The following is a 72,089-nucleotide window of genomic DNA, read 5'->3' as shown; positions in this document are numbered from 1 at the left end:
TCCTTTTAAGCTGGTAAATAATAATGTTTTTCTAAAGAAAATTATAAGCAGATTAATTTGGAAAATTAAAAATTAAAAAAAAATGAAATTAAAAAAATTTTTAGAAAAATCTTAGTTTCTGTTGTTCGTATTGACTCCCAAGCTCTTTGTGAACGTATTCCTGTTTAAATGTGCAGAGGGAGCAGTGTATGCAATTTACTGATTCCTGTAAGTCGCAAACTACTAGTCAATACTCTAAAAGCTTGCAAGAAGACTTTAGTAATGTGCACCACAGTGCAGTCTTTAAAGCTTTCTATCGATTTGTTTAAGAGAAACTAAGAGTCCAGTGTGGGATATGAATATAATTAAATTTGTAAGAATTATTCTAAAAATTAAAGGAGATTGGCTTCTCTCAATGAATCAGCTTGAACCCTGAAATATCAGGATATGCTGCAAACTGCTATCCCATGCTATTGTAAAGCCTGAACTCTAGCTAATGGTTATTATTGGAAATTAACTTTCTCAGTCAGTCAGCATCAATGTTTTACAAGGTTAGTATGTACCAGGAACACACTGTGAGGGGGTCTGAGACCCTGAGACAAAGTTCTTGACCCTGAACTCAGTGTTCTGGGTGTGAGCTATAATTGGCCATAGAAGAATTAAGTACCTCTCTTGCCTGTAGTGGGATGAACTCGTGCTTGGCTCCTGCCCCATCCTCGAGTACATTGTGTTGTTTCCTATCATAGCTTGAAGGCACACATCATCTTCAGGATATCTTCACTGTGTCCCTTTCTTAAGCATCACTTTCAGATTTTTCACCTAATGAATTATCTAAATTGTTTCCTCGTTTTTGTAAACTTAACTTTGGTGAGTGAAGTATTTTTTCAACTACAAAGAATTTTTTGGCTTCCCAATTGTAATTTGTGTCACAGGCATTTTGCTGGATATTTCTTGAAAGGAAAAACCACATTCTTTCACTTTCATATTCCAGAAAATATCTCAGTTTTACTGCTAGAAGACCCTGAGTAAGTTACCTAATAATTTAACTGATTAAGTTAACTTTATAATTTGCTAAGATTCCACTGAACATCTTACCTTAAGATGCCAAATAATTAATTAAATTTTTTTCCTCAGCAAAACGGATCATTGGGTAATGGTGCTTGCCACCAAGACCCGAATCCAATCCCTGAAATTCACATGGTGCAAGGAGGGAAAGAATTCTCACAAGTCTCATACATTCTGCATATATGCCATGCCGTGTATTCCCCTGGAAGTACGCAGCCCCCCAAATAACAACTAACTGGATTATTTTATTTTCAATGAACATAAGGGACAACATGAAATTATTGTCTATTCTTTACATGGATATCAATCATAAAATGAAGATTGACTCTATAAACAAATTGAGACATTTTCATAGGCTCTATTTCTGTTATTGGACACTTTGGCCATAGTTCCAGTGAGAATAACCATTACCATAATGAATAATGGTTACACCAACTACAGATATTTCCCTCCAAAAGTGACTTTCAAGTGATCCTGTGCCAATCTACTGAGGTCTTTCAAATTGGTTCCTAGCTACAAGAAACCAACTAACCAAACAAACAAACATAAGCAATGAAAACCCATTTTGTTTTATTTTTATTTCAATATAATAAACATCTTTTTGATTAAAATAATGAAGAAAGACATTATTAAAACTTACCTAACTATAGTAGCTAGAGGGGCCACCTTAAAACTTAAAACTAATACATTTTGAAAAATGGAAGAAATATCATTTAAAATCCAAATAAAAGTGTTATTTCCTAAAAAAAAAAAAAAAAAAAAAAAAAAAAAAAAAAAAAAAAAAAACCTTACATTATCTTAAAATTGGGGTAAAAACATGCTTAAATTGTGCAAAGGATGTGAAAATAATTTACAAGTTAAGAAAATCAGGTAGATGAGAGTTAAGTCAATGTATAGATTTGTTTTTGATATTCCAGAACACAAAGAATAACCCTTGACAATGTATATATGTTTCCTTAGCCTTAAAAATTAGCAGCTAATTTTGAGACATGTATAAATATTTTGAGTCCACATATAAGTATATAATTTGTGATCTTATTTAGTGCAGGAGAAATTAAGTACCTAATATAAATTTTAAAAACTGTGATAGAAAATTTAATCAGTAGTGGTTATGCTACAAAATATTTTAAAGCATAGAAATCCATTTTTAAGGAATTCTGAAAATCTACACAACAATAAGACAATACAAATTATGTTAAAGTGAAATGTGAGCATGCTTACATGTATGGATAAGTTGATGTATACTGAGAGGGGAAAATACTGTGAAGACTTGTTTCAAGTTAACAGTTTTATCTCCTGGGAATAAAAACAACATACGCCTAAACACATTCCAAAGAAACACAGATATATCTTGTAAGATATTTAAGTACAATACCATACATGAGGTAGAGTCTACCAAGCTTATTTCTATTTTAAATAACAAAATACTAACTTTTAACTCCCATTGACTTGTTTCATTTCTTCTCGATTTTCGAGAATAAATTTGCATTTCTTTGGTCACCAGATAACTCACTAAAAATGGCTTTAACCATAACAATAGAAATTGTAAAAAACGACTTAACCAAAAACACCACAAATATGATGAAGAAAAATAAACTAGGAAGACTTTGATCTCCTACCTAGTGTTTTCTGAAAGTCACATCTGTCTGGAAATCTCACCTTAAATCCTATTTTTTTTCTTCTGCCTTTCAGATATCAGATGAAAGAAAATCAACTATGTATGATAAACTAGCCATCCCGATAGAATTGAAACACTAGCATACACCACATAAATTATCAATCTATTAGACATTTTACAATGTTGGCTTGGGCAATGATCAGTTAGCCATTAATGTGGGTGAGGCACCCACTGAACTTTGTGCAACATGCCTCATGCCTCTCAAACTCCATGAAGGACATAGAACCACTCCCTTTATGGTGTTCATTTCTTCAGATAATTTATATCCTCTGCTGCCAGTGCCAATGCTTTTCTGTTGAAATCTCCTAGGGCATGTTGGGAAAAAGACTAAGCCCTCTCAGCAGGTCACGTGAGGTTTATCACTGATGGCATTTCCAGAAGCATGATCCATGTATTGATCTTATGTCCAACTGTTAATTTGAATTCTTGTGACTTTTCAGTAGCCCGTAAAACTAAAGGTAGTTGTACCAAACTGGAAGATTTAAAAGAGAAAAGAAAAGAAAAAGAAAACGAAAAGGAAAAAGAAGTCTTTTTCTCCCTCTGGAAACTAACTTTTGAAATTACACAGTTCCCCAATCGGCATTTTTGAAGAAATGTGTATAGAGGAGGGAAATGTCTACTGGCTGTTATTTTTCTATTTTATTTTGCTTTTCCAATTTGTTCACAAATTGAGTTCCAGTGTGAAGATATTTCTTTCTGGTGTAACATGAAGATGGAAAGGGTAGACATTTTTTTTCTTGTAAATCAATTTCAAGAGCTGTGGATATTTTTCAACCTAATTATATTAAAAATCTGTAACAGTCCATGTTTTTCTACCCTAAAACAAAACAATAAGCATCAGTTTAGGAAAGATAAAGCAAATTCATTTTAAAGAGACATAGAAAAGGGTAATTAATGTGGGCTTAATAGAATTTAGACTTTTTCTGAGGGGAAAACTGTGAAAATATTTCCTCTTAAAAGAGAGCAATAACCTGTATGTGTCATGACTGGAAAGGGGAAAACTTTCAATAGATGGCTACCAGCACGGGACGTTCTCCTGACAGGATGTGGGAAAGAGAAATGGTCAAGAGGTTCCTATTGTAAGGAAATAGCTTGACTGAGACACAGATCAAGATGTCTGAACTGGGACATAGAAACCCCTCCAAGAAATACTGAACTCAGCCCACAGTCTGGCAACCACAGTAACTCCTCTGCCTTTTTATCTGTTTTCTTCATCCAGAAACTTGAGAGAGCAAAAAAATATCAGGACTGTTTGCTGTTCCAGTGATGGTGAGTTCTTCAAGCAAAATACTACGGAGGTTTTATTCTATTTTGTTTTATTTTATTTTATTTTATTTTATTTTATTCTAAATGTACAACTAAAACCTACACATACCTGTGAAATAGTAGCATATGTGCAGTGCTTAGTCAGTTACAATCCCAAATTGTTCTATAGGTGAGGTGGTCAGGGAATGGATAATCTGCAAGATAATTCTTACCCATTTCCATTTTGCCTTGGTTTTAAATCTGGTAGGGCCAGTGGGATTACAAATACATATGAACATGCCACTCAAAGTCTAGGAAGGCCTTGGAGTAGTAGCCCAGCTATGTAAGGTCACAACAGCGAATGGAGACTAGGGTAACAAAAGAATTCAGTAGAGCTGTGCTACAGCAGACTTCCCTTGAGATAGGCAATGGGTACATTGCTCATCAAGGCAGTTTTATAGTCATGGTCAATGGTATTTTTTCTATATTCTATGGCTCAGGATTTCAGTGTATTGGTACAAACATTTTAACTGTTAATGATGTTATATACTATATATGTAGCATTATGTTTCATATATAAATATATAGGCTATATATAAAGATGTACATATATATAGTGTGTGTGTGTGTGTGTGTGTGTGTGTGTGTGTGTGTGTGTGTAGGTACTGAAATGCCTTCTTAGCAAATTGCAACTATGCATTAAATTATACTACCCAGTTGTTACATTGGCTCTTCAGAGCTCAGTCATCTTATATCTGACGGTAAACTTTGACCTATCTCTGTATGTTTATCATGCTCAACCACTGATGGATATCATTTCTCTCTGACTGCATTTTATATTTCCAAGTTCTGTGGTCAGGTGACACCCATCATGTCTTTCTGTGTCAACCTTATTTCACTTGATGTTTTCATGGTTTATGTATATTACCAAAACATAGACATTTTTAAGACTGAATAAAATTGTAGCCTGTGTATATTTGTTTGTATTAATGTTGAGATTGCATACACAATGTCCATATTATGCATCTAAAATTTCTAACTTATCTTTTATCCTTCTCTCTCATATCAACTTAACTGATAAATAATACACACATTTAAATTCCAAAATTTAAGATAAATATTATCATTATTTGATACACATGTTTTGAAATAACTCAAATATTCAAGTCAATCTGTCTACAACCTGATATACCTCACCCAGTTTTTGAAAAGATTTGTTTCTACCTCGTGTGTCTGAGTGCTTTACCATAAGTATGTTTGTTTGTGTACCTTGTGCTCTAGATGCCATGGAGTCCATGAGCCCCCTGAAACTAAAGTTCCAGATCTTTGTAAGGCATTATATTGGTTCTGGGAACTGAACCCAGGTCTTACCCAAGAGCAACCAGTGCTCTCATCTAGTGAGTCATCTCTCCAGTTCCTCCCTCATCCCCTTTCACTTGATTGGTTGGTTAGTGCTGTTCTATGGCAGAAAAAAATGTCTCCTTTTAAACTTTACTAGTTTTAATACTGACTAGTACTTCTCTTAAAAGCTCCCAAGTCCTTGGATGATCTGGGTGCTCACATCATTTATCACCATGAATGTTACTGTTGTCTCAAAATTTAACTCCACAACAATTTATTATCAAAAAGGAAAACACCATATCCTTATACTGTTATCTTTCTGGAGAGAAATCATGAGAAAAAAAATGGTGATAGAAAACTGAATTCATTGGCAATGTGACTCTTTCTGTCCAGTAGGAATCACTAAAGCCAAGGTCACTGGCCACTCACAAACCATGTAGACCATGGAGCATGCAGGTTGGGTTTCTGAGAATTTTAATATTAATGGGCATGTCCAAGAGTGTAGACACTAATATGGAGTTCATATAATTCTTCCTAACTCAACCCCCTTTACCCGATTCATATATACCTCTCTCCAGCATATACTTATCACCTGTTTTCACTCTTCAACTTTTCCTGAATTTTTTAACAGTATAATTCTCTAAAATATTCTGGCCTTTTTTCAGGTTACCTATAATAATATGATGATGAAATGAAAACTTTCTTTTCTTTTCTCTTTACTCAGCTTAAATGTCCAGGAGTTACAGCTTAGAAATAGATTCACAGGTGCATGCGGCATTCTCCAGTTACACGGAGGAACAGCCTTGTTGGGGCTGGGGAAAAGAGCGTATATGGAATGGCTCTGAGAGCAAAGAAATTGCTAAATGTTGAGCGTTTTAGTCTTTAGCAGGCTTAAATATTCAGCCAAAACTCTGTTCATCTGCCTTCTGTAGAGAAAGGCAAAAACAGAGCTAAGATCTTTTAGCATTTTTCACTTGCAAATCTGTCTCATAAGTGCATAGCACATATGTTTCCATACTCATGATGCGATTGTTTCTTCTTTCTTCCCCCTTCCAACTGCGAACACAATATGCACCCAACACACCTATAAAAGGTTGACTGAAAAAAATTATACTTTACAGTCTGCCAACGGAATGTTTGTATTAAATTGCTTCAGAAGGAGAAAGTTTCATTGTGACCAGAACCTGGGAGACATAAAAGAATCATAAAGTTTGGGTCATAATGTGAGTTTATAAGTCTATTTGCTACTTAATTTAAATTATGTACAAGAGATTGTGGTTTACCAATAGCCCTAGGGCTTGAGCCAAATGCTTTCTTTCCACTAGCTGCCTCCGTGAGTTGTCTCTATTGTAAAGAGTTTACTTCCTGGAGGAGATATGCTTTGTAACTTGTCTTCTGAGAAATATAAAACTTAGTGATCACAGGAAGACACACACCCTCCTTTATAATTCATAAGCAGCACATTTGAGGTGTTGTAAGCAAGGGTCAGCAAGTGTCCTCCTATCATTCTGTTCGTCTTGTCTTGTGACAGTTGGGTCAAAACCCAACTGTATGCCCAGAACTGGCATATGAACTCCAGAAATAATAAAATTAATATCTCTAAACTGTACCTTAGAATTCAATCTATTTATTATTGTTCATAGTGAATTCTACAAAGTAAAATTACATTTTCACTGAGACAGTCACCTTCTCCTCTGTTTCTTGTATCTCCTTCATGAGTAATGTATGAAAGAGGCCAGAACACAAGGGACAAGCTCTCCTGCCTAATCGCTGACCATGTCTGCTTGGCAAGTGATGGAAATGGAGAGAAAAAATATATCTTTGATGGAGCCCAGTCAACTTTGGCAGTTATCTCAGAGTCTAACATCACAGGACTTAGGAAAGCAATCAAGAAGAAAACTAGTTTTTTTCTTTTTAAGGTGCTTACTTTAGTATTATTTTCACAATTATGACTATGATATTCTGGGGTTTTAATATTAATCTAAACATATTTTATAGTGTCACATGACATGCCTACCAACAAAAAGAAATTACATATACCAATACCTAAGAAGTTAAAGTATCATGTTGTAATCTTATATTCATGGTTCAATTATCCTCTACACAAAAGGTTTTTTTTCTTTTAAAGATAAGTCAGAAAAATATTTCCCAAAAGAGTATTCCATAGTGTTGAATAGACTCTTTCCCTGAGGAGAGGAAAACAAGTATTTCCTCCCTTCTTAGACAGCAACATATACATATCAAAGTTGTATTCCCACAAAGTCTAAGTTTGGGAAACAAATAAATTAACTGAAGTTACTGAGAGCGCACAGATGGGATGCTGTATACAGAAGGTGGGTGACTCCACAGTAGATGCCCCTCTAAACAGTCTCATCCCATCATGCATGATGGCTTCTCTGTAGCTTCATAGATGGGGTTCCTACTTCAGTCACAGTTTTTCTTAAGTATGTCTTACATAGTCCTACTCTAACACCACCTGAGGCCATGGAGCTGTGAGGGCAAAATCTCCCAGCTTCCACAGAGGTGTGGGTAGATAGAGTGGAATCTCAGCTAAAAGCCCAATGATCTTCACCCGTTTCTTCTCTGAGGGAATGGCAGCAATCACCAGTACTGACATTGGGTGTCTCTTATAAGAAGCCACAGCTTCTGAGATGAAGATGATGGCTGTCCTACTGACAGGACAGTGCTCTATAGCATATAGGTTCTTAAAAGTAGGTATCTTAGATATTTCCCTATTGCTGTAACAACACACCATGACCAAGACAACTTATAAAAGAAAGCATGCCATGGAGCTTTTGATTACAAAGGGTTAGTGTGCTTCTGTCAACTTGTCACACAAACAAGTGTCTTCTGAAAGAGGGAATCTCAAGACAATCCCTGCATAAGAGCCAGCTGTAAAGCATTTTCTTTCTTTGTTTATTTTTAACTGAATGTAGATTCTTCTCTCATCTTGACCACAGTTTCTGGTCGCTCTGTTCCTCCCAGTTTCCTCTATCTTCCCTCTCGCCCAGATCTACTCACTCTCCATTTCTTACTCAGAAAAGAGAAGACTTCCAAGGAATGATGGCTACAGAGTATAAAAGAACATACAAAGGACAATTTAAAAGCTCTCATATTGATGCTGGAAAAAGAAACCCCTATGGGAGGAAAAGGATACCAAGAGCAGGCTAAAGAGTCAGAGTCACAGCTGCTTCCACCATTACAACTTCCACAAAACACCAAGCTAACAGCCATAACATATATGCAGAGGACCCATACAGGCCTGGTGCTTGCCTGCTCTGGTCTCTACAAGCCCATGTGAGCTCTGCTTAGTTGATTTCCTGAGTCATGTTTTCCTGGTGTCCTCCATCCCCTCTGACTGCTACACTTTTCCTCCCATTGCTCTGCAGGGTTCCCCAAGCTCCAGGAATAGACATCTTCAATTTAGATTCTCCCTCTGCATAATGTCTCTGCACCTGCTCCCATCTGCTGCCGGAGGAACCCCCTCTGATGATGAATAAATAGGACACCGGACTATGAGTACAGCAGAATATCATTAGGAATCATTCACTGATTCTTTTTACCAGTTGTGCTCAGCTATACCATAGGTCTCTAGACTATACAGTCTTTGGTTCTGGCCATTCAAGCAATGTAGAGCCTGGGATCACTCTCATGGCATGGGCCTCAAGTTGAACCAACATTGATTGTCCATTCCCACAAGTTCTGTGCAAGCAATAAAAACACATCTTGCAGGTAGGGCAGAGTGTTGGTCAAGAGTTCTTTACTAGGTTCTCATCCAGGTTTCTCTTTCTGTAGCCAGGAGAGTACCTTCTTAGGAAAAGAGACGGGAACATGGTGGTAAAAGCTCCATGAAGGCACCAGCTCTACATCTCTTCATTGAATGACCTGTGTGGATGCTGTCCTTAGTGATTTTCAGAGGAGGGACATTATGGATAGGGCTGCCCCTGGGCTGGTAGCTCCAATTAGTAATGTATAAGAGTCACCCATATAGTACTGGTTTTGAAAGCATGAAGGAGTTATGGTTTTATAAGAAAGCAGGCTGAGCAACCAAGAAAGCAGAACCCTTCCATGACCTTTGCAGCATCTCCTACCTCTAAGTTCCTGCCCTATTTGAGTTTCTTCCTGACTTGTTCAATGAGAAACAGTGATGTGAAAGTGTAAGCCAAGTACCACACCCCTCCCACAACTTGCTTGTTGGTCATGGTGTTTCATCATAACAATATTAACACTAACTGCAAGCAATCTGGTACTAGGAGTTGGGATGTTACTGTAACAGATCTAACTACGTTTTGGAGGCTTGTGGAAGGACTTTGAAATGTAAGCTAGAAAAGTCATTAAGTGGTGAGAGCCCAGTGAGCTATTCTGTGGGATTAGAAGACAAGAATGTTGAGAGCAGTGCAGAAGATAGAAGCCTGCATTGTGAAGTTACAGAGGAAAGTGTAAGGAGTTTATCAGGGATATTTCCTATTTTAAATTAAGATTCTGTTTTTCAGGTCAGTTGGAAATTAAGAGTTAGCCATAATTAACAAGAGACTGGAAACATATTAATGAAACCTTTGTATACTGATACAATTGATGCTGATTATCTGGAGCTAAGAAATGAGTAGTGATTGAGAAGACCAGCGTCACTGAGGTAAATCTGGAAAATGTTTCTTTGGTGTCTGAAAATACAAGCTGTGTTCCAAAAGCGGTCAAGTTTGCATCTCACACTGGCACTCCAATTAGTAATGTATAATAGTCACCCATGTAGTACTGGTTTTGAAAGCATGAAGGAGTTATGGAGAGCAGAGAAGCTTCTCACACTCATGAACCTAAGCCTCAGTAGCAGTTGAAGGCCCAGGACTGAAGAGGTCACACAGAGATTTGAGGCTTAGCAATATGAAGAATGCTTATGAGGATGTATTGGTGAAACTATAGTCCAGTTACAACAGAAGACCCTAGCACTTTGGAGATGTCAGTAGCATGAGATGATCACCAAGAACAGCAATAGTGATGGAATGAAGCCAGTCAGAACCGAATAGGCAAGCTGTGTGCACTGCAGATGACAGAGCTAGAGAAATGACCCAAGCTCCGTGGGGGAGTTTAGAAGAGTATGACTGAATCCCAGCCGATTGGATACTGAGTTATTTATACTATTGTAGTTTGGTTTTACTTGGATCAGTTTGTCACTCTTCTCTGTTTCTTCCCTTTGTTTGTTTGTGTTTTGTTTTCAAGACAGTATTTCTCTGTGTAGCCCTGGTTGTCCTGGAACTCACTCTGTAGACCATGCTAGCCTTGACTACAGAGATTTACCTGCATCTGCCTCCTGCATGCTGAGATTAAAAGCATATGCCACCACCACCACTAAGAGATGCACCCCTCTTGAAGAAAGTATTTATTTTGATTTTTACAGGATTCCACAGCTGTAAGACTTTTAGCCTTTTAAAAGATTTTGGATGTTTAGACAGATTGGATATTTTAAAGAGACTAAAATTTTAATGTGTCCGAATTTTTAAAGAGTAATGGACTTTTAAAGTTATTTTATTTATGTTTTAACATGTTTATTTATATTTTTCAATTGAGACCTTGGGAATGAATAAGAAAGGAAAGGTGCGGCTTTAATAGTGATATGTTTATGTGTCAAATTGGCACAAGGTCAGTTGTACTGTCTAGTTTCATGCAAACTTGACAAACAAGCTAGAGTTATCTTAAAGAAATGAATGCCAATTGAGAAAATGCCTTCATAAGGCTTGGCTGTAAGGCATTTTCTTAATAGGTGATTGATAGGGTAGTCCCCAGTCAATTGTGAGTGGTTTCATCTCTTGACTAGCAATATGGACATGTAGCCAAATTAACCCTTCCCTCGGCTCCCAACTTGCTTTTTGGACATGATGTTTCATCACATCAATAATACTCTAACTAAACAGAGAGTATGATGGTGAAGAAAAGGCATGATAGCATATTCAGGTTATCATGCTTGGAACACAAATACTCTTGGCCACTGAGTCATCTCTGAAGCCCTGACACTTACATTCTGTATGATTATATCCTCATGCCTTCTCACTCTTTACAATGAACTTCACAGACAAGATGCAAGTTCAAAAAGACCAAACTATCAATGGTTTCCAAGTAACAAAATTAGAGTAGCAACATAATTGTGGGTCTTCACTTCCTTGTTTCTTGTACAAGGGTAAGGTCATAGACCCAGGTCCTTCTCTGTTCCATAGTACATCTTGGCCATTTCTCTGTCTATTCCTTTCCATATACTGGAATTTTTTTGTGTTATTTTTCATCATGGTGTCCATCATGTTTTTCTTGGTGAGCACTAGTTCACTGAGTATATGGAAGACTAAATGATAGTATAACCTTGTCTCATAGAATGCAAAATAATAAACAGGGAGCCAATGTTATTAAATTAAGTATTGATAAACAAAAGATAGTCCAGATTACAAATTAAGCTCTGTTAGTATAAAATATCATCTTGATGGAAATAAGAAAGATATTTTAAAGAGGCAAAAGATTCTCATCCCTTCCTTGGATCAAAACTATAGCGTTACATAGACACTGGTACCTCTAGCTTGCTGGCAGAGAGCAAGTCTAATGAGTATAGGGATGTCAGTGTGTGTGTACTCATTGTCAGTACTATTCTGAAAATATGGTTCTTGACAAGTATGTAGTGAAAGAACCTTACAAAGAACTGAGAGACCATGTAAGGGTCAGTTCAACTCAGCTCAGTTTTTCAAAAAAGACTGTCTTTAGAGATTATAAACTCTACTAATGGGACCCACAGTATGGTATAGTAGGTTATGGTGTTTGCCACCAAGTCTGAAGACATGAACTCAGTCCCCATGAGATCAGACGTGGTAGCAGGAGAGCTGACTATAGTGAGTTGTCCTCCACTGGCCACAGAAACACCCTGATACTCAACCGATTGTGATCGCCTTCCCTTTATGACATCATATGCACCATCATATTACTGTGTGATAACACTACCAGAGTTAATAATACTCACCCACCTATCCTGGACCAATTCCCCCAGCAGACACACTCTAAGTGAAGAATGAACGAATAAATAAATAAATAAATAAATAAATAAATAAATAAATGTTAAAAATGGAGATATAAATAAGACTTGATAACCAAAGCTACAGTATGTCTATTCCTTGGGTGAAGAACACCCAGAAGCCCATCATTTTCCTGATGTATCTCAAGATCTATCTCTGGGCAAAAGATTAAAAAAGAGAGAAAAGGGAAGAAGAAAAACAACTCCCTAAAATTATGTGTTCCAAGTCATTAATTGCTAAAGAGTTACAAATTATTCTAACGAAAACTGTCCTGCAAATATTTTCTTATGTCATCATAAATAAAGTCATCCCTGCCCATGCCCTGCTACCCCTCTTACGCTATCAGAGCATAGCTTTGTCTAGCTCATGATAGAATGGATGCAGACATTACCCAGAGTGTGCTGCCTTTCCCATCATTTCTGCTCAAACTTTCAAATCTATTGGCAATAATCCAGGTTTTGTAACTAAGTTAAAAAGAACTTTAATTATAAAGATTATTAATACTATAAGCAATTGCTTAATAGTGTATTTTCAGTGTTTGACTTCCACAAACACTTCTTAAGCAGTGTGTGTGTGTGTGTGTGTCCTAAAAGTTATCTCTCTTGATTTATAAGATTAAGATTGAAACTATGCTTTGCACATATGGCTCTTCTATACCAGATTGCCTTAAGGTCTGTCATCTCTTTCAGACATCAACCCCTATGGTGTATTGTATTAGACCAAATTATGTTTTAATAGATATTTTCTTTATTTATATTTCAAATGCTATCCGGAAAGTTCTCTATATCCTCTCCCCCACCATGATCCCCTACTCACCCACTCCCACTTCTTGGCCTTGGTGTTTCCCTGTATTGGGGCTTATAATGTTTGCAAGACCTAGGGGCTCTCTTCCCAATGATGGCTGACTAGGCCATCTTCTGCTACATATGCAGCTAGAGACAGGAGCTCTGGGGGTACTGGTTAGTTCCTATTGTTGTTCCACCTATAGGGTTGCAGACCACTTCAGCTCCTTGGGTACTTTCTCTAGCTCCATTGGAGGCCCTGTGTTTCATCCTATAGATGACTGTGAGCATCCACTTCTGTATTTGCTAGGCACAGCCTTCTAGTAAAATTTCAAGTACACAGTTGCAAAATGATACAAAGCATATTCTTAAATACAGGGCATTGTAGGAAATCAAAGATGAAAATTCTTAGCAGGCATCTCTCTAGTGCAAACCTGTTTACCACAATTGATAAGAGCATTCTGGGATCAGGGTAACATGGCTTACTATTCTCACTTTCTAATGTACCGTGCACATCCTATCAGGTCAGTGTATATAAATCCAACTGATTCTTCTAATAAATGACTAATGTTTCTTGTTAGACACACTAAGTACTGTCCAAAGACCATCAAGATGCCTTTTAACAGCTTCCAGAAAAATACCTTCAAAGATGTAACCCTCTATACCACTACATCTGAAATTTTATATTTTATTTAAAATGCCTAATAGTATAGATGCAATGCCATAGACATGTTCATGAGTAAACTGTTAAGGAAACTACTAACTTTATTTATAAAAGCATATTGTTTTAACTTGTTCTTCTTTCAGATATTTTTAAAATGTTTAGTGTCCATTGTGGACTCGGGCACAATCTGGATTACAATCTTAGTCAAGAGCCTGGCACAAATTACTCCCCATCCTTGACAAGTAACAACACAAGAATTCTACCCTCCTCTCATTTTAAATAAGCCTGTGCCATAGCCCAAGTAGGCTACACAAAAGGAATTTATTAGATTCATTAAACCTATACATGTTAATAATGGCACTTTAATATGTCACTACTTGTAACTCTATCAGACTCTCCAAAGGGAGTAACCCACAGAAATATGAGGCCATCACTGTAAAGAACAACAGCCGTGGGCGTATGAGAGCAATCTTAAAAGGTTGAAACAGTGACTGGTAGATATGAAGAAAAATAAGTCAGGAGTCTAAAGCTAAAAAGAGAAAAATCAGACTTTACCTATGACAAATTCATCTTTTGGAAAGTATGAGACAACTATGAGATATGATGACTATGGGTCCTATCTAGGAAAGGAATCAGCATATCTTTTAATAACATAAATCACATTTCTATCCTAATTAATATACATGATTATTGTAACTCCAGTCGATTATTTTCTTATTAGACTAAAAAGAATAAATGTTAATTTATATGCATAAATGGAAGGCTGGCTGTTGATGGAGCTTATTTGCAGAGCACCTGACTTTCCTCAAACATAGCATTGGAAAATTAAACAGGTTGATGACAAGTTAGGTGCATAGCTCAGGTCAGGATCCCACTTGCTTGGTAACTTGGTAACTGCGACGGAAAAATAAAGTGGTATCAAAGCTGAACTCTTCCTCACTGTCTAACCAATAAACCAACAACTTTTTGTGTGTTCTGTGGTTCTCACATCATTTCCCCCTTGCACAATCTCACAACAGAGACATGTCCTTATCTAACGCCATGTTCACCTCTCCAGTCTATAATCTGTATTTGCTGAAGTTCGTACATTTTAAAGTGAGTACAGAAATTAACACATAACCAAAGCACTTGAGTATGTTTTTTAATTAAATCTATTTTTTAGGTTGCCCTATATTTATTTCTTTAAAAAAATCATCTCAGGAGCTCTCCAGAGCCTGTTATTCTTATGACACTCTCAAAGTCATCATTACATATACTAGGTTTTAAGAGGTGGAACTCTATAGCTTGCTAAGCCACATTAAATGATTTGCTATTTCCCAGACTTCCTTCTTTCTGTGCTGTCTATAAAATGTATTACCACTGTGTTGTGGGAAATACTTTTAAAAATGCAATCCATGCTACACACGCATGCTCTGGTGGCATGGCTGGCCTGTCCTCATCTTGTGGAGACTCTCTGATTTAGAGCTTTCAAATCTCTCCACCCAGCTCCCTAAGTTCCCACTGGCAGGTGGCTACCAGGCCAATCCCATGCTCCTAAATTCCCACAGCCTTCTGGGCTGCACTTCTGGCAAACCCACGCTTGGCCGGCCGCTCTACCTTTCTTTCTGGAACCCAGTCTAGCTGATAGGTCATGAAGGAAAACACCACACAAACTTAGTTCAGAATCAATGGTAACTCAATCACTGGGTGCATCAACTAGAATCCTAATCTTGTAAACCCTTTAAAATCTAAGTCCTCCGGTAGGGTATCCTGTCGGATTCACCTTCTAAACCGGGGATCACTAGTAGCTACATCTTGTCCTCCCACTGTGGCTGTATCTCTCTCCTGCCTCTTATTATCCTCTCACCAACCCAGAAGTCCCACCTACTCCCCTGGTGACTGGTTTCTTTATTTATTAGAGGAAGGTTCACAAGAAATCACCGGAATAAGTGGCTCATTCCTCTGTCCAGATAACTCCTCCTGGGAAAGCAGAATTAACATCAAAATACAAACAGCACCAGGGCCTTCCACAGCACCACTGGACATGATGTCTCACATCTGTAATCTCAGCTCTCAAAGCCTGACACTAGATGATAGATAGCCATGAGTTCATGGCCAGCCATGGCTGCAAAGGGACACTGTCTCTGCTGGTGTTCGTCCTGCTCTATGCTCACTAAGTTGCCATTCTTTTACAGCCAATTCCTCAGTTTCTAGTTCTGCCTTGTAAGATGTTACTTTCTTTGCAATTACAAATGTTTACTAGAGTTCACATCTAATTACACTTGATTATTATATCTTGAATTACACTTGGGAAACAATTGTGTTTTAGTTCTATTCATTTAGGATGTAATGCTTCCACATATAACCGGTTAATATCGCGATGATTTCAATTGTTATTTCCATTGTACATGCAAGAAAATCAGGATTCTAGTGGTGAAAAGAAAGGGGGTAGGAAAAGGGTTCAGTGAATAAAGCATTTATGGCTCAAGCATGAGACCCTGAGTTCACAAAGCCAATCCCCTTTTCAGGGCCAGCAGAATGGCAGCTGCCTATAATCAGAGTTCTGGAAAGGGAGAGACCTGGGACTTGCAGGGAAAGCCGAAAAGGTCATCCAAATCTTTACACTTTAGGTCAAAGTTAGTGACTCTTTCTCAAGATATAAGGTCACGTGTTTTCCAAAAGGACGACTTGTTTTCACCTCTGGCTTCCACACACAGGAAAACACATGGGAACATGAACCTGTACACATATATTTGCCCATATCTGGAAATGTGTACACATATACACACATATACACACATATACACAACCGAGACAGAGACAGAGACAGAGATAGACACAGAGGAAACGTTGTTTCATTGAAATGACCATACTACATACCGTACACAAGATTCAACATAGTCTCCCCTGACTCTGAAGCTAGAGATTTTTTCTTCAGTATTTTCCCGCACTCAGTAAATGTTGGTTAAATGATAGATTGCAAGATATGCCAGCTAATTCTCTAAGATTGGCCAATTAAGCAATCATCCCTCATTTCTGTAAACCTAAAGAATATTTTCTTTCTTTTTTTTTTAAAGTATTTTTCTTTCCTGAGCACACAATCTTAGTAACATTTCCCACAGAGATTAGTAAGAATGAGAAAAAAATAGAGCAATTGCTTTGTGTTTTAAAGAGCAATGTAATCGCCTAACTTTGGGAAGGTCTGTAAGTTCAGTAGAAAATCTCTCTTCTGTGATTAGGGAAACTGTAGGCTTCTTCAACTGAAAAAAAATCCTGCAAATAAACTCAACATTTTGGTAAAATAAGGCAACTATTCTGAGAGTTGAGTTAGTGTCACATCTACCATGCATGTATATCTTATTTGCATAATACCACTGAACATCACACGTTTCATTCCCTGGCTTTAAACCCTTAGGTACAGACTCTTCAGAGAACAAGCTGCCATAGGAGACTCAGATGGGGATGCTAGAGGCAGTGGTGAACTGAGATATCCCTGACATTGGAGACTCAGATGGGGATGCTAGAGGCCAGTGGTGAACTGAGGTATCCCTGACATTGGAGACTCAGATGGGGATGCTAGAGGCCAGTGGTGAACTGAGATATCCCTGACATAGGAGACTCAGATGGGGATGCTAGAGGCCAGTGGTGAACTGAGATATCCCTGACATTGGAGACTCAGATGGGGATGCTAGAGGCCAGTGGTGAACTGAGGTATCCCTGACATTGGAGACTCAGATGGGGATGCTAGAGGCCAGTGGTGAACTGAGATATCCCTGACATTGGAGACTCAGATGGGGATGCTAGAGGCCAGTGGTGAACTGAGGTATCCCTGACATTGGAGACTCAGATGGGGATGCTAGAGGCCAGTGGTGAACTGAGGTATCCCTGACATTGGAGACTCAGATGGGGATGCTAGAGGCCAGTGGTGAACTGAGGTATCCCTGACATTGGAGACTCAGATGGGGATGCTAGAAGCAGTGGTGAACTGAGATATCCCTGACATTGGAGACTCAGATGGGGATGCTAGAAGCAGTGGTGAACTGAGATATCCCTGACATTGGAGACTCAGATGGGGATGCTAGAAGCAGTGGTGAACTGAGATATCCCTGACATTGGAGACTCAGATGGGGATGCTAGAGGCAGTGGTGAACTGAGATATTCCTGAGCTCTTTCTATATTATGCCTTGCTTTTCCCAGCAATCTAATTCTTTTAACTCTGTTTTCATTTCCTGTGAGCAAGCACACATACTATTTTTCCAAATAAGTGACCAAGTTCACTGTTCATCCCACATTATAACCTAACTAAACAAACAAATCCATTAGTTGCCCCTTTATCAGTCTCTGACATCGTCTTGAAATGTCCTTAGGTTGAAGATAACGGGGGCGTCTGGATGTCTACACTTAAATATGTATTATCAAGTCAATTAAAGGATCTTGACCGTGAGTCTGTGTGTGTGAGTGAAAGAGAGAGAGAGAGAGAGAGAGAGGGAGAGAGAGAGAGAGAGAGAGAGAGAGAGAGAGAGAGAGAGAGAGAGAGAGAGAGAGAACTGGAAAGCCCACACAGACTCGCCAATGTTAAGGGCCTGTACTCCTACAGTGAGCAGGAGCCGTAATCCACCTTCTCTGTCCACTTGAGATGAGATGATATTTCTCCATCTAACATGCAAAGAGTAAGTTGAGGTAGTCTTCAGCATCATATAAGTGCCATTCTCCAAGCCCCCAGAAAGCCTCTTATCCCCAAGGTGTAAATGAATTTAAACAGACTTGCCTCAGACTTGGCACTCAGAAGCAAGCTCAGGCCCAGCTTCCTAGGGACTTGGATTACTTGGGGATTTTGTTATTAACTCTAATCAATTTTAAATTATTAGAAGGCTGGCAACATGGGAGAGATAAATATAGCTCATTTGCTCCCAGAAAAAAGAATTGGGGCCTTCAACTTCCCCATTGCAAGTCTCATTCTACTAAAGAGACTAATTTCTACCTTGTACATCTGAGCCAGCCTCCAAACTGGATCAGCCCAAGTGCTGCTCTCTGGCTGCAGGAACCAGAGCCTGCAGTCCGCTGGCCATGCACATTCACTCTTCAGAGTGATACATAACTCCAGAATATACTTGTTTCTAAGACCTCAACAGATTAGCAACCTTCTTTACTCACTAATTGTTAGGTCTAAGGAGAAAGGGAGGTTAGATAAACCCAGAAAGGGGCTGAAAAGATTTCTCATTGCTGAAGAGTACTTTCTGTTCTTCTAGAGAAATGAATCTTGGTTACCAGTACTAACATCCAGTGGCTCACAGTAACTCCAGTTCCAAGATATCAGATGCTGTTCTCTAGCTTCTTTGTGCATCAGTATATAAAAATCATACACATTGAGGGAGACAGGTGTATACACACAGATGCATACTGATACACACACACTGATGTACACACTGTCACACACACACACACACACACACACACACACACACACACTCATGAATGTGTTTTCACAGAAGAGAAGAACACCTCTAAAATATTCTACAGTTTTCATTGATGAAGAGAAGAGGATTAGATAAGACAAATTTTAGTAAAATGGTGGCTTTGCTGAGGAGTTAAATGACAATATCAAAACTCAAATTCAGCCTCTCGAGAGAGACAGGTTGTCTCTACAGCACAGACTGGCTTGAACTCAGGGTTTTAGCCACAGGTGACGGTGTCTGCCTCTGCTTTTCTAGTTCTGACATTAAAGGAAGGCATCCCCATGCCTGGTGTTCTGTGGTGTCCGAGACTGAGCTCAAGGCTTTGTGTATCATAGGCAAGCACTCTACTACTGAGCTACAACCCAAGCTTATTGCCATTATTCAAATGATATAAACAAGTTACACTAAGGAAAAGGTGTTTGCAAAACATAGATTACAATACAACTTGATTATTAAAACTTCTGCAAGTCAATAAAACAACACATGAAGCTAGAAACAGGTAAATGTGTGGGCACCTGTATCGGACAGAAGGGATCTGAAATGTAAGTGAATGGATAAAAAAACTACACCTTGCTAGCAACTTGCAAACTCCAGGCTCAGAGCAGGAGATGCAACTCCACAACCCTGACTGAGTCTGACTGTGGAGCACTGTCTTGATTATTGCTTGATGCGCTACCACAGGTGGTCCCATCCTCAGGCAAGTGGTCTTGGATGGTGTAAGCAACCTTGGTAAGCTTAGGCCTGAACAAGCAAGTTAGTACACAGAGTTTCTTTAATTCCTGTTTCAAGTTCCTGCTGAGCTTATGCCCTGACTTTTCTCAATTGTGGATTATGATCCGGAAATACAAACTAAGTAAACCCTCTCCTTCACTACAAGACAGAAAGAGGGACAGAAAGAGACAGAGAGACAGAGACAGAGAGACTAAATGTGTAAGACAATGCCAGACTTTACAGATCCTTATATATACTTGAAGACCATTGTGAAACACAAATCCTTCAGGGAAAGCAGTTGTGTGGCATTTTATAGAGACATGTCAGTCATATCCTGAGGCTCAGTGGGGCCACTTCTAGGGCATGTCTTAAATAGTAAAAATTAATACAGCTGAGGCCAAGCAAGACACTTCAGTGGGTAAAGGGCCCTTGCTGTTAAGCCCGACAACCTGAGTTCATTTCCAGAGTACTAGGTTGTGCTCGGGGAGAACTGACTCCCACATGTTATCCTCTGAACTTCGTGTGATTGCTATAGAACACACTGCCTCCACACACGCATATGCAAAATAAATAAATAAATAAATGTAAAAATACATCTGGTACATATTTCTCGACACCAGAAACTTGTACACAATGTTCATAACAGCATACTTCAATAGGAAAAAGTGAAAACAATCCAATTATAAAATGACAAGGATAAAAGGCTGAATAAATGTGGGATATTCACAGAGCACTGTGCTGTAGAACCATAAAATGCCCTTCAGCCATTTGCCAAAACATAAGTGACTCCTAGGGACATAATATAGTTTTCTCATTTGTGCGTTCTTTCAAGATGGAACATTGTGTATCCTCTGCGGGTACTTACTGGGTAATCGGGGCTTTCTTTGGGGGTGAGTGAATTTCACTTAAAGAGATTTGGTGATTCCACTGATCCTATCCATGTGTTTGAATGGCTCCTACCCAAGGCGTCTAGTTGTTGTTGATTAGATGTTTACATATTCATATAAATAGATGTGTGCACATGAATTTTTAAAAGGCAAGACATGTAGAATAATTGCTGCCTCTAGAGAGAGGTGGGCTATAGGAAGGTGGCTAATCACAGGGTAATTTTGATTATCTGGCCATGGTTAGAAGGAGAGTATGGAGGTTCTTGGGGACTTAATTATTATATTTTATACACACATATTTTTATGTGTCACTTTAAAAAAATAAAAGGATAAGCAGGAAAAGGAAAGCTCAGAGATAGAAAGGGGAAAGGAAAAAAGATGAAAAATTGGAATAAGGAGAGAGAAGAGAGGGGAGCTACGAGGGAATGGAGGAAGAAACTGTGGAATTGCTCCAGTTAGAATGTCAATGTGGAGGCAGGTCACTCCTCCTGTATTTCTGAGCCCAAGAGAGGTGCAAAGGGGACCATGGTATGAAAGTTCTTCCCCACCCTTTCTTTGTTCCACTCTTCTCCAGTGCCAGATGGTTCAGACTTCATGGACCTTCTAGGTTCTCAGCCTTCTGACACCCCCTGACTCTCAGTTCTAAAATCCATCCCTTTTGACCTGTATTTTTATGATGAGAGTCAGAAGATAATGACATGGAAGACTTAGTTGTTTATAGCCAAGTTATCACCTGAGTTATAAAGGACAGTGAAGTACAAGTGAAGGGTTACTCTTCAAAGCAGAATTTATTAAGTCTGAAGCATGTTCCTGTGGTTCCTGTGGGCTAGAAGCATTTGTGAGCATAGCCGCACCCACCCATCCCCCTCACCTTTCTCTAGCTTAGTGCTGGAGACGAAGTCAAAGTTGGTCAGCCTAATAGCTGCCAAAAATCTGTGCCTTTTACTGACCAGCCCTAAAGACTCCAGAGCTCAATAAATATAAACTTTCCTGTAGCTACAAACCTCAAATTATGATTTTCAATGACAGATATTTAAACACCATCTCAATCCAGCTGAGCTCATCTTGGCCTGTTTTAAAGGGGGTGGATTTTGTACTGTTCTGGAGGGTTTTGCATTCCTAACGCCTAGGAGGGGCCAGGGAGGCAGTAACCGATGGTCTTGGTGAAGAGAGAGGACAGATGCTTGCGGGAAGCTTCCCACAATGCACAAGGCAGAGGCGACTACAAAGAATTATATGCCTTAAAATATCAACAGTGCCGCAGATGAGAAAGTGTGGTTTTCTCTCTATAGCCAAGCAAAGCTGGCTTTCATCTGACCTGGGAGTCCCAAGCCAGTTCTGTCCTGTGAAGGAATGCTATGTCAGGGGCCTCATAATGCCTTACCACAGGGGTTATTAAGCCAAAGATCCAGAAATTGGCTTAAGGCACTTTATAAAACCCATGAAATTATATGCAAATTTCATTCACATGTGCAGTTTTTAAACAGAGATCTAAAGTTTAAAACTTTCTGAAAAGCTATACACACACCTCTTTTTACCATTTTTCCTGGAAAGCCTGAAAATGAATCTCAAATTTTCAACAAACTGATGAAATAGTTCAGCAAAGAGATGAAGCCTTTGCTCAGTTCTAGGTTGGACTACAGCCATGTGTCTCACTTCCAATACCTAGAAGAGAGGTGACGATGTAAATGTCATTGCTCCCATTCAGATCACCTAACTGCAGTCGGGCCATCCTGAACACTGCTTTATTCTCTTTAGATCTGCTTACTCCCCCCCCCCCCCATCACTCCCTCCCAAAATCCTTCCCCCTTCTCCTCTGAGCACTTGAGGGCCCTCCTGTCCACCCATCCTAGCACTTTAATTCTCTGTGAATGCCTGTTTCTTATATGACTTTTGGTGATCAAGTTTGGCTCCTAGATGTTTACCTGCCCTCACCTTATCCACTAATCCAGCTCTCCAGCCCTCTTATCAGCTTCATATCAGTAAATATTTATCAAATGCCACAGCTGTGGGCCACCAATTCTGCTGCCCCAAAACACACAGGAGGAAAGCTGGGCACAATACCAGGCAGCTTAACCCTGACCAAAGAGGTGGCATAAAGGTTTTCGTAATTTCTACACACTTAATAATTAATGACAATGGCTGTAATATCTGTGTTTTTAAAATAGGTGGCACCGTGTGATGCTTGTGAGCAAGAACTTAGTCAGGTTCCAGGCATCCTTTTTGGTAGTTTCCTGAAAGAATTTAACAAAAGAAGGGGCAGATAATGTTCCTGGCAGGGAGAAGTGCCCTTCCCTAGACAAAGTGAGAAAAAAAAGAAGGAAGTGGACAGAGAAGGATAAGTCGTTATTCAATTACACTGTGTGGAAACATTTAGGCTACCCCAGATGTTTTCAAGACTTCAAAGGGTCTCTTAGCATTTCCCCCAGATAGAATGTAATTTTTTTTAGAAGACCCCTTCAACTCTCCGTTATGGATAATTTTTTGATTACATGAACCAACGTCGGGGTTAAGAGGAAAACCACAAGTTAAAAAGAAAACAATTCAAAGAGGAAATAAAAACCTTCAGTGGTGACTGGAACATATGAGCCTAGTTTAAAAATGTGTTTCTGTTTCCACTAATGGGTCGTTTTCACCTGCTCCTGCAGAACCACCTGGCCTCAGCCAGGCTGCAGCGCCAGGGCAAGGGCATGGGCTCTTTCCAAAGACAGCCCCAGGATGCTGAGGTGACCAGAGGGTCAGGACAACAGAAGCTGAGCCTTTGTCGGAGAGGGTAATCCTCAAACAGGAAAATCCACTCCTGGGTCATTTGGAGAAAAGTTGAGAGCTGCTGGGCTCGGGGAATCACCAGCTGGGTTTCCATGCGAAATAGAATCACTGAAAGCCAGCCCCTGCACGGAGAGCCTGGGGTTTGCCATATGCCTGGGACACCTTTGGAGTTTGCTAATGCCCCGGGACTGACTGTGAAGCAGATCTAGAGAAAACGAACCGGGCTGCGCAGAGAATGAGAGCAGGTTGGAAGAGAGCCCGTTTTGTTTGTGTGAATTTGATCAAAGCTGGAGCTTTTCGGCAGGAGCTACTGGGCTAAAGGAGTGCCAACACTTTCAAGCCGCCCCCAGGCTTTCCGGACAACCTCAGCAATCAGTGTAGACTGCAGATGCTGTGCGGGGTTGTTCTGTCTTTTGCTTTTTCTAGATGGCCTAAAAAAAGTTGTTTGTTGTTTGTTTGTTTGTTTTGTTTTATTTTGTTTTTGTGTGTTGGTTGATCAATATGAAAAGCAGAGTATCAAGCCCCTTGAGGAATTATAACCATCGGAACACTTGGGAACTGAGAGCATGATTACAGCCCTTCCTGAAAGCAACGAGCTCTCCTATTTTCCTACTTAAAAAAAAAAAAAAAAAAAAAAAAGGGACAAAAAATAAACAGTATTGGTTGATATCTAGCTTGTTGCTTCCTTCTTTCCTTCCTTCCACATATTCAGGCAATTCAAACTCCAGTGGTCCTCTGGCTCTACAAGCTAAACCTCAGACCACCAGTCCAGAAGGGTGGAGGAACAAAAGCCACCTATTTTTATGTGCTGTGACATTTTTAACTTGTAAAGCATTGCAAATGTAGGTGGTGGTCCTCACAGCCTTGTGTATTTTTGGAGTTTCATAATCCTGCAAGTCAGAATTTTAGGGGCTGGTTTTTCTCAAGGTCCTTCTTGCCTTGGCCTTTTTCCAATAACTGTGCTGTTCCAGGCATCCTGTTGAGAGGTGTTGATCTGGGAAATGGAACACACACACACACACACACACACACACACACACACACTTTCTCTCTCTCTCTCTCTCTCTCTCTCTCTCTCTCTCTCTCTCTTATTGCCCAGTCTTCTGTCTCCTCTCCCCTTTATCTCTTCTCTCCAACCCTTTATCTCCTAGCTTTCCTGCCCTGGCTTTCCCCTTCATATAAATTACTAAATTAAATCATACAGTCTCTGAAATTATCAGATTTTTTAAGATTTTTTATTACTTTTCCCTCTTCTTTATGATGGCTGGTAGTATATTAAATCATATTTCATTCTATATATGATTGTGACTCTTGTTTTAAAAATGTGAAACTAATTAGAATTTGGAAATTTATGATGATGTAAACAAGCTTACCATAACTGGCTGGAATGTGAGAGTCTGTTGTTTCCTGTGAATTCCATGATACAGAGAGAATTTCTCTCTGAATTACTCAAAGTCATTAATAGACAAAAGAATAAGGAAAGGTATGGTTGTCAAAACCTACTGACTATAGAGGCAAGATGATCTAGAAAGTCAACAGAAAGTCAGACAAAACTGAAGTCCCATCAGCCCAGCCTTCGGGATATGGAGAACTCAATCCGTACCTACATAGTAGGTTTCAAAGTTTGGCTGTGATTCATGACACCCCACCTCAAAAGAAGAGGGCAGGGGAGAGGAGTTACGGCTTTGAGGTAAAGATCACTTGCTATGGAAGCGCAAGGATTGGAATTAGGACCCCTGTAAAAGCTGAGCATGGTTCTGGTATAGCAGAAACCTCAGCCCTGAAGTAGGAGGAGAAAGAAGAAGTCTGGCTGGGCTTCCTGGTTGTCAGCATAGCAGAGAATTAGAACTTGATGTTCACTGAGAGAGTTTGCACCAAAGGAGCAAGGTAGAATCGGACTGTGAATACAGGCACTCAGTGCACAAATAAGCTCACACACCCATACATATGTATGTATCCCATACACACACACACACACACACACACACACACACACACACACACACACTTTAATACACACAGTAGAAAGAGCACATAAACAAAGATGAGAGAGAGAGAGAGAGAGAGAGAGAGAGAGAGAGAGAGAGAATGCTAATAAAACAATTGACTTTGATGAGAAGGAGCAATGATGACATAAATACTCAGTGTTTGCTTGGATGGTCTTTTATGGCCTCCTAGGAATTTCTGTCGACAGGCATAGCTAGTTGCTAAATTTTTTTTCTAATTTTATGTTAATGTCAATCTCAGTTTTCTACCACTACCCTATATGGGGGCCATCTGAGCCTTCTATAGCAAAACAAGATATAACTAATAATACTCTGTCTCTCCCAAATTATTCCTTTTAGATTTGATATATTTCAGTTTCCCACTCTCTCATCCATGATGCCTTAGAACTCTCTGCTGCTGGGGTAACTTGGTCAGGATGTAATTAGCAACAGGACAAATTAGGCCAGGCATCTCCACTGTGTGTATGTTTATGGGTCCTTCAAGTTGTGTTTAGTGAATGATATTCAGAAAAAAACTAGTCGATTTATCCAAGTCATCTGCTTTCTTCATTGGTATTTTTATATCTTTCCCCTGATATTCACAAATAATACCTACGTTCTCCCTGTTCTTTTGTGAGTTTCTTTGACCTCTCTCACACACCTTCATTCACCAAACCCAGGAGTGAGTTCTCCAAAGACATTCTGGTTACGCTGAGACCCAGAGTGCAGATGGAACGTATCTCAGAATTTGTTTTCAAAGACCCCAACTGCATGATTTCACCTTACCTTGCTGACTCTGGGCTGCTCTCTCTTCAGCTCTCTCAGTCACTGCCTGGTCTTTTGGACTCCTTTGAATTTTTCATTCCTCACCCCCCTACCACTTATTTCTCTCCTCTCTCCAGGTCAAAGCCATTGAGGTCTGTCTTGTTTCCATCTTCAGCACCCTGAACCCTCTCCTGCCGCTGGGTTTAGAATGCCAGAGAGCATTAGATTAAAAATGATGATTTTTCTGGGTGAAAACTCAGCAAACAAAAGACCCCATAGTTAAGCACAAGTCACAAGTCTTAGAAAGCAATGGGAGGTTATAAATAAGCAGGTTTTTTTTTTTCTGTCACATATTCAGATTCCAAATAAGAGATTTCTTCCATGCTTTGCAGCTGGACCGTTTTCCATTTTGACAGCTTTGTTAGCAGTTGGTGGTGTAAACCAGAGTTAACTAGAACCACATTTCTTCTGACTCTTTCCAAAGAATGGATTTTTAACACCTCTCATAGACTGGCTGTCCAGGAAGTCACCAGTCTGGTGAGTATTGGTGTCAGCAATGACAGCATAAAATAATTATAGGATGTAATCTCATCCGTGGAGAAACCAATGGGATTTTGTATTCTGCAATTGACCTTGATATTCCAATAACTAAATAATCGTTGGATCAGTTTTATCGCTTCTGAGCTTCACTCATTTTTTTAATGCCATTACATTACATCTGAAACTATATTTTTAATTAAAAAAATCAAACATGATTATTCACATGCTGATGCTGTTTTCCTAAACATGCCTAGGCCCTAGAGATTACATGTAATCTCAATAATGAAACATTACATGTACTAGTTCCTCCCTTGGTTCCAGTCGTCAAAGCTATAACAAAGCAGTTTCACTGGTGTTATAGAAGAGACGGTCTTTCTTTTGATGTTTTCCAGAATAGAACAAATCCATAAGCTGCAAAAGCTCAGAGCACTGTCTGATGGTGTATTTCCGTCTACCAACAGAAACCCTGGCTATTTAAAAGCATTGCAAATGGTATCAGTAGATATAAGTCGATGGAAAATTGTCACTTTTTTATTTGAAAAATCTGAAAACTGAAATCATTTTGTCTAACACATTTTTAGAGATGTATATACTGAATTTAAATTCTGAAGTGAGAAGTCTTTCAAGAAGCGAATGAAATAAAATGATAATAAACAAAACAATGGTTATGTGCCAACAACAACTCCCACTCTGCTTCAAATACTTTCAGAGAAAGTCAACTATAAACATGGCAACCTTGAAAATAATATCAGCAAGTCTATGTGAGTTATCATTTGAGTGTCCTGACACTGAAGAAATGTGTGATACGATACCAGACATAGGGTCTTTTAAAGGAAGTTCATGTCAAAAAAAGCAGATAAATTTTTTAAAAGCTTCCTCAGCATTATCAATGAGACATGAAATTTTTTGAAATTAAAGAGGTCAGGAAACAGTATTGAAGTTAGCTCACGAACCCAGGTCCTGTTAGTTAAAGATTGGGAGTTTATGGGCAGCACAAGGTGGTTAGAGTTTGAAATTAAATGTTCCCTTAGAGATTCCTGTGTTGAGAACTTGATCCTAATGCCAGCAACTGGGCTTCAGATGGGGTCACAAGAGAGCTTGCCTTATCAAGGGACAATCCAATGGTGCATAGTGTGGTAGGTCATTAAAAAGCAGTGGAGGCTTAGAAGATGGACCCTGGTAGAACATCCCTAGTGAATCTTTAGGGATGACCCCTGGGGTTGTATCCTTGTCTATGGGTATTCTGTCCTATCTGAGGAAAAGCTCTCCCTTTTCCTCCTCTTTATCCTCACCTGCCTCTTCTTTCTTTCCTGCTCATCGTGAGGGGAGCAACTTTTCTCTACTCTGTACTCTGAGCCATGAAGCTTTGCCTCACTAAAATACAATTGCCCCACTGAGTGTGGACTGCAATCCCTACACCTATGACCCAAATCTTACTTTTTGTTTCTCTTAGGTATTTGTTGCAGTGATCTGAAGCCACATGGCACAATAATTAAGAGATATCATGATTTCTCTTAATTTGATATGGTAAGATGGCTTTAGAAGAGAGACATTGCTTAATTTAGGAATACTTTTAAACTTTATTTCTTTCTCCTCTCTCTCTCTCTCTCTCTCTCTCTCTCTCTCTCTCTCTCTCTCTCTCTCTCTTTCTCTGTGTGTATGTGTGTGTGTGTGTAAATATATATGAATCTATGTAGACCTGTATGCATATACCAGTAGACCAAAAAATATCAGAGTATCTTTTCTATCACTTTCCACCTCTTCCTTGCAGGAAGGGGCTCTGCTTGAACCTCAGGCTCACCTTTTTTGCAGCTCATCTGGAAGTCAGGTAGCTCAAGGGAAACTCCTGTCTCTTCTGTGCTGGCACCTGGCAATATAAACCCATTGTTAGAGCTGGAGTTACAAGCATGCATGGGATACCAAGCTTGTTATGTGGGTTCTAGGATTCAAACTCCTGACCTCAAGATTGCCTAGTGAATACTGTTATCTGCTGAGCCATTTCTGCAGTTTTACTCTATGTATTTCATAATGAAAGCACTAAATGGTTTTTAAAATTAAAAAAAAGATATTAAGTACCACTTTTAGGATTCTGTAAGACAAATATCAAATTACTTCTATTTTGCTTGACACTGGTGATCAATATTGTCTATTACCTGTCTACCCATTGCAATATGTCATCATTCAACTAACATCATCCTCACTAAATTTAATGTAGGTACTGTAAAATATGTTAAATGCTTTGAATATTAGACCTTTTTTTTTTTTTTTTTTTGGTTTTATAAACTAGTTTTCTTGCCCCAAATGTTAAAGATACACTAGTTTCTACTGGTTACTATATTACTTTACTTATTCTTATAAACTATAATTATCAATTCAGTGTGAAAATCTGTGAAACCTCAATAGAAACTAAAATAGTAAAGCATATTCCCAGCCTTAGATTCACCAAAGCTCAGACCATGGATGATGACTGATCACAGCTGACACCGGGGAGAACGGAATTGGCTCTTAGTAAGGCTTTTATATTGGCAATTAAAAGTTGAATCTGTACATGATTTGTCCCCAACAAAATGATGTCTGGATATTAGTCAGAATGCTAAGACATACACCATGGGTCTCATGTGGAAGATGGCTCCTTGCAGAGTCATTGGGAAAAGTTGTAAGCCATATGCTTCCATGATATGAAATGGCATTAAATAATTCACAGGGATGAGAGACTAAAGAGCTCATTAACAGCGAAGTATGAGCAGTGCTACCCAACAGGATCTTCTTGAGAGCACCGCCACCATATTGTATAGTCTTCAGAGTTGAAAAACCGAAGAGAAATACTGCACTTTCAGTTTGACCCTCATGCAAACTCCCCTGGGAGCTCGGAAATCACAACAGGGGTCACTGCTATCGCTGTTCAGTGTTCAAAGAGTGAAGGTTGACAGCCCTACTCTGTTTTAGCGTGCTCGCCCTTCTCCAAGGTTAAGGCACCCTAGATTCCCAGTAATATGCAAGTGACTCTTCAATAAGGAAGATTACATGATCTTGTAAAAGCTGAACAAATTCAGGAAAGGAGTAAATGAGGCAAGATTCCACACAAGGAGCATCCACTGTCCAGATCTTCTAGAAAATCTCCAGATAATGGCTGCCTTGCGTTTTGGAGAGTATTTCCTGTGATCCTCCTTCATATCTGAATTTCTTTTTCTATCGTTTTACAGTCAGCTTTCTATAACACAGTGTCTTAGGGTTTCTGTTGATGTGAAGAGACACCATGACCAGGGCAACTCTTAACAAAGGAAAGCATTTAATTGGAGCTGGCTTACAGTTCAGAGATTTAGCTCAGTATTGTCCTAGTGGAAAGCTCACAGGCAGGCATGGTGCCAGAGAGATATCTGAGCGTTGTATATCTGGATCCACTGTCTGTGGGCCTACCTTGTGAATCTGAGATCTCAAAGCCAGACCACCCATTGATATACTTCCTCCAACCAGGCCAGTCTGCAACAAGGTTAATCCCCTCCCAATAGTGCAAGTCCCTGTGAGTTTATGGGGCCGTTTTCATTCAAACTACCACACACAGAGATGCCAAAACATTTGTCAGTAGAAATTACATAGCCAAGTGACATAAGATGTTAATTCAGCTTGCTCATTATTGACTTATATTATTCTCTAAATGAATATTGGATGAAAACAACTTTTGAGGCAACATTTTCACATGAATCCTCATCAAAACATAGACTTTAAACCAAGAAGTAAACTGACAGATTCCTGGTTAAATCTAGATTTCCTGCTTCATGTCCCTATCTAGTTATTGGTGGTTTGCCTCAAGTTGGGGTTTGTTTGTTTGTTTGTTTTACTGTTTTGTTTTGGGTTTTTGCTGTTGTTCTTTTGTTTGTTGAGACAAGACTTTGTCTATAGCCCATGTTGGTTTGGGAACTCTCTAAGTACTTAGGCTGCATCAGAATTTCAGCAACACTTCTGCCCCTGCACTGTAAATGCTAAGATTCTGGGCATGAGTTGCTGCACTCAGAGAATGTCTGTGTTTGTATTGATAGTTGGACAATAGTGCAACTCTGGGCCCTGTGCCTAAAAGGTGTGATTATCTGGGTTGTTTCTATTAGAGAAACACATGCTCTTGTGTTTGTCACAAATCCCACATGTCCCTACTGGTTTTAGACAATCCCACTCAAATGTGTTGCCACCAATCACTCACCACTCCCCATCCCCTACTTCCCATCTAGACAAAGGGGGAAACAGAGTGTCAGGCATTGTGACTGAAGAGGCAAAACTAGAGAGAAGAGGTTTCCAGGCACCTGGGTGGGGGTAGGTGGGTGAACGATGGCCATGAATGATGTTGCTTTCCTTCTTATAATCACCTCTGTTTACAAGATGGAAAACTCCTTCTTGGCTACAGAAATCACTTGAATATGTTGTCCCTCATTCCTTTCAAAAGTAATAGCCTATTTCTGTTTGAAATAAAATATGTACTGTACTGTCCAATATAAGGATCGTTCTTTCAGTAAAACGAAACAACAAAGCAGAAATGCTATCTCAAATTTATAGAGCAACACGTGTGCCCTAGCAGGACAACCCTGGTCCCCTATGGTTCTCTATACAGTTTTGCCAAAGACTTTTTTTCAGTTTCCTGTAACCATCCATTAGTGGTCAGTCCATTATTTTGTAATTTTCCCCCTAAGTATCTTGTCCCTTCTATCAGGTCATTTTAACAAATTTTATTTCTATTTCTAAAGAAATTAGGTTTTTTCTTTCTATAAAAATAACAATAGTATCTAAAACCTCTTTTCTGGCGTGGGTGGTATAGAAAACACTCTATGAATTTTTGATATGTGAATAATTCCCCAAGTCTAAGATGCAAAGAATTTGCATGTCTTTTCACAAGCTTGTTCTTTGAAAAAAAAATTAATGGACCTCTGAAACAATGGCCGTGGACTCTAGGGGATTTGTCTTCTAGCTGATGTGGTCTTTGACAATGTGGAGAGTCCCGGAATGCCTTGGGGAAATAATACTTTCTAAACACTCTCTCTTTAATATCTGTTTCAAGGGAAAGAGGGACATTGCTGATGCTGAGTGCAGGAGATTTTTATTTCCATAATTTAGTTTGAGTGTCTCAGAGCACAGTTAGTTTGATTTGTCTTCGTGCATTTCGTACCACAGGTGTTTCCCATTAAGACAAGCACGCTGACTTGAACGGAATCCTGCCGAGCAGTGGGCACAGGATGCCTTCTGTGAACTGCCAATAATTATTTGTCCTGGCTTTGTTTCTGGAGATTCTACTTAAATTGGTTCAAAAGCTGATAATCTGTTTCATCCCTAAAGATTAACCCCTTAAAAAAAATGAGTGTGCTTTCCCATAATTGGACTGAATGAAAGAGCTCTCTTAATATCGTTGTTAAATTAGAGAATGATTTTTAAAGTGTTATAAAAGGAGGCTTCGGAAGAGCACTCAGTGTGCAGCACTGCTAATAAAATAGCTTCAGTGACTCCCTCTTTCTCTTCAGCAGACGATGAATGGTCTGAGGAATAAATCTAAACTGGCTGCTACAGAAATGCTCGTGTGACAGACATGCTGAGTGCTCTGTCTGCTCATACTTATGTACTTGAATCTAACCATTTACAAACTTATTCCAATCTGCAGGTCTCAAAAGCAAGATACATCCTTAAAAGCTGGTTCCCTGTGGTCCTATGATTCCAAAGTGGCATAGCCCCTTCTGAGAGAACGAGCAGGTATCTCAATGTCCATCCTGGGTGTGTGGATATGTCTTAAAAACCTACAAAGAAAATGCATTTCTTTTCATTACTGTCACATTGCTTGCCTGACTCCACAGTCGGCTTAGACTCTACCTCCTTTGGATGTAAAGAGATCAGAGCTCAAGTAGCCTATTTTGACTTATAGCATTGGGGTTGATCACAATTAAACAATTTTGATAAGAAATAATTAAGTGATTGGCTTTATTATATCTCCTTCACATTATTTTATATGTATTTGCTTTGTGTGTAGATGTTTGTGTAGACATGTCTGTTCATGTACATGCAGGTTCACATGTGTGTGGGGGGTGCACATATATATGCTTGTATAGGCCAGGAAATAACCTAGAGTGTTATCCTCAGAAAGGTGGTCTGCCATTTTAAGACATTGTCTCTCCCTGGTGTGAAGCTCATCACAGTTTAGACTTCCTAGAGAGCAAGCCTCAGAGAACCTCCTCTCTCTCCATTCCTAGGGCTAGGATTACAGGCACATGGCCTCCCATACAGCATTTTTAGCTTCTAGCCAGAACTTCTTGTTTTAATGACAGATCCTTCACAGATTGAGCAATCTCCAAGTCCTATTATATTTTCACTTATATTTCATTAAATATAAATATTTATATAAGTATAAATATGTATTGTTGTGCATCACCTACAAAAGACTTAATAACTGTTTAGCTTGAATATCTATGTTTAAGTCCAAGGGGAAAAAATTGTTATAGAAACAAAACAGTGAAAATTAATTTGTATTTCCAATTAAACAGAAGACATTCTATATTTAATTCTGCTGTTATCATTCATTTTTAAATATGTAATCAACATTCATGCCAAAAAGGCTCGTGAGCACCCAAACACAAAGAAAAGAAATACTTAATGACTTTAAGTGACTTAATGTTATAGATATGGAAAACTCTCAAGGAGTTTGGATTGACAAAGTCACAAAACTGCTTCAAAGAACATTTGAATAATTGTCGAAAATAGAAACAATATTGAAAATCAGTGGAGAAAAATAGGTTCAGGTCTTAAGTAAGGAGAAAAAAAAATGCTTTTGAAACTATCCATAATGTTGTTTATTTTACATTTTGTTCAGTCGCAAATGATGTGATGCCAGTACTGAGCAAGAGGTTTTTGGATGGTGAGAATATAAAAAGGTCATTAATAAGAATTAATTACAAAATTTCACAAGTCAAACGAAATTTAAAACATTCCCTTTTGGATTATGATTACTGTTATATCATCCAATAGATTCTTGAGAAGATTTATGGTTTAAAACTTTGTTCTTTCTTGTATAATCCCTCATGCTGTCACCTCTGTGAGGCTGCATGACAATCGCCGTCAGTGACTGCATCATCAGATCATCAGTGACATCATGCCAACAGTGACATCATACCTTCATACCATCGAACTCAACTGCCTTCTCTTTCTTTTTCTCTTCTTTTTCCATTGGTTATTTTCTTTGTTTACATTTCAAATGTTATATCCCTTTCCGGTTTACTCTCTCAAACCCCTATCCCATCCTCCCTCTCTGCCTGCTTCTATGTGTGCTCCCTGACCCACCCATCTACTCCTGCCTTACCGCCCTAGCATTCCAAGGGCCTCCCCTCCCATTGATGTATGACAAAGCCATCCTCTGCTGTATATGCAGCTGGAGTCATGGGTCCCTCCATGTGTACTATTTGGTTGGTGGTTTAATCCCTGGAAGCTTTGGGGCGTCTGGCTGGTTGATATTGCTGGCCTTCCTATGGAGTTGCAAACCCTTTCAGCTCCTTCAGCCCTTTCCCTAACTCCTCCATTGGGGTCGCCATACACAGTCTGATGGTTGGCGGCGAGCATCCGCCTCTGTGTAGGTCATGCTCTGGCAGAGCCTCTCCGGAGACAGCTATATCCGGCTCCCGTCTTCTTTCACTTTATCTTTCATTATAATAAAATACTAGCATTGTTCTGGGCTTTATTTGAAGTGTCGATATCTGTGCCTGCAGTGGCTTGCTCCATATGGAAAGGAACACCTATCATCATTCACAATGAAGCTTCCTATAGTTCACTCAGGATCGAAGGATCAGTCTTCAGTTACTCACATAGGCACAGCCCAGGAGGTTAGGCATTTGGTCTGCATGAGAAAAGCATGGACCGCCGGATTTCTTAGGCCAATGGACAGAAACCTTAGAGAGTCCTGATGTGCACTGGTGTGCATGGCAGGTCGATCCACCTTCAGCATAGCCAGCAGGAACTGTCTCTCCTTGGATTGCCTTTCCGCTTTCTATGTCTCCTGTCCTGTTCTTCCAAACAAACTGGTCAAATATCTTTTTACTTTGTCAGTTAATTGTATTTTGCCACTGGCTCTTCTCTTTTAACATAAAAACATCATAAGAGTCCTTTGCATAAAAACACTGCAAAATAAAAAAATCATACATTTTGGTTCTGGTGGCATATATGCACTTCATTAATGTCCCTCTCTTTCCCCATTACTGGATTGTAAAATAACACACATATGTGTTCCTTTCCCTTTGCCCTCTACATGCCCAGCCAACAATAAACTGAATCAAAAACATATTTGAGGAAAATCATGATGGACATTAAAGTCAAATAGATGTCTTTATCACATTTTATTTTCTACTGTTTAGACAATATTGAGTAGTATTTTTAAACCCCTTATTTAGGGTTATCTGAGGTATTACGTGGTTGTTTTAGATGCTTTCAGTGTCTCCCACAGCTCCCTCCCTTGTCAGTCCTCCATTTCTATCTACATGTGTCGTATTATTACCCTTAATTTTATTTGTTATGGAGAGGCCATTGCATTCACATGTATAGTTTACGAAAATATCTAAGAGATATTTTATGATGTTTTATGACTTAAATTTATCATTAGTTTTATGCTTTGTCTGTCTACTTCTGACCAATAGGCAAATAGTTTTAACTTGTTCAAATTCTATTCATGATCCCCTCCCCCCGTTCAGAAAACCTCTGTATATCAATTTTTTCCACCTCAATCGTTTGCCTAGTATCAACTAAGTCAATTCCTTCAAAAACATCAGGACGTTTGCTAATGCTTTGCTTTGTGTCTCATCCCCAAACTAGTGAAACGCACAGATTTATCTTCTGGATAGTTTCCAATCTCTTCATTTACGTGACCTTCACATTGTCTGTTTTGTACAACTCCAGAACCACATTCTATGGGAGAAAATTACTTATATCTCTTATATGCTTCAGTCTGCAAATTTTCACAAGCAAAATATTTTTGTAACAGGATTATTCTATTCTTTGCATATGTACATATATGTTTATGCACACATACATATATGGCATTGTTTCATCCAAGTATAATTAAATTATATATGTTATATTAGGCATAATAAAATATAGTCTCAAGAATAAAGAAACTGTGAGGCAAGGATATAGAAGATAGGAGATGATCAAGCTTCTGACAAGAATAGGCACTGTGAGATTCATATTTAACATACATAGCATAATTATCTTCAAGAAAGTAAAGTCACATTTTTGGTGAAGCATTCTGGTGGACAAGAAGCACTCTTATGTGAAAGTTCCAGCAAAGTATTGATTAACGCTCCTATCCTTACCTGGGACCTATAGGATGAGCTTCCATTACTAGAAGACTCTAGTACTGATAAGCAAATCGATATATGTTCTTAACTGACCTAGTGCATTCCATTTTAGGAATGCTCTTTTGAGTGGTGTGCAAAAAATAAGTAATAATAATGTATGTTGTCTCCTTCCATTGTTATGACAATTACAAGACAAATTCCAAATTCTCAGCATGGCCTCCAAGACCTTCTCATGTCTTTTAAATTGAAAAGTAAAATCATCTTATACATATTTTCAATTTTAAGTCAACAAAAAAGAAAGTATTATGGGAGTATTTATTAAACCTTTCCCTTTTGAATTGTTCATATTTCAACAGTCAATGAAAGAAGAATTTGAGTCAGAGACTCATGTAGCCCAGGCTGGACTCGAACTTGCCATGTAATTAAAGATACCCTGGATCATGTAACCTTCCTGCCTGCACCTCCCAAGCTCTGGGATTACAGGCATGTGCTGTCATGCAGGTTTGGTTTATGAGACACTGGAACTAAAGTCAGGCCTTCTTGTGTGCCTGACAAGGATTAAGCAGTTGAGCCGCCTCTCTAGCCTCACCTATCTTTATGCTCAAGCATGTTTATTTGTTTGCGTTTTTGTTGTTTGCTTTTTTTAAATTATCAGACGAAACACACAAACTACCTCTTGGGATTAACTGTAAAACATGTCTGCTTCTTCATTTTTATTTATTAACATCTCATAGCTTATTAACAGTTTTACTGATAGCTCATTGGTTCATTGAATTTTGTAACTTGTATTCTATAAATATCAGTTAGTAGTAGATACATCACTTTATTACCATGCAGTTTCTGACAAGTCCTCTAGGTCTTAAGTTTATATTTGTAAAACAGAAATGACAGTACACAGTATGTTATGGAGGTTACTATGGGATGGCACATTTCAAAGGAGTTGGGCCGTTTATCCTTTTGTAAAAATCTCACTAAGTTTCACCTCACTTATGATACTATATGTGAAATTTATGCCAGGTTAATGAAAATGTTTATGAACACAACTTAAATTTTTATTAATAATTTACTGCAATTAGTAAATTTATGAGTGATTTAGAGAATTAAATGAAGATATAGACATAGCATGCCAGAATTTCAGTGGAGTCTTTCACAGGCTGTTTATAGCCATAAACGTTCTTCTAGCTAGGCTGCTTGTCTGGCCTCTGTGGAAGATGTATCTAGCCTCATAAGACTTGATGTGCCAGGATGTGAGATACCCCAGGGTGCCCCTACCTACCTACTCAGAGGAGAAGGGGAGTTGTGGGAGGAGTGGCCAGGAGGAGGGCAGTTGTTGTGGATAGCTCTGGGGCTAATTATATTTGCTGTTAATTCTGTTCTCCTGTGAGTAGTTGTGAGCAAGGAATGAGTCAACACTCAGGTGATTTCCTGTAAACCTGCTTCTCACCTTAATTTGTAAAATAAAGGAGAGCTGATGTTTGGGCAAATAAAAGGGAAGCCAGAGTTTAAGGTGAAAGGGAGGGAAGAAGGAGAAAATGGGAGAGGGAGAGGACTCAGAGGAAGAGGAAGACAAAAGAAAACTGGAGCAGAAGGACATGGCCTGCAAAACCCACAAGTTCTAAGGAGCCTCATAAGCTGTGGAAGATGGTAGTGTAGTGGTAGATCTGCCAAATCGACGCACACAGCATGTAATCATATTAATTGTGTTATGATTTCATTGCCAGGGCCTATTTGGGATGAGATTTACTGCAACAGGCAGAACTTGGGATATAAAGTGAAGAAGAAGAAGAAGGAGGAGGAGGAGGAGGAGGAGGAGGAGGAGGAGAAGGAGGAGGAGGAGGAGGAGGAGGAAGGAGGAGGAAGGAGGAGGGAGGAGAAGAAGAAGAAGAAGAAGAAGAAGAAGAAGAAGAAGAAGAAGAAGAAGAAGAAGAAGAAGAAGAAGAAGAAGAAGAAGAAGAAGAAGAAATTTTTATAAAGAAAAAAAATAACCCAAATAATGAATTGTTATAGTTATAAGTTGGATCCCAGAATTATAATTGAAAATATCATAAAGGATTGAGAGAGTTCAGATTCTTCTCTTACTATTTTGAATACATATCATTTTGTTTGGTTAAGTTAGAAGAGAAATTATCTTTAAGGGCTTTACTTATTTTACCTCACAGTTGACCACTTATTCATTAAACAGATTTGCAAAGTGACTTAGAATTAAACTACATAGGCAGACAATAAATACTGGAGAATGCACATTTTCTGGAGCAAGCCAAGCTCCTTTGGAACCTCTAAACCAAGCTGGGTACTGTCCACAGGAAGGCATGTAGGGCGCTGGAGAATCTGCCCAGGACAAAGCTGGGTACTGTCCACAGGAAGGCATGTAGGGCGCTGGAGAATCTGCCCAGGCTCATTTTTCACTGCTTGACTTCCGCTGCTGACCTGACTTAGTTTGAAAAACCAAAAGGCAGAAAGAACATGGCATCTGGCTGCGAGTGTTTGAATGGTTGTCATGTAAAAACGTTCAGTTTAGATTCTAAGTCTGGGTAACAGAGTTGAACCAGTGAGAAGATGGAAAGTGCTAGACATTGACAGCATGAAAAAGAACTTTCAAACTTACAGAGAGGACAAGGGATGCAGAAAACTTTTCTGAAAGGGACCAAGTTCCTCCAAATTAGGAGGCTGGGGTCAGTGGATGATCTAACAGACAAGTCTTTCCCTGGGGTAAGAAATATAGTTCCAATGCTCTTCAGCTTGCAAAGAGGCTAAGTCATAGATGGATCGGCTCCATTCTGAAAATGTGTCCCAAAATGCCTTTGCTGTGGCTAGCTGCTGAACATCACAGCCAACTAACACAGGGTAGCAGGTGATGCTGGGTACTCAGGCTCCTGGCCGGGTGTTCCTGGCACCTATGGCTTGGTGATGCTACTCTACCTTGCCACAGAATATTATACAGCATCACCCTGGCCTACATTCAAAATTGAAACTGCCATTTTAATCAATTGTTTCACAAAATTGAACAACTGTAGGTCAAGTGATTGTGGCTAGAGGACAGACACACATAACATCGTAATTCTTTGAAGTTTTCCATTACGTCACAGAGATGAAATTTAAGAAATAAAAAATTGTATTGTCATTTTAATTGAAAGTATAAGTACATGTGTTTTGAAAGTATCATTTGCTGTAGACACATTTAACAAGTTTACATGAAGACAAAAAGAAGAAATAAAGCCCTCAAAAATATTTTTGTTGTTGTTGTTTATTGGACATTTTATTTATTTACATTTCCAATGTTATCTCCTTTTCTGGTTTCCCTCTGGAATATCCCTATCCCATCCTTCCTCCCCCTACGTCCATGAGGGGGCTCACCCTCCCACACCTGCCTCCCCACCCTGGCATCAAGCCTTCCTACGACCAAGGGCCTCTCCTCACATTGATGTTCAACAAGGCCATCCTCTGCTACATATGCAGCTGGAGCCATGGGTCCCAGCATATATAATTTTTGGTTGCTGGTTTAGTTCCTGGGAGCTTTGGGTGTACTGGTTGGTACATATTGTTTTCCTTTCTATGGGTTACAAACCCTTTCAGCTCCTTCAGTTATTTCTCTTAACTCCTTCATTGGGGACCCTGTGCTCAATCCAGTGATTGGCTGTAAGCATCTGCCTCTGCATTTTTCAGGCTCTGGCAGAGCTTCGAAGGAGACAGCTAAATCAAACTCCTGTCAGCAAGCACTTCTCGTTATCCACAATAGTGTCTGTGTTAGGTGTCTGTATATGGGATGGATCCCCAGGTGAGGCAGTCCCTGAGTGGCATTTCTTGCAATCCCTGCTCCTCCCTTTGTTTCCATATTTCCTCCCTTGAGTATTTTGTTCTCCCTTCTAAAAAGGACTGAAGCATCCACATGTTAGTCTTCCTTCTTCTTGAGCTTCATGTGGTCTGTGAATTATATCTTGGGTATTCTGAGCTTTGGGGCTAATATCCACTTATCAATGAGTGTGTGTTCTTTTCTGACTGGGTTACCTCACTCAGGATGATATTTTCTAGTTCCATCCATTTGCCTAAGAATTTCATGAGTTCATTGTTTTTAATACCTTATTAATACTCCATTGTGGAAATGTACCACATTTTCTATATCCATTCCTCTGTTGAAAGGACATCTGGGTTCTTTCCAGCTTCTGGCTATTATAAATAAGGCTGCTATGAATATAGTGGAGCATGTTTCCTTGTTATAAGTTGGAGCACCTTTTGGGTATATACCCAGGAGTGGTATATCTGGGTCCTCAGATAGTACTATGTCCAATTTTCTGAGGAACCGCCAGACTGATTTCTAGAGTGGTTGTTCCAGCTTGCCATCCCACCAGCAATGGAGGAATGTTCCTCTTTCTGCACATCTTCACCAGCATCTGCTGTCACCTGAGTTTTTGATCTTAGCCATTCTAACTGGTGTGAGGTGGAATCTTAGAGTTTTTTGATTTGAATTTCCCTGATGACTAAGGTTGTTGAACCTTCTTTAGGTGCTTCTCAGCTGTTTGGTATTCCTCAGTTGGGAATTCTTTGTTTATCTCTGTACCCCATTTTTAATAGGGTTGTTTCATTCTCTGGAATCTAACTAATACTTGTCAAATGAGCTAAAACTATCCAGTGAAAAAAAGACAGCACTTTCAACAAATGGTGTTGGTTCAACTGGAGGTCATCATGTAGAAGAATGCAAATCTATCCATTCTTATCTCCTTGTACAAAGCTCAAGTCCAAGTAGATCAAGGACCTCCATATAAAACCAGATACACTGAAACTAACAGAACAGAAAGTGGGGAGATTTCCTGAACAGAACACAAATGGCTTATGCTCTAAGATCAAGAACTGACAAATAGGACCTCATAAAATTGCAAAGCTTCTGTAAGGCAATGGACACTGTCAATAGGACAAAAAGGCAATCAACAGATTTGGAAAAGATATTTACCAAACCTCTCAAATTAATGCATATATTTTTTAATTATTTGTATCCTTGAAAAAGACCAAAAGGCAGCTGCATTTATGAAATATTAAAACAACTGGATACATATCAGTTATACTGCTTACATGTCCATTAGCCTAATTAACTTTGAAATCTAATAATTAACTGACCCATAAAGTCACAGGCCATTGAATAAATGAACTTTTCAATTAAAAAAAAACCCTAAGTCATTGATTTATACTCAGATATTCCATCTTTAGGAAGTGCACCCATGCCTTGAATTTTGCATGAAGTTATATAATTATACAATTAGGTAACATGCATTTAGCTACAGTCAACAGAGTTCTTACTTGACTGCCAATTAAGGCTACATGTTGACTACTACTTAAGTGAAATCTGATGTGGAGGGTAAAAGATTACCTCATCAAGTCTGCATCTGCCTTTCCTCTAACAGATTAAAACCTACATCCACTGTGCAATTAAATCACAAAATACCAGACACACGGTGACCTCCAAGGCAGGAGAAGTGTAGACGTTCAGTTCCTAGTTGATAAGCAGTGCAGTTGTCATAACAAAACTTCCAAAGGGTACAGTTCCAAGACCCCTGCAGAATTTTCCAGGATAATAACACACACACACACACACACACACACACACACACAGAGGAATGCACATAAGCACATACATGACAGAAAGACCAAAGGAAAAAATAAATTAGGAAGGTAGTAGAGAGGGGAGGAGTGAAAGAGAAAGGGAAGGTTGACAAAAAAAAGAGAAAGAGGGGTAAAAAGGAAGGGAGGAAGTGGGGAACAGGTGAGTTAAATAAGAGACTGAAGCGCTGCAGAACTCATTTTGACATGTTTTAAATAATGGCCAGAAAATACGCACGCGAGTGCCCGCAGTGCAGTTAAATCTTTCCCACTCGTTAATGGAGAGATACAAAGGTCACTGCTGTGCAAAGAGAATTGGCTAATCCCTCTGATGCATGGTGTGTCCGGTACCTCCTTTATTTGATTTTGTGGGAGAAAGCTGGTCTGAATTAGGCCTTCAGTAATTATCCTGTGGACCTGACATAAACTTTAACAAGTCTCATAATGGCCTATCCATATATTCAGTCCAATTATTACACACTGACTCAAGCGGTCGAGTGGCAGACATTGTGCTGTTCACTCAGAACTTACTTTTTTGTATTATTTTATGAGTCACACAATGCATAAGAAAACAGATGTATAAATTATAGAAATAAGCAGAGTACCACCCATGGGGGGGGTGATTTTTTTAAGGATGTGAAAGGAAGAAGATGCTACAGGAGGTCAGCCTGGAAGTCTGAAATTGTGCTTGAAGCTGCAATTATCCTCTTGCTGGCAGAATAAGCTATTATATGAAAATATGCTACATGTGTCTTTAAAAGGCATACAAAACGGGAGTCCAGGATACAAGTAAGACCCAAGATGTTTCCTTTACTGTGAACCAAAGCCAAGTTATTTGGGAGTAGATGCTGGCTTTGGCACCATCTACACAAAGAGAAGACATGAGTGGGAACCCGTTGAGATTTCACTTGCAATGTTATTGTTATTATTTTTTTTTTAAAGCAACAACACTCAAGGACAGGACAACCTGACCCTTAAATCTCCTTATTTATGATGCATTTCTAAATAAAATAAATGTTTGGTATTTAATCTCATACTCCTAGAGCAATTCTAAAGCCTGTTTCAAGGCCACAGCTATCAAATATTCCTTTCACATCATCAGCTAGGGCACAGATATCTCTTGCCTTTTAACTTGGAGAAAGTGGTCTTTGTTTCCGTTCCCTTATCCGTCACTGAGAGGTTAATGTTAAAGCGACATTTCGTTTTGCTCCTGTAGATCCAATTCTTTCCACAATCATTACTTAAATTTCCTATACAGATTGTATTAAAATATATGAAAATGGAGTCTGTGTTCCACAAGACCTGTAGGCGACCTTAAGCAAAATAGAAATCAACTGCCTTTTCCCTTCTCCTCCTTTCCAAATGTTTGCCATTGCTTTAACTGGTTGCTTCAAATTGTGTTTTGTCAGTCCCTTTGCAAATGCATCTTTATATCAAATACAATGAAAATAGTTCTGTGGTAAAAGGATTCAGGCTCACTAGTGGTGTTGATTTGCTGCTCAGCACGTTCCTCTTACTTTTGTGTTACAAATCTTAAGGAGGTTTAAAGTAGACTCTGAGGTGGGTGAGAGGTTGAGGTTTTAAATCCATAGATAAAGCAGCCTGCTAAATGCAAATGTTTCTGTCAACCCAGTGTCTCAGAGACTAATGTTTTGCAGCTCTTTTGGGAGAAAGTAATTTTGTACATTTCCTTTGACTTTTTAAATTTTTCATGGCATACATTTTTTGAAGGAAAACATTCCTAAATTGTGCCCCAAATATCTGATTGACAATAGAAATACATTAAGTACTGTTTCAGCAAACAGCAAAATCAGCATAGAACGATGCTCGTAATTTGGTTTCAGCTCACAAATATTAAAAAGAATATTTAGCCTCTGGAAGCTATGCAATGGCTTTTTAGCTATTTTCCCCCACTCAAAAAATTTAGCTTTAATCTGTGTAATACAATTGAAACTACACATCTACACAGAGACTATTAAAATATGTTCTTTGGACACCATCTATAGAAAAAATACCAAATACTTGACTGTCTTTTTTTTTATTAAAATTAAAGTTCTCATGTTGGAGCTCAGTAAAGCAATGTTGAATAATTTCTCTCGAATTTTTCCAAATAACAACTCTGCACTGAAGATAATTCAGTCTTAATGCAGGAAGTTAATTTCTATGCATGTTATTTTTCTCTTGTTAATTGATAAAACAGAACAAAATATCCTTTGCTTCTGGTGAAAGGGTTCTGAAACAAATGCATTTACTAGAAGCCCCAAGGTTATTTGAAGCAGGACCATGACAATCTTTATTAATAAATAAACAAAATTGAAACACAAATATACTTTCTTCTGAGAGCCCCATGAGGTGGGAGCAGTGCAAGGGGGCCTCCGAGAGTTTTTCCTGCAAAAAAAAAAAAAATAAAAAAAATAAATAAATAGAAAAATATGATTGGAAACCAGTAGAAAACAAGAATTACAGTTTACGCTTGAGAAAAAGAGGTGAGGATGGAGGGAAGGTTGAAGACAGGAAAGACAGAGGAGACAGAGACGAGAGGAGAAAAGGAAGGGAGCCAAATGAAGAGTCATCTCTGTGTGTCTGGCAGCATGCTTTCCATAACTGAAAAACAAAACAAACAAAAAAACATGCACAATCCTATAAACGTGTTCTCTCTAGTGTTCCAGACCTGGGAACTTACTGTGAAGACAACAAACAGTATTGGGAGATATCAGCTTTAAGGTTGGGTAGATCATGAAGGCAAAGCCCTAACGATTAGACTGATGTCTTCTTACAGGAGAGAGTTTGCGATAAAAACATATTTGTCCCTCAGTCTACCTTCATTCTCTTTCTCTCTCTCTCTCTCTCTCTCTCTCTCTCTCTCTCTCTCTCTCTCTCTCTGTGTGTGTGTGTGTGTGTGTGTGTGTGTGTGTGTGTATAGTAATATTTCCCCCATAACATATACCTCCTTGATCATAAATATTCCTAGACTCCCAAACTGTGAGCTGGATACAATTCTTCGCCCTGTAATTCATCAATCTGTGACTATGTTACAGGGGTACAAAATGGATTCTAATGCCATAGAAGTCTTTAGGCACTGAGAGAGGGAACAATTCTTTGTTTGCATTCTTCTTATTGCTATGTTTTTAAAGGAAGAAGAATGTAAAAGACTTACAGAAACTGTTTCCTATAGATCAGATAAGAAACAGAAAAATGCTAAGTGAGTAAATATAAATGATTAACATCCCATTGATTGTGAATACATTGCCTAATGGGACTGTCAGGTGCTGTGTTAATGAACAGACATAAATACAGGTAAAATATGCACATGTATAAAATAAAATAAATATACTGTTTTAAAGGTGAATATTTTTATTGAAATTGAAAACCCAAACAAACAAACAAAATATAACCAAGAAAATCTCTTCAGTTAAATCTGCCACAATAAAGCATCAACTTCTCTGAACCAGTGTCATGGTTGGCTCTCCTTATTTGATGAAGAACTATCTCAGAACATGTGAGCTGGCCACATCCCTCACAGACACTTCCTTATTTGTCTTGATGGGGAGGAAGGAGGCAACACTTCCTTTGCCTCATGCTGGGTTTTCCTTGGCCCACAATCTTACTACTCCAAGTCATCAATCACAGATAGAATCCTGGTCAGGATGTTAGCAGCCTCTTGATGGCCTCACACAGGTATGACTTACTACCTCCTGTGTCTGGTATTTGAGAAGCTGCACAGGTCATTTAGATCCTAGAGAAAGAATTTCACCAGGAACATTCAGAAAAGCAGACTGGGCATAGAATGCTCTACAAAACACTTCCCATCTGCCTGCCACTGAGAACTTCCTTGGTGGTCCAACACTAGAGCTATAACTTTGTTATAACTGTCTCCTTTCTAGTTTTAGAAGCCCTTTAGGTGAGACTGCTTCCTGTTTCCGTTAATTCTGTTTCTGTTTCTCTCCACTTTACAGGATGAAGATCCAGGTTCATCATGTGCTGCATTCTGCTGTGCGATGTGAAGTACCAATAGAAAATGACATTTACCACCATACTCACAAGCATCAAGACCAAGCTATAGAACCTAGCTGGCCACTCCCATAGCATCTCCAATATCCCTCATAGGGTTGCTGACTATTTCTAGCTGCTGGTGTCTACTTCAATGTCTTCTGCATCAGACTGTACAATCCAGTAGGCACAGATAATTTCTACCTTGCTCGCCACATTTAGCATTTATTTACCATGTAATAAATGCATATTCAATGAATGAGGGGGATGGTATCAGATGTTTTCAGACTTCATCAACATATTCAATTTAATCCTCAGAAATAAAGAAATATTCACAAATTTCCTTGTGGTATAATGGAAAGACCATGGTCATTGGGATAGATTGAACCCTGATTTTTAGATTCTAATGCTGCCCTTTAACAAATGTAACATCAATTTACTGAACTAATTTATTTATTAATATATAATAATAACTATTCTCTAAGTACCTTCAGAGGATTACCTCAAGTTTTATACATAAAGCCCTTAATATACTTCATGGAACATAGTAGCCATTCAATTATGGTTGGCAATCTTTGCAATTCTAAATCTTAATATAACTCCAGACCTATGAGAATAAACATTCTTATCCCAAACTATTCTCTCTCCTGTCATAAAAATTTAAAATTTTGCCTCTGACAATACTTACAGTTTTAAGAGACCATGCAAATTAAATACCAAAGTGAGTTTTATGAAATGTTTCCTATTATTATAGCTGGATTTTACAGTTATTTATATGTTGATAAAAATAACAAATTGATATATCTCTCAATAGAAGGTATTTGGACATTGTTATTGTCACAGTGTTACCATCTAATAAAAATATCTGAATGATTCTAGGCTCAAAAGAGGAATTAAAATTTATGAGTGAATATTTTATACCTCTTTTCTATCTATGATTTTAAAAATAGGTATTATGAAGTGCTCTATTTCCCAATATCCAAATACAAGGCTCTTCAGTTTAAAGTACAAAGTAGAACCCTTAAGTAATCTGTGAGGGCAACTTCATCACACGATGAGGGCACACTGTGGGAATCTGAGACTTGAAAGATGAGTTGTTGTACTTGATTTCAACTCTTGCCTTTTCTTCTCTCTGTTTTTTTCACAGACCTCGCATTCCTCCCCCATGAAACTTAGGCCGAGTCACACAATATTTTTAGCTTACCCTAAATGGAAACAACCCATGTTCCATAGTTATTGTTGCCTATAGATGCAATAAAAAACTTTACTCTTTCCACAAATACATGACCCCCTCTTCTTACCTTACAGTAGGCACCAATACCAAAGAAGTAGAATCAGTTTGGCCTGTTACTTCCCTCCTCCAACCCTAGTCTTTTACCCCTTTCCCTACACTTGGATTTCTGAAATTTTCAAGTTTCTATAGAAATGAAAGAAACAATAAAGCATTTTGGGAACAGAAGAGTTGGATCAATGGTGTTGATGACTGACTATTCATCCCAAGGAATCAGGTTTGATTCCAAGCCAAATGGCAGTTCACAGTTGTCTATACCCCACTTCTAGGATATCAGATACCCTTTTCTCTCCTCCACAGGTACTGCAGGCTTGTGGTGCCCAGACATAGGTACTGAGAAGTTGAGATTGGCCAAGTCTGTTTCACAATGTCACTGTTCCTTCCTTCAAGGTGGTCTCATAACTCAGGTCACATCCAGGCACCAACCATCTTGAGCAGTCAGCTGGAACTGATGTGAAAATTTTCCATTTATCTGTTCTGTCACCTGACTTTTACCTAAGGTTACATTTATTTAATCAAATCAAACAGACTTCTCCTTTTAAAGATTATGACTGCCCTTGTTCTTTGTGAAATAAAAGAAAACCTTTTTTATTCTGTGTATTCTGGCTTTAGAATGTGATTTCTCAACAATATAACGATTTGACCACTGATTCTGTTGGTCTTTTATTTGGTATTTAATTCATAGGTTGATCTCAATGTCTTAAATATATGGCTGTGATTTATCTCCTTTGTTTTAATAAACAAGGAAATTAAAACCTGACATGGTGAGTGATATTCCCAAGTAATTATTCATAAAACAAGACTAGGGCCAGAACACAGATGGTCTGCACTCCCAACTCACACCCTTCTTATTTCAGACATTAATTTTCTTAAAAATGACTGAAAACAATGGAAAATGGGAAAGTTAGTTAAAAAGAGAAAACCTAAACCTTTATGATAATGCTGCAAATAAATTTTTGACAGTTTCTAATGCTCACAGAATCTCAAGCATAACTAAGTCTTTACTTACCCTGGCTGCCTTTGAGTCTGCAGGCCTTATCCTCATAGTACCAACTAAAAGAAAGAGATCCAGAGTGGAGTGGATGCAACTTAGACAAGTCTGCAACCATTATAATGGGCAGTAAAGTTCGGATGGGAGGCTGGCTGCCCCTCATCTGGAAGTGATTTTCATTCACTCAAGCGAAACTATGTGACAGTATCACCGATAGGTTGTCAGAAGACAGAATACAAAACAAAGACAAACCTGACTTAAGAGCAATTTCAAGGCTCCAATAAATTATAATTAATTACAGGAAACAGCATGAATGAATCATAAACATACCAAGGGACTCTTGATATAAAAAGAGGTCAACTGATTAAAAAAAAAAGATTTCTAATCATTCTATTTCCATGTTCCCTTTCTGTCATCCCTAGAAAATATTAAGGTACACTATGAGTCAAGTTTAACAAAAATTTGATGTCTCTTCCATTACAAACTTCATATTTCAAGAGCCCATTACAATGTACATACAATTGGTTTTGAGTGCTCAAATTCTAAAAGTGTATGTTTCTATAAAACATTTGAGATTACTTGGAAAAATAAGAGGTGGTCTCATACTTGGGTCTTGGCGTCTGCTCTGCTTGAATTTTTCTCTCTCTCTGTCTTTACTTTTGTTTCTTGTTAAACAAACTGGAGAACTGGATCTTAAACTTTGGCCATGTGCAACATTGCCAGACTTTTCTGAGTTAAAAAAAGAAAAAAGAAAAAAGAAAGAAAGAAAGAAAGAAAGAAAGAAAGAAAGAAAGAAAGAAAGAAAGAAAGAAAGAAAGAAACCTAGAAACCTAGGAGATATTTATCTTTGAAGAGTAGTGTTCACCATTGGGACAATGTCTTATTTTCTATTTCTCTCCAGGAATTCTAGACGTGAGGAAAAATATGTTGCAGAGCTAAGACAGCAAATTCCAGTGAAAAGAATTAATTACTCAACGAGTCAAAGATCGCTTGGAGCAGAGTGAGAGATCTGGGGTAGCTATGAATAGAGTCATAAGTCAGAGAAACATTCCTTCTATATGTAGAGCAGTGATGTGGGTAGGGGGGCAATCTGAGATTTTTACCACACCTTTGGCAGACGCTAGAGCCAAGAAACACTACTATATAACTTCCTTAGATTCTTCTGGAATGATCTTATTGTCTGTTATTCTTTTAGATTTGCCTTGGTCAAATATATTTTTTGTGTATATTCAAATATACATATGAATGTATATGCGTGTGTGTTTATATATGTATATGCATACATATATGTGTGTATATTTTAATGCTTGATCCTCTAAAGGTCAGCTTGACTTCGTACATTGTTACATTAATCCCTAGCTAGATTTCGTAAAACATCATGGGTATGTTTTAATGATTAAAGTGTTAATTTCCCTCAGCATGGGAGCTGGAGCTCAAAGAGGTTAACATGAGTGAGTGTGTGTGTGTGTGTGTGTGTGTGTGTGTGTGTGTGTGTACATGTATTTACATGTATAAATATAAACACACACCTGTGATAGGTCTGTCCTTGACTTCTGCATTACAGAAGAGAAATTCATTTATCAATTTATATTAGATTTCATCAGAATAAGAAATACTTTTTGAAGCAAAGTGACAGAAAGCCTTTCAAAATACTGCTTTGGCTTGTAACTGCTCTTCTTCAGCATAACAGCTGCAGCCTCAGGGCTGAAAAGTAAAACTGGAATTACAGCTGTTCAGTGTAATATTCAAATAGTGTTTGCTATTGATTTAGGACAATCAGGCAGCTCAGAATCTGTTTCCTTTCATTTACGTTCTTGACATCAAAGTCACGAAGTGTTATGATAGTGTAGTAATGCTGTTAGGAGAGAACATTAATTCTACTGACAGTAGGATCCTGTATTTTCATTGCTTTGCCTTGACATATTTGTGTGCTCTCTATTCACCAGTAAACAGAACAATGCTATCTGCAAACATGGAAGACCAATAGATTATGAAATTATTTTGACAGTTCATTCATATGAAGAAGACCTTGTAGACAACAAGATGTAGTGTAGTCCCTGTTGACCCAGGGCCTGTTTTATAAAAGGCTTAACCTTATGTTGCTTAATAAAATTCAACCCTGCTATGGGTCAGCATACTACACAATGAAGTCTGAAGGGAATATGTCTGACAGCAATGTGGCTCACAGAGGGAAAGGCAGAGGTAGGAAGAAAACCATCTACTCAGCAGTTGACAAAGGCTGCGACCTCTGGCCAGTTGCTTAACCTCCTTGGGCTCCAGTTTCCACAGCTGAGAGAAAAACAACACATTAAGCATAAAAATGTAGCTATGTGTTCTCATTTACAAAATCAGGCTAGGGATTAATAAAATAATGTATAAAGGCAATCTGATCTCCAGAGGTGCAAGTGTTAAAATATACACAGCCAAGCATGATCACCAATAATTATGTGGGGTGACCTCTATATTCAGGATAGAGAGCAGTTTGAATCTTTGACTGCATAATTACAGAGGGAATGTGTGTGCATGTGTTTATTTATTTATTTGTTTATTGTTTCATTCTCTCTGAAAGACCAGAAGAATTTAATGACTCTTTGAATCTAGAAGATTTTGACATAGATAGGGTAAACCATTCTACTGAACAGCTATTGAAACACATAGACACACAGTCTGGAGTGCCTTACTGTTTGTGGTTGAATGTTGAGGGCTTGTCAATATATGCAAAGGTAACTTAAAACAGTAAGTTTTAGAGGCTAAACGGTGTCCAGAAAATAAACAATCCATAGTTTTCTAGAAAGAGGAGGCATAAACAAGCAGCTGCTCTCATCTGCCAGTTCCAGGCCTGACCTCCTAGTGTAAGAGGCAAGGCTTGTCAATTTTAAGAATTGACTTGTGGCATCCTTGCTTCCTTGCTATTGTCTACCATCAAGGGTATCTCCTAACTTTAGTAAAAAAAAGTGTGTTCATAACACAACCAGTTCTTTAGCTGATTTCTTGTTGGATATTAACCAGATATATGACAATAATCAGATTAATCCAATAATTATTTTGTTGACTGTTTATATATATATATCCTAAGTAGTATGCTCAGGATATAGGAAGTGTTAATTTTCACATTCCAGGAAAGGGAAAATCAGGAGTGACCTCACACAACTGAGAAGAGTGGAGATCCCAGGCAATGATGGTGCATACCTTTCTTTCATCCTAGCACTTGGAGGCAGAGGCTGGTGGATTTCTGAGTTAGAGGCCAGCCTGATCTACAGAGTGAGTTCCAGGACTGTCAGGGCTATACAGAGAAACCCTGTCTCGATAAATCAAAGCAAAAGAAAAAAAGGAATGAGAACAGTAGAGGCATGATTGAACAGAAATAGTTGTCCTTCATTGAAGATATAAATTTAGGGAAATGACCCATTAACTAGGTGCAATTAATGTCAAACTCATGAAAGAGGATAGTTCTAAGTGAAGTAAAAATGGGAGTATGGTCCAAATGACCTCATGCCACTCTGCAGAGTGAAGACCTCAAGAGAAATGTCCACAGGCAATGCACTTGGAAGGGGCAGTACTGGGGTACTCTCATGGTAGTCAGCCAGACAAGCACTCATTAAAGGCATTGCCTAAGATCCTTAGCTGTATTATTGAGATGAGAAATGGCAATAGAAACCATTTAAAAATTTTCAGCAGCCAAATCTTATATCATACGTGTTTCACTCAGAATAATTCTATAGTTAGAAAAATAAAATAAACAGTTTGTAGTGATTTCCCTTCATTGCTCAGATACTTCATGTCGATCTGTCTCCAATGTTTCTCAACATTTTCTACGGGTTCCTCACTTTTCTCTCGAGTACACATTCAAGGATCACTGTGTAAACCATCTGAAAACAAAGATAGTTTAAAACATGCTATAAATGATTTAAATTTTTATGTTCAGAAATTCTACTATTTCAAATGATTTCATGACTCATAATCTCCAAGTTTTATCCAATTAGAAGTAACAACGGTATTAGCTCTTGCACCTTGTTTTAGATAGATTAGAGAGAGTAGAAGACCTATGGAGACTGAATATTACACGTCAGTGAACAGCACTGTAAGTCACTCTATGTGACTTGGGTTCAGGATAAAAGTTATCACCAACCTTCTCCTAGATTGTGGCAGTATCAGTGAAATGGAAGCATAGGCTCCATTTATCAACACCCATGGATGAGGAGACAGGATTCACCAAGCAGTGACTTAGAAATACTCTGTCTTAAATGTAGAAAATCAGAAAATGTTCATTGTACAGAAGATGTATACATATATATACTAACTTAAGGTAGGAGAATTTCAGGTGATACAAATACTCTGTTTATGGCAACCTTCTGATGCTGAGCCACAATTACTCTCAGTTTCAGGTTGACTGAAACAATTTTTCTACTTACAAATTCTTATCAAGAAAGAATATACTACTTTATCACCAAAACATATATTTAATAAAGAGTGTCAGTAGATGAAAAACAGGAGTGAAGAGAGAGCACCTTCCACTGACGCTCACACTATCAGTTCTTTGTGGATTTTTGTTTATGCTCATATTCAGTAGAAAGCTCATGGTAGGTTTGCAGTGGACTTCAAATAAAGTAATATTTACTATAATTTTCTTAGCCAAGAAAAGGCATAATGTACTGGATACTATTATCTGCATAGGGTAGCCAACAGTGAGAAAGTGCAGACATTTCTTCATGGGAAATTTTAAATCTATGTGAGTGATATGTACTTTGTTTAGTGTGCCTGTCTAAAAGACAGGGAAAATGAGGGATTCATGGCCAAAACTACTAAGCATTCATCAGCATTGGAGAATACAGTATCTTAGACTACTGTCAATATTCTGGTATCTTGTGGGCAGAGGATATGGCTCAATGGATGAGGATCTTGCTGTGCAAGCATGATAATCTCACTCTAAAGCCACAGCACTAAAGTTGGAATCCAGTCACAGAAGTGCAGGCTTATAGTCCAGGGACGGGATGACGAAGAAGCAGATTCCGAGACTCGCTAGATAACAACCTAGCCCTGTCACAGTCCAGGTTCAGTGAGAGGTCAAGTCTCAAAACAAAGAAATAAGTGGAGAAAGACACTTGCGATTGACATGTAATCTCCACTACACATATGTTCACATGTGCACTTAAACTCACATGTACAGACACACGTACGTAAGGATGTATGGACAACATGAACATGCACAAAATTAAACAGACAGTTATTATGAAAACACAGCATCTGGTTTTAAATGTACAGGATTGACTTTCTCAAATAATCTCCCCAAAGAGACTCTACAAAAGGAAACAGTCAAGTAATGACTTGTTCTGTAGTCTAGAAAATATTTATATAAAAAATAATGATAAATTTTTTAAACATCCTGTAAATAGACCAAAATACAACCTAAACCTCCCAAATATGGAGAGCAGTATGTTAAGACTACTTTAAACTTAGTCTGTTTTTTAAAAACAAAACAAAACAAAACAAAAAAACTACATATTTTATTTAGGGAGAGATTTGAAATACTGGCATTTTAAATGGAAACATATATTGAGTGCCTACTACACATAAAACATCATGCCAACAGCTGGGGGCACAAGAGACACAAGAAGAAGCTACACCATGCTTGTATAGATTTGCAAGTTTCCACACACATGCACAAATCAGTTTACTAGACTCTAATCATTGACGCTATTTCCATCCTTCTTCTGTAAGGAAGAACTACTGTAAATTGCACTGTGTAATTAAATTGCATGTGTAATTTGCTACATGACCATAGAAGGACTGAAAAATCAAAGGTCGCTTTTAGTCCAACTTTTCATATCATGTCTCGTCCATCCTCTGTCTGATCCCCTCACTCTCAAGCCGACTCCTAAACAGCTTTACCTCTTCCTGTAGAGTTAATGTTGGGTAACATTTATAACCCAGCAATTCCCCAGGTTTGCTTTGCATCCAGGCCCTCTGGTCGGTGCTCCAGGCTCATAGAGCTGGCTCTGTTTGACATGCTCCCTTGACTCTCCCACAAACATATCAGACGAAATGTGCTCATCAGTCATGGTTCTCAGTCACGAACATCAGACATGTGTGCTTGATGAGAAAAGTGCAGTGTTGAGAGATACTCAGAACCTTACAGGATGCAACCGCATTTCTTGAGAAATATAATGGAAACCACACAACAGATTACTGCTATATGGCTACCACAAAGTAAGTTTTCTCACAAGAGTCTAGATAGCAAATATTTTAGGTGTGGTGTTGTGGTTATATACAATCCTGCATGTGCTTTGTTTCATTTTTACAACCTCTAAAAATGTGGGAACAATTTTTGGCTTATGTTTCCTGTGAATAGATCAGAGTAGGATTCGGGGCTGCAGTTTTTAACTCTGGTTATGGACAATGGTATTCTTATGAACCAATTTCCACTAAAAGCTTAATGATAATTGATTTCCCTAGATCTTTACGTGTCTTCTACCAATTCTGAGAATCACAGGAGTAGTCTTTGGAAAACTTACATTCCATAGGGCCACTTGCTTTTTAATGTCTTTTACAGATTGTTCACAATATCATTAAACAGAGCTGGAGGTGACTCTGAGCAGCCTTTAAGATTTTTAGTCTTTGGGTCCTGATGCACTGCTCCCATGGATAAACATGTACTACTTTTTGGGTAGGTCAGCTTTTCTTCTTTTCTATGAACATCATTCGCTTACTAATTCAGTCTATTCTTCACTTGAAATTATTGCCACTTTTTTCTTCTTTTTGAAGGCCCAGGGCCACATATATTTTTCTGTTTCTACCAAACAACATTAAATTACTCCTTTCGATCTAAGAGCACACTGTTATATTTCTGCACAGTCCACTGCTCTGGTACAGCTCCTTAATTGACTCTTTGTAATGCTTGTCTCCTCCTCTAAAATGTAAATTTCAAGAGAAGGACAAAGTTGGATTCCTGCCTTGCTATAAATTTCATGGCAAACATCTTATCATTCCCCCCAAAGAATTAACAGTTGAATAAAAGACTAAAGAGATATATCACCCCAGCTGGAGGAGTTCAAGAAAACAGTCTCTGAGCTTATAAAATTTAAGAATACAAAGAATTTAGAAAGGAGAATGAATAAAGTTTCAGATGGAATCCTAGGACCTCAAAAAGTAAGCTGTACACAGCACTGAGTTATATGGTAATCATCGTGTAGATAAGGATATTACTTAGAAAACGGGGTTGGAAGCAAATTGTAGACCATCTTAGATGCTGAGATGAGAGACATACTTTATCTTAATTGCCTAATAGGCTATCCCCCTATGGTGTTCTGTGAGCTTTTAATATCTTTAAATCACTGTAGCTCTGCAAGGGAAGGCTGTCATAGGATGAATTTAAGTGGAACCCAGCATCCTTCCCTCCTAATACTCAAGTCCTTATTATAGTTTTCCTATTGAGTCTATTTCTACCTATTCACTGCAGCAAAGGTAATGAGAAGTGATACCCTTGTTTACTGATTGACGTGTGAAGCATCACCCTCACCAAGGGACATCCTCTCTCACTGATTTTGATAATACAAGTTGATTGTGTTGGTGAGACCCATGTAGCAAGGTATTGAAATAGCCACAGGCAAACAGCAGGAAAATGAAGTCCTCAGTCCAAGAAATTACAGAGAACTGAATTCTGCCAACAAATACGTGAGATCAGACCACATCCTTCCCTTATCGAGCCTTAAAAAGAGACCTTAACCCTTAGTAAAATATTAGTTGAGGTCTTATAGAAACTGAGAAATTTAGAGGCTTCTGATCTATAGACACCATGAGAAAACAATGATGCTGTTCTATTTTTGTGATAACATTGATATCAGTAATAAATACTGATGATAATGTATTAAGAGTTGAATTATTTCTCCTATCTTCAATTTATTTGTTGAATTTCTCACACATACCATCTCAGAATGTGGTTTTGTTCAGATACAGGTTTTCAATAAACACATTAAGTTTCAGGGAGGACACAAGGGGAGCCCTGAACCAATTCTACTGGTAGTATGTTAGTTACTTTTCCTCCAGCCAGGAAAGACACCATGATCAAGGCAACGTATAAAAGAAACCGTTTCATATGGGTGTTTGGGGTTCCATTTAATTAGAGTCCATGATCATCATGGCAGGAAGCATAGAAGCAGGCTGATTCACATGGTACCAAAGTAATGCAGGAGAGCTTACATGTGATCCACAGATACCACACACCAGCTGTCAGAGTGGTGGGAAAAGAGGTCACTGTGGGTTCCATCAGGTGGACAGTGGTAAGTTACAGATCTGCTAGAGAGCCAACATGGTGCATTGTGCAACCTTTCATCATAAAGAACATTTATGAACACACAACGGCTGCTGGTGATGCGAGAAGCCTAGCTAAAGCAACACCAGCACACAGAAGTGGCACACTGTTAAACAACTAGTCAAGTTCACTTTTATGACATTACTTTTATAGGGCCCATACAGGCAAATGTTTTCAATCAAGCACCCTCTCATAGGCTCTCAGCCATCTTTTTCTTCTCCACCTTTCAGCCAACTGGTCCCTTTCTCCATTCAAGGGTTTTACTTCTATATTCATATCAAATACATAGATAAGACTATATATTTATATAAAAATTTAGAAACCACAAATTAGAGAAAACATGCCATCTGTTCTGAGACTGGCTTAATTTAATTATCTCTAGCTGTATACACTTCCTACAAATGACATGACATCATGATGGGGCGTGCATTAGGGTTGATAGACACCTAGGTTGGAACGTAGTAGAGGTATTATCGATAGTGCTGCAGTAGACACTGATGCACAAATGACTGCTGTGTTGACGTGACATCCTCTGGATAAATGTCCAGGAGTAGTAGAACAAATTACTATGGTATATCTCTTTTGAGTTTTTATAGAATGGTCCACAGTGTTTTCCAAAGTGGGTTAGTTTACATTTCTAACCAGCAATATATGAAGCCCCCTTCTGTCTTCTTTCTTGTCAGCATTTTTTATCACTTGCTTTCTGAATGACAGGAGATAGGCATTTATTATTTATTAACTTTTATCAATGACTAAGTTATGATACGTCTTTCCTTCACACATTTTCTTTTAAACATTTGTGTTACACATATGGGTGTTTTGCTTCTATGTTCATCTATACACCATGTGCCTGACTGATATTCAAGAAGCCCAGAAAAAGGTGTCAACTCTCTTAAAACTGGAGCTAACTCCAGTCTAAACAGTTGGTAGCAATAATGCTAGGAACCAACTCTGACTCCTCTGAAAAGCAGCCAGAGTTCTTTAGGTCTGAACCATCTTTTCAGCCCTGATTCAACTGTTATAATCAGGTTGTAGACATGTTTCTTTTAAAGGATTTTGAATGTTTCACTTCTCAGGCCTCTATTCAATATGACAATCCATTCTCCTAAATACTCTTACAATTAAATACGTTTCGATATTACTTACTTTTTATACCATTTCAAAATCAGCCATGAAAACCTTACTTAAAGTGTTCATAACTTGCAAGCCATGGTGAGATCCAGTCATTTGCAACCGCTGGGATGAGTGCTTTCCTCGGGAAGAACGTGTTTCTGTGTGTACACAAAGTTGGAAGAGGAGATATTCTAAACATGCAATGAACTATTTCTCAAGACATTATTTATTGGTCTTGGCAATATGTCTCTGTGGTCTGCTGTTTGGAGAAACTTGATTGAAATGATTGCAAATAGCTTTCTCTTTTCCCTTCATTTTGGTTCAGTCCAGGGTTGTGTATTCTCTTACGTATAATAAATGTCAATGTGCTCGTGGGTGGTTTCCAGACAGTGAATGTGGTTTTTTATATACTAATTGCCAAGTTGAGGTTGCACAATCAGACTTCTGAGACAGGGTTCTCTGAAGCTTTGATCATGTCTTTTTTTTAGCTAAATGTGTTTGGAATGAGTTTAGAAGCAGTCATTGCTCACTGGGGGTTCCTGTCCATCTTTCTGACAGCCATTCTCTCTTCCTTTGTTTTGGTTCTTTCTCTGAGCCTCCTACATTAAGTTCATTGTGTCCTTTTCTTGAACTCTGATTGGTCCTTAATCTTGATTATCTACTGGAACCAATTTATATGTTGTACTGATTTGAGGTGTTATTTGATAAGGGAGGAGCCCACTTTGTCTTCAAGTGCTTTCTCAGGAAAGAATCTAATCTCTGTGCCAAATTCCTCACTCTCATTAACCTATACAAATGAGATTTCTGTATGTCATTTTCCTAAAAGAATCCTCACCATATTCACCACTGGTCTCTTACTGCCTCACCACAGTAGAGTCCTTTCTCTATTCACAGCAACAGGAACTATTAAGCCATTTGTATCTTGGAGTTATTTGAGATCCCTGGTCTTTATGGGCTCAATGTCCCTTCTTGAAGCTCACTAATCTTTCACAGGCCCATAGTGTGCTCCTCATTCTTGCATTCTTCAACCATTAGTGTGCCTTATATTTTCTGTCCTAAGATTTCCTTTTCTATGATCTGCTGATAAATCTCATTTTATCCTATTAGTCCAAAGACAATATAATGACTACACAATGTCTCTATGTTTTTTTCCTTCAGCTTAGACTCTTATATTGAACTCTAGACCTACACATAAAACTGCCCAGAGAAGAAATGAATCCATCTGAATGTCAACTGAACTTCTGAAGTGTCTGTTCTCAACCCTTTGAAGTCAGCATTTGAGAGATTAATTTCCTTCCTTCTTTTGTCATCCCACATAATATTTACCTTCTCATTACAATTAATGGTATCAGCGTCTTAAAGACTGAGGAAGCAATCAGCACCAAACCCTGTATCTAATCCATGACATGAAGGATCTACCCAGTACAGTTCTATGTTCTCTCCACAACTTCCTACTCTAAACTCATCTTGAAATGCCTAGATGACATTGCATTTATTTTTTATTTGCTTATTTGTTTGTTTATTGCTGTATCCAACTAGTCTCATTTCACCTTGCTTTCCCCCTACTACTTCCAAATAATCCTATAGTTGATGTTTATTATTCTGCCCAAAGCTTTATCTTTTAAGTATAACAAAATATTATTCACATTTTGCTGCCCATCTTCTCTCCATGTTTATTATTATATGGTCGTCCATCCATGCAAATAATTTCCTGTTCTTAGCTTACTATTTCTTTGATTATTTGGCTTGCCAGAACACCAACATCCCTAACATGCCTGCTTCCCTGTCATCACCTGAAGTTATTGCTAATTCTCCAACTCAGTGCACTCCCCCCCCTTGACGGCTTCTTCCCATGCACTAGCTTACATTGACCACATCTTCTTGGTCCCCACTTAATATCTATGTTATGTTAATCACGCTATTAAAGTGCTTCTAAATGACAAGCATGACTGTGCAGTTAAAAATACAGTCTAGCTCCCTGCTCCCACCCCATTGTGCTGCATCGAAGAGTCTAGAATAAGACCCGGAATTTGGCACTTCAGCATTATTTCTAGATCATCCTCTAGTCATAAGAGCTCCATTTCCACTGCTCAGTCAATGTCGTTGCTGACATATCTTTAACCATTAAATGATCAAAGAGAAATGGTAGAATTCTGTTAGGAATATAATCTGAAAGACAAGGGATGCCTTTAGGGCCTTTATTCTTTCTTTGACCAGGAGATGAATTTCTATGTAAAGAAGAAAATGAAACACCTGATAGATGACATACTCATCCCTTTTCCTCCCACAGAGCAGCAGGACACTCTTGCTGTGTGAGCACACTGCCTTAGAGCAGGCAAATCAGGTTGCTATGAGATCTGTGTTGTTCTTGACAAAAGGAAATAAAACAATTTCCTTCTGAGACATGGAGTGATTCTGCAGCCTGAGAAGAAGCAGCTGATCAGACCCCGAAAAAAGGTCAAAGTGTCTGATGACCTTCTTCAGAGTGGTGTCTCTGTATATGCAGTGGCAAAATAAGATGCTGTTTTCTTAAAAGTGAAAAACTAAAGGAAAGGAAAGGAAAGGAGAGGAAAGGGAAGGGGAGGAAAGGGAAGGGAAGGGAAGGGAAGGGAAGGGAAGGGAAGGAAAGGAAAGGAAAGGAAAGGAAAGGAAAGGAAAGGAAAGGAAAGGAAAGGAAAGGAAAGGAAGAAAGAAAAGAAAGGAAGGAAAGAAGGAAGGAAGGAAGGAAGAAAGAAAGAAAGAAAGAAAGAAAGAGAGAGAGAGAGAGAGAGAGAGAGAGAGAGAGAGAGAGAAAGAAAGAAAGAAAGAAAGAAAGAAAGAAAGAAAGAAAGAAAGAAAGAAAGAAAGAAAGGAAGGAAGGAAGAAAGGAAGGAAGGAAGGAAGAAAGAAAAGGAAAAAGGGAAGGAAGGAAGACAGAAGAAAGAAGAAACAAAGAGTCTTCTCATTCTTGACTGAACCATGTGAGTCGCACAATCCCACAATGTGACAGAAAGTGCATTCAGACTGTAAAATTCAAGTGAAAAGGTAAAGAAAGTGTCCATGACACTAAATGACAAGCAGAGCTTCACAGAATGTCACTAACTACATAATAGCACATTTATATCCATTCACTCAGGAAGCATACATTATTTGAAGAAAAGAATGTTTTGTGTTCGGTGTGGAGGTTTGTGGGGTGTGGTACACAAATGTTCAGGTGCCATTGTATGTGTTTGTGTGTGTCAGTGTGTCTGCATGTGTGTGTCTGTGTGTCTGTGTGTCTGTGTCTCTATGATTTCTGAGAAAGAGACATATGTGTCCCTCTATGTATGTAAGCCAAGGGACTATGTTGGATATCATTTCTTAGATATTATCTGTCAAGTTTATTAAGTACAGTCTTTCATTGGCTTGGGATTTGCCAAATATGTTAAACAATCTGTCCAGCAAGCTTCAGAGACCCTCCAATCTCCTTCCCTATAGTACTGAGAATACAATCTCATACCACATCCATTTTCTTCTTATTCTTTTACTGATATCTGGGTATAAAACTCTAGCTTTATCTTGACTGAGTTATCTCCCCAGCACAATGTCTGACTTCGGAGGAAGTAAAAGGAATATTTCTTGGCACATGCAATTCAGTCAAGAAAAACTTTTTGAAATGAATGGGCAGGAAGATTTTTCAACTGGCAAGAATTGTAGAATTATATTTAACTTCAAAAAAGTGTTTCTGTAGAAAGATAATCTGTTAGCTAATTTGAATATTGTGCTTGAAAATCCACACATTGTGTCCTGTTTAATAGAGTTATTCCATTACTGCTTTTAAGATTCCCACCCACATGATGCTCTGAATGTCTTTCAACACTGAAGAATGAAGAGGAAACATTAGTGCTTTCCCATGCTTGTGCAGAGAAGATGGCTGGTCTCAAGAGTGCTCGCACATCCACAGGTTTCTCTCTCTTTTTTTTTTTAATAATTTTTTTAATTAGGTATTTTCCTCATTTACATTTCCAATACTATCCCAAAAGTCCCCCATACCCCCACTCCCCTACCCACCCACTCCCCCTTTTTGGCTCTGGCGTTCCCCTGTACTGGGGCATATAAAGTTTGCAAGTCCAATGGGCCTCTCTTTCCAGTGATGGCCGACTAGGCCATCTTTTGATACATATGCAGCTAGATACAAGAGCTCCGGGGTATTGGTTAGTTCATATTGTTGTTCCACCTATAGGGTTGCGGTACCCTTTAGTTCCTTGGGTGCTTTCTCTAGCTCCTCCATTGGGGGCCCTGTGATCCATCCAATACCTGACTGTGAGCATCCACCTCTGTGTTTGCTAGGCCCTGGAGGGCATCATCCTGAGTGAGGTAACCCAATCACAAAGGAACTCACACAATATGTACTCACTGATAAGTGGATATTAGCCCAGAAACTTAGGATACCCAAGATATAAGATACAATTTGTTAAACGCATGAGACTCAAGAAGAACGAAGACCAAAGTGTGGACACTTTGCCCCTTCTTAGAATTGGGAACAAAACACCCATGGAAAGAGTTACAGAGACAAAATTTGGAGCTGTGATGAAAGGATGGAGCATCTAGTGATTGTCATATCCAGGGATCCATCCCATAATCAGCTTCCAAATGCTGACACCATTGCATACACTAGCAAGATCTTGCTGAAAGGACACAGGTTTCTCTTTATATTACATTGTGTTCAATGATCTCAATTGTGTTTATTCATCATAAAATGACCTGTGTAAAGTAACTTATTACAGAACACACAATAATGCTAAATTTTGTAGTTTTTAAATAATAGGTACAAACAATATAAAAATTAACTTTAATTGGTCGGTGATGGTAGCACACACATGTCTTTAGCCTCAGAACTTGGGTGGCAGAGGCAGGTGGATCTCTGTGAGTTTGAAGCCAGCCTGATCTATAGAGTGAGCTCCAGGGCAGCCAAAGCTTCACAGAGAAACCTTGTCTTGAAAAACAAAGCAAAACAATAACACCAAGAACAACAAGAAGAAAAATGTCAGTATACTTAATATTGCATTTTAAGTGAATTTCAATGTGATAGAAAAGAATAAGTTAATAATAAAACTATAATCTTCAATCTCTCCTTTAAGCACTATCATGAGCGTTTATGTTTTGATCAAATCACTGAAACATGGTGTGATATAGTGGTGATTTATGGAAATAAAATATTCTCTAAAATTATTTGCAAATGATTTTTTCTATATACAATACTCCATATAAGAGTACTTTTTCTGCTACTTTTATATTTTTCTTAATATCCATATTAAGAAAAAATCAGTGAGCTATAAAAATTCAAATAGTTGTTAAATACAGATGAGGAAAAATAATTACTGAACCAACTGGAAGGTTTACTAAATAGAAATTATGAAGTGTTGGCTAGCCGGTGATCCCTATACTTGCCATGTAAAGCCATTACCTATGTAGAAATTATTTCTCTTCACCTTTCTTATCATTCCCGCTTCTCCAGTGTCCTTCCATAGCAGCAGGCTCGGTTGCTTTTACTTGTATTTGACAGCCATTATACGCTAAATATGAAAGGTTCACCTAATACTTAATAAGACTCCTGCCAAACATTTTCTCAAATTGTCGGAGAGAGTGTTACAGCCAGGTCATTCCTATACAATGGAATAGCTGCAGTGTGCCACAATTGTTATGTGTCATACTGAAAACTTTTCCCATAGAATGGGTTTTGCTGAAACGTCTGCACGTTTTCACCATTCATGGAGTTTGACTAGTTTCCCTGAAGTTAGCCTGGTCCTGGACACATTGTCAGAGGCGCAGGATTTATTAGGTACCAATCCTGGTCTCAGTTTCAAGCAAAAGAAACACAGGAGTTACAGTTCAGTTATTACAGAGGAGGAAGACGTAATAGAAACGTGGCCAGCAATTTTCAGCAATGAATTCAGGGAAATGAAAAGCAATACAGAGCACCCACAGTGACTGATTTCCAGGGCCCAGTTATAAACACACCATCCGTGTCATCGCAGTAGACAGTCAGTCACCATAGATGCCATGCCCCTGACCCCACCCACTCTTACCCTGTGAAAAGCACAAATGTCTTCACACTGACTGTGTTGTCAGCTTTGATACATCCAACCCCAGCTTCTCTGGAGAAATAATGAGATAATAAGTAAGCGGTGAATAGAGAAATTGGCAGGAGCTATGGTAATTGCTGTAATCAAAACAAAGATGTGTCTAATGGCTTCGTGTTTGTCTGCTCCAGGTAGCTTTGTTTCTGTTCCTGATTTCTCAGAAAAACTCACAGTGGCACAGCTTTCATTTATCTCTCAAACTTGGGCAAAGTGCAAGACACAATAAAACCAGTTTTAAATCTTCACCGTGTGATCTCAGAACAATGGCACAGAAAATCCAGGTTCTCCCCCTTTATGTATCTCTTACAACTTGGGGACCTTTAACTTACTAAGGAATTGTTTTGCAATCCTTTGTAAATATCACCAATGGTTACTTACAACAAACAAAAATAAATATTATCACTAACATACATTTTTGATGGAACTAATTTCATCATTTACTTTTGACAGGGTAAAACCAAAATTGCATTACGTGCATATGTATAAATATATAAATAAATATGTGTGTTCATATTTATTGCCTTTTCGAGCAGCTAGTCTGTCTGTTCACGGCGTCTCATTTATTTTTCATTTCCTTCACAATTATCTATGAGCAAACTGACATTTTATAACATCAGAAATCTATTCTATATTTGAATACAATGAGAACTCTATACTCTGTATGTATGATATACTAATACATAGAAAATAAACCTTGGTATATGTTTTATTGAAATATTTTAATCAGCTAGTTTTTATTCTTGCTTCTTATCTCACATCCTAAGCAGTAAATAATCTCCTAGTATAACTCATCCCATATAACATTATTTTTTATTTAGAAGTGCTGGTTTTGTTTTGTTTTGTTTTGTTTTGTTTTTCATTCTTGACTCAGTCCTAGAAGGACAAAGAATTGTAATTTATGTGTAGGTTCGTCTTAGTTTAAAACAAAGAATCAGTCAGTCCTCATAGCCATTTGAGGCCTTGGCTTTGAATCTTAACACCCCAAGACAAAACAAAAGAAAGAAAGTTAAAATGTTCTTTCTGGTCTTATAGCACCAGAAAACAAATATTGTGGGAAAAGCATCATCACACTCCACACTGCATTAGGCTTTCTAGAATGGCCATGGGGTACAGGACCCTAACATTTGATGGCCAGTACCTATGAAGTTGATACTGAACAAAGAAAGCCCTTTACAGTGACTGTGTCTTTACTACAACTCTGGAAGAAAGAATGAATATTGCACAGCAATGAGGCATCGAGGACTTAGAAACTCAAGAGAAACTAAAGGACTCGTTGACTCTCTCCTGGCCTAGCATTATTCCATGGTCAAGACCGTGTAAATCTGGTATGTTTCTCAGAACATAGAACTAACACAAAACTAGATTCCTCCTCTTTTCTCTGTACCTATGACCTTAAGGTGTAGAGAAATTAATCTTTGACAGACCCTGGAGCAGAGTTAAAGGTGTTAGAAAAAGACTCACTAGGGGGGGTCAGACTTTGGGGAGACAGTTCTGGAGACCTCACCATTGCTCTCACTGTGGAACCATAACAACCCAGGTCTTGCCACCTGGCAGAATTCACAGGAAAGGACACACCAAAGCCAGTGAGGTTTCCACCCTATGTCTCCTTGCACCACACAGGAGCCAGGTGTCAGCTTCAGTCAAAGAAATACAATGAAAACTAATTTTTACCTTTGAGGAATCTTTTAAAAAATTTTTTTCTGTTGAAAAGTATATTATACTTAAAATGGAATTGTGAAGTACAGCAAATTCTGCTTTAAAAAATTAAGAATAAGGATGCACAAGAACAGGGCAAGACACAGTCTCACAGCTGCATGGAAAACACATCAATCAAATGATGCACCGGGTTTTCCACTCAAGGGGAGATGAAAAGAGAAAATTTAATTTTGGATGAAAACAAAGCAATTTATAGGTTTGTGTGTTTTGGTTTTAGTTTGTTTTGGTTTTTGTTTGTTTGTTTTGTTTTGGCTAAGGTTATTCCAATGCCAGGCTCACATAGTTATATCGTTAAGATATAACATGATAAAGCATAAAAACAATAACCTTAACTTACACCTCAAAATATCAGGGGAAAATGAGTCAAAACCAGTTGGAAGTATAGAATTCATTAGTATGAAAGTCCAAAAGAAAAAAAGAAAAGGAGGAGGGTGAAATGATGAAAGAACTCAGTGTTTACTATGATCAGGCAACAATCATCTCTACGATGCATCACTGATATATCATCTGAAAATCAGTTCATTTCATGGACCATTTCCATAGACTAGAAGACAACAAACATTCAATCAACTCCATAGGTGCAGAAAAGCCTTTTGCAAGTATTTAGTCATCCTGATTTAAATTCTACCTGTGAAGGAAGGCAGCTTGAAAAACCTGCATCTAAGATGATCTTTACTGATGAATGCCAGAGTACTCCAGAGTACTGCCCTCTGAGACAAAGGACCAGGCAAGGATGGCTGTTCTTGGCACTAGTTGGGTTATATGCAGCACTCTCATCTGGACAATCAGTTAGTAAAAAAAAAAAAAAAAAAAAAAAAACAGGATGCACTCAATAAAGGTTGAAAGGAAGAGATAAATCTTTTAGCAAGTAGCTTGGTCCTGTATCAAAACACATAAAACTCCATGCTGCACAAATTTCAAAATACCTACTGAGGACCGGCAGGATGCATCAGTGCGTAAAAGCATGACCTGTAGAGAGCTTGTTGACTTGAGTTTGATCCCTAAGGCTCAGGCAAAACTGTGAGATGGGGTAGGTGGGGTAGCTCTGCTGGTGAGTATATACAACACTTCTATATGTGTGTGGAAGCTGAAGACAGGAGAACCACAAGAAGCCTGACTAATTAGCACAATGGTAGAAAAACAGGAGAGCCGCTGCCTCAAGAACCAGGTGGAGAGAATCATACAAATATTTAAATTTTAAGTATTAAGTCCCCAAATATGTGTTAGACTAATTAAAGAAGACAAGAATAAATTAAATAAAGGGAGTAAATAGCACATGCCCATGGTGGAAAACTCAGTGTCATCGCTATGGAGGTTTCTCAAACAGACCCGATGATCACAGCAATTATTAACGAAATCCACATGGCTTCTTTTGTTTTCCAGAAATTTTTAAGCTGATCCTAAAATACATATAGAAATGCAAAGTTCTGAGCAGAGTAAAAATGATTTGGAGTCAAACCCATAGGAAATAAAACGTTCCAATTTCAAAACTTTATAAGCTGCGGTCATCACAGATGGTGCTGGCAAGGGATAGACAGAGATCAACACAACAGAATCAGGTCCAGAAATAAAACCCTCGTGTTTATGGTCAATTGATCTTGTACAAATGTGCCAAGGGAATCAATGGGGAAAGGATAGTCAATTTGCTATCCAAGACTATAAATTAAAACCTTCCTGCACACCGTATGCAGTAATTAACTCACAGTGGATAATAGACCTAAGAGTAACAGGAGAAACTACAAGCCTCGTGCATAAAACATAAAACCCAACTTTAAGACCTTGAGTTCTATGAAGAGCTCTTAAATAATATGTCAAACACACATTAAACAAATTTGAAAATCCCCAATTAAAATCTGAAAATTTCCACTTCAAATATAAAATACCATTAAGAATATAAAATAAGCATATATAGGGTGAAAATCATTGCAAATTATATCTCTGAAACAAAAAAAAATCTTCAAAATATGAAGAAACAGTGCCCTATTTTAAAATGGGGAAAAGAATTGAATAAGCATCTACCAAAGGATAAACCCATGGTCAGTAAGTATGTAAAAGGATGGTGACCCACATTCATCATTAGAAGAATACAAAATTTGAAACTTAAATCAATGCCTCTTATGTGACTATACACAGACTAACAATAAAAGGAAGGGTTGGGTCTGTGGGATGGGAAACAGCCTTCTCTCTCACTGGAATGTAAAATTTTATTGCCATTTGTACAACATATTGACACTTTGAGAAACACAAACGTAAATTTGTTATGTGACACAGAGAAGGTTTTGCTAGGAACCTACATAAGATATATACAATAAGACACTAGTTTACAATGCAATACTTATAGCAGCTTAAATTTTTTTTCAAAAAATGTACAAAACTCTACTTGGAAATGCATAAGGTTGATGACCACAGTTTGGAATATTTTTAACTATGAGAAAAGGTGACAGTAGTACAGATTATTTAATTGGTGACCGGCCCACAAAATCCTAGTACTAAAGGAAAGAAGTCATTGCAAAAGACTTCTGTTACAATTCCCCTCATAAGAAGTGAGTAGATGGGGGAAATCTACATAGAAATAAAGAAAAAGGGTGCTTTTAGTATTCAAGGATAGTAGTAGACACACAGCCTGCAAAGGAACACAAGGAATTTTGAGGATGTGTACATGGTGGCAAAGGTCTACTAACAAATGATGATCATCCATGATTTCTTTCACAGCTTTGTAAAACTAGTATATGTGTGTGTGTGTGTGTGTGTGTGTGTGTGTGTGTGTGTGTATATATATATATATATATATATATATATATGTGTGTGTGTGTGTGTGTATATATATATATATGTGTGTGTGTGTGTGTGTATGTATGTATGTGTATATGAACATGTATATATGTATGTTGTATATATATATGTATATATATATATATATATATATATATATATATATATAATTATGTTATAAAAACCAGTGAATTGGAATATCCTGGACTTTCTCCTCATTTTTTAAAACATTTGATAACCTGAAGTTCATTAACTCTGACCATTTACCCTTCTTAAAACATTCATATAGAAAGGCCAGAATGGTTTAAGACAGCACATTACTGGAGATAAAACACAAAAGGGGCCATTATTAGTATCATTCTGCTTCACCTTCTTATTTTAAATATGGGTGGCTATCTGGAGTAACCATAGCCAGACTGCAATTAAATAACATTTAATCAAACAAGATGCCATGGTGACAATGTGAGAAAGAAGTGACAGAAGTGTTTATATCTTTATATTACCTATAGTTAAGAACAAGATGAACTTCATAGCCTCTTTCAGAAGGCTCTGATACTTGCTTCAAGAATGCCATGCAATGATACAGAATTCCTGTAGACAATTATGATAGACAGGGTTATGTATATTGTGCCTTGCCTGTGGTGGAGAGTGTAGATACATTGCCAAGCCTGATAATGTTTGTCACTGTTATCAGTGATGAAATAGATAGATATCAAGGCTCTCCAAAGACCTCCAGTTTTTAAATAGGGGAAACCCATTCAGGCACCAAGCTCAATATCAGAGTAGAGGATCCAATGGAGCCAAAATAGTATGTGCAGTGGCTCATCAGAAAACAAGACCAAAGTCTTGCGCGCACCCTGACTCGCCAGCAAGAAAGACGCTGCAAAAGGATCCTTCAGCACACGTTTATTGGGAGAGCTTGATTGCAGAGGCAAAGAGACCCCAAGCCCAGAACTGGTGCTGCTTATATAGGCCTAGGAAAGGCGTGTCTCACACCCAGATTGGTTATGCTTACCACCTCATTTGCATGTCTCACATCTGATTGGTTAACTTGTCTCTCATCTGATTGGTTAACTTGTCTCTCATCTGATTGGTTAATTCTCAAAACCTCATCTTGGCAAAAAACTTTACTGCCTATGTATGCGTGGTGGCCAGCAGTAGCCAGCGCCACCCTGTAACAGCACATGTGGCTTCCCACACCAAAGGATGGAGTAGACAGTTAGACCTCAGGATCCAGGGAAAATTGACTATTTCCCTTGGATACTGTATCTATGTGTGCTTGAGTCACCATATAAACTCTGTAGTACTTGCATATGGCCTATTCTTCCATACATATTTAAACCATCTCTATATTATTTATAATGCCTATCACAATAAAAATACAATATAAGTGCTTGCTTGTAGAGTATTTGAATGAAGCAAGTGAGTACAAGATCCTAACGGACACTGTTGATTTTCCTATCCCCTTTTCTCCTCTGAGTAAGTAAGAGCACAAATGGTTAAATCCACCTATGTGTAACAAACAGATATGGAAGACCTACAGTATACAAGGACATAAATAAAGAGATTTATTTTAAGGAGATGACTCATGAAATTGGGAAGACCTATCAAGTCTAACATCTACATGTTACACTGGCTGACTGGAATCTCAGAGACTTCTAGTTTGAATTTAAAAGTAGTCAGATGACCAAGTTCTTTTCTCTTCTGGGACAGCAAGTCTTTATAGATATTTAACCAGTTTGGGTAGGAACTACCCATGTAATAGAAGATACTGTGCTTTAACATGAGTCTACTGACACAAATATCACTCTCTTCTAAAGAAATAGTTCCATACACGTACCTAGAATAATTTTGACCAAATATTTGTGTGCTCTGTCCTACTCAGGTTTATAGATGATTTTCATATAAGAATGGAGCACAGGATAAGACTCAAGGGTTCCATTCTTAGCAGGCCATCAGTAAGATGCCATTTGTGGATCTGGGCTCAGGCGAGTTGGCCAGCAAAGGTAGAACGTGTAATTCGATGGAAAAGGACAAACATAGTCCCAAGATGATAGAGCTGGGCTCAAGAGAGATGAGCAGTAAGGAGAAATCAAAGGAAAATCAAACACATAAATCAAAGAAAAAGCACAAACATCATCCCCGGATAAGCATGGGGAAACTGCACGATAAATGCTTGACAAAAGCAGAGGAATGAACCAAAACCAGTGAGGAATCTAAATAGCGTAAGAGTTAGGCATATGTAAGTCACCAGCTGCCATTTCATTCCTGTCTAAAAGATAAATGATATCATAACCAGGAAAAAAACACAGAAGGCAAAACAAACACACCAAACCCCTAAATGTGAAATGTATTCAAGCAAAGGATGATTATGTCATGAGTCCTTTAGCCTCACAGTTCTGGTCTGTGAGTCCCCATGTATAAACTTACTTGCATTCTGCAACGCTGATAACAAATTGTGTTAGTGTGTAAAATTGATTACTTTTAACAACATATTTTTATTTACTTCAGAATTTCTTACAATGCATTTTGATAACATTCATCCCAGGTCTTTTTCTTCCCTCTTCTCAGACCTGATTTCACCTTCTGACTGACCCCAACACCTTCTGACCCAAGCCCACAACTTCATGTCCTCCAACATGTGTTGTCCGTATGCTTCTGAGTGTGTGAGCAAAGGCTAGATGCTCAAAGTACATCTCCAATGGAAATTGCCTCTCCTTCCGGATGACAGATTGGCATGGGATAGATGGGATTCATGAGCTCCACTCCTGGCTGAGGAGCTGAGGACAGTGGCTTCTGGAGATGCCGCATGAGTCTAAAGATGATTCTATTGATCAAAAGGCCATATAGTCTGTTCTCAGTGTTGCCGGTCAGTAAGGATGTGTATTTGAGACTTTGTCTACAGTATTTTGCTAGTTCTTACTAAGACCAGTGTCAAACATCGGTGAGGAACAGACTCAACTAAATAGTATGAAGTAAGTTGAATTTGAATTCTAAAATGAGGAAGAGTGGGGTGAGAGAAATCTAGCAGAACAAATCAATTACGATCCCAAGTTCCTAGCAATATGGGCAATGTTAAATGTGGTTTCTATTTCTCTCAAATTAGTTTTAGGTAAATATACAAATAATTACTTAAATATTCAAAAGTATGAGATCTACCAAGGTGATACTTAAAAACGTGATTTTATAGAGATAAGATGAAAAGTGATTTATACATGAAAATAAACCATAAGATTTTATTTTTCAAATTATAAATTAGGACCTTAAAATATACTAGAATTTAAAAAACTCAATGTTGCTTGCAGGGGTCCTAAATTGGCCTTATGTTTATTTTGCACAATAGCATATTGTGCTAGTGTTGTGGCATATTATTTGCACACAGATATTCATTACAGTTGCTCCAGGAAACATAACTGGAAACTTCTTGACTTACAGATTTTGAAAGCTTGCCCTTAATGTTCTAATAGCATAAGGTTTTATAATTAATTCCCATAGTACAAAATAAACAAATGAGGGAAATTTCTAAAAGCTCTGCAAATTTTTATACTCATAATTCAGTCATAATAGGTTTTCTCTGAATGTGTGATTTGAAATTCAGCATACAGAATTTTAATTGCATGTCATTTTGTAAATTTGTACTTGTTGTAATAAATGTAGCTTTCACAAACTTTTCCCTGTCCTAGAATTTGGTACCTGAAGTAAGGACAAATTCCACAATTTAAATGGTTAGAATTTTCAACATAGAACTCCACAAGTAAGTTACATAAATGACATTTTTAACGAGTGATAAATTCAGAACTGTTTGAAGGGCCTTGAAGGTTCTCTACCCAGGTATTGATGGTTCACCAGAGAACAGCCTTACATCATAGCACCTCCTAGGATATTTCTTTGTCAATCACTGGATTTATTTTTATTTATTACTTATTTATTTATAGCACATCCATTGCATTTGTCATTTTGTACTTTATATATGATTACCCCAAGAGTTTAGAATTCAACACTGGTCCTACCGAATGAATAC

Source organism: Mus musculus, chromosome 3 (genome assembly GCF_000001635.26).
Source record: "Mus musculus strain C57BL/6J chromosome 3, GRCm38.p6 C57BL/6J".
NCBI lineage: Eukaryota > Metazoa > Chordata > Mammalia > Rodentia > Muridae > Mus > Mus musculus.
Note: the sequence above shows the minus strand (reverse complement) of the source record.